The sequence below is a fragment of the Melopsittacus undulatus genome, chromosome 12 (assembly GCF_012275295.1).
Source record: "Melopsittacus undulatus isolate bMelUnd1 chromosome 12, bMelUnd1.mat.Z, whole genome shotgun sequence".
NCBI lineage: Eukaryota > Metazoa > Chordata > Aves > Psittaciformes > Psittaculidae > Melopsittacus > Melopsittacus undulatus.
In genome coordinates, this window is record NC_047538.1 from 14063549 (window position 1) to 14133808 (window position 70260).

General features: G+C 45.2%; 3 protein-coding genes and 2 long non-coding RNA genes across 6 annotated transcripts in view; 3 read left to right on the plus strand and 2 right to left on the minus strand.

The window, feature by feature from the left end:
• Positions 1 to 8266, plus strand: part of UBE2L3 (ubiquitin conjugating enzyme E2 L3) — a 16720-nt gene extending 8454 nt beyond the window's left edge. Inside the window, exons 2-4 of the mRNA XM_034068234.1 lie at positions 67 to 162; positions 3965 to 4151; positions 7431 to 8266. Of these exons, the coding sequence (XP_033924125.1) occupies positions 67 to 162; positions 3965 to 4151; positions 7431 to 7585 (438 nt within the window). The 3' untranslated portion in view covers positions 7586 to 8266. The remainder of the gene's footprint in view (positions 1 to 66; positions 163 to 3964; positions 4152 to 7430) is intronic.
• A 2137-nt stretch (positions 8267 to 10403) lies between these two features.
• YDJC (YdjC chitooligosaccharide deacetylase homolog) lies at positions 10404 to 23529 on the minus strand. Its single transcript, XM_031047891.2, has 6 exons — positions 23438 to 23529; positions 22647 to 22819; positions 15187 to 15346; positions 14381 to 14480; positions 13305 to 13482; positions 10404 to 12437 (listed from the first exon to the last, which is right to left on the minus strand). The coding sequence occupies exons 2-6, from the start codon at positions 22802 to 22804 to the stop codon at positions 12107 to 12109; spliced, it is 927 nt and encodes a 308-aa protein (XP_030903751.2). The 5' UTR covers positions 22805 to 22819; positions 23438 to 23529; the 3' UTR covers positions 10404 to 12106.
• LOC115946303 (uncharacterized) lies at positions 14137 to 30117 on the plus strand. Of its 2 annotated transcripts, XR_004080405.2 has the most exons (4): positions 14137 to 14422; positions 18937 to 19152; positions 21961 to 22020; positions 29920 to 30117. It is a non-coding gene; the product is annotated as an uncharacterized lncRNA (long non-coding RNA). The 2 variants fall into 2 exon arrangements; XR_004550194.1 differs by lacking the exon at positions 18937 to 19152.
• Positions 23904 to 33271, minus strand: LOC117436867 (uncharacterized). Its single transcript, XR_004550195.1, has 3 exons — positions 33063 to 33271; positions 29901 to 30106; positions 23904 to 24381 (listed from the first exon to the last, which is right to left on the minus strand). It is a non-coding gene; the product is annotated as an uncharacterized lncRNA (long non-coding RNA).
• A 239-nt stretch (positions 33272 to 33510) lies between these two features.
• SDF2L1 (stromal cell derived factor 2 like 1) lies at positions 33511 to 37828 on the plus strand. The gene is made up of 3 exons (XM_005147754.3): positions 33511 to 33730; positions 34484 to 34680; positions 36670 to 37828. Exons 1-3 carry the CDS (start codon positions 33562 to 33564, stop codon positions 36946 to 36948), a joined length of 645 nt encoding a protein of 214 aa, XP_005147811.1. The 5' UTR covers positions 33511 to 33561; the 3' UTR covers positions 36949 to 37828.
• The last annotated feature ends 32432 nt before the right edge of the window (positions 37829 to 70260 follow it).

Genomic DNA, 70260 nt, shown 5'->3' on the forward strand with positions numbered 1-70260 from the left:
TGTTTTGAGAAGTGAACATGAGCATCTTTCTTAATACTGTCACTAACTTCCACTTTGTTTTTTCAGGAGCTTGAAGAAATCCGCAAATGTGGAATGAAAAACTTCCGTAATATCCAGGTTGATGAAGCTAATTTATTGACCTGGCAAGGGCTTATTGTTCCTGTGAGTACAGATCATTCCTTATTCCAGTGAGCTTTAAAATAAAATGACGATCATTTCTACCTCATAAATCCACAGCTCAGTAGCGCTGCTGGTGACCATTAGATAATGTTTGCACCCTGACACTCTGATTATTATAAGCCCTGGCTTTCACAGCTGTGGGCTTGTGCAGAAACTGGTTGTTCATAAATACAGTGTAAGTTTATTCAGCAGCATCTTAAACATACTCTGGGCAGTGAAATGTGCTCCTGGATTTCATTCTTGTCTCTTTTCAGATCTCTTGTGTGATCTCCCTGTCTCCTTTATTTGAGTGTCTTCTGTGTTTGGTTTTATCCCAGACTGATAATGTTAGGAGGTGTTTCTTGTAACTAGCCTGAAGGAAAATCCATATGTAATTGAAAGGTCTGTGGTCAATACCTACTTGGATGCTTCCTTATGGTAGGCCTGGTCCAACATGGAGCCGCAACTGGCAAGCGCTGTGGACTCTGCTGGCACTGGGTTACTTGGGAGGGGTCTTGGAAGTGGGGAGCGAATGAAGTTTGTGTTTATTACATTAAGCTTAAAGTACAATATCTAAAAAAAATACATGAACTATTTTGTTTATAATTTGTTTTAATCGACTGGCTGCATTTCTAGGATAAAATTGACTACTGGAAAAAAGTTTGCCAGGAAAGGGTTTAGGTTTTCAGAAGTGAGCTTTTAAAAGGAAGTCTCTTTATTTAGGCATTAATTAATGCCAAAACAACTCAATTAATTTTTTTAAAAGCACTGCAGTCTTGTAAAAGAGTGTTTAATAGAAGTAGGTAACTGCTGTATCAGTCAAATAGAGAGGGGAAAGCAGGGAATCTGGTATATTGAATTCATTGGTTAAAAGTCGCTTGGTTTTTCACCTCTTGTAATTTCTGCTGTCATGGCCCATGCTCCCTTTGTTACATGAGCTACTTCTAAGCCTGCAGCAGTAGAGGCTGTGCCACTTCTGGGCATCAGTTCTGCTTTTCATTGGGAGCTGCCTGAATGGTCACACTGAAACCACAACCAGTGGCAATCTGGTTTTGTATTATAAGACCTTGAGACATCTCTTTAGCAGTGCTGCTGCTTTGTTGGAGACCATTCCTGAATTCAGATCATACAGGCTGAGGTAATAGCTAGGCCTTTAAATACTGTAGAACACCTTTAGTTTACTGCTTACTTATATTCCTGAAGGAATTTCTCGGAGTGGTTGAGGCTACTCTTGCACATAAAGCAAGAAGGATTTGACATTAAAGTATGTCAGATCTTTAATAAGCCACTCGGATATTTGTGGTTCATGTGTAACAGTTTGCTGCTTTGGTAAAACTGTGAAGCAGTATGGGACTGGTAAATATGAATGATAAAGCAAACCACCAAAATATTTATTCCTGTTAAAATCCTCAATATGTGGTGTACAGCATCTATTTTAACAGCTTCTGCTGACTAGAAACCTACTGTTTGTTTTGCAGAGATTCACAACATTCTAAGTGTTTAGATGCAGCAAACCATGCTTTATACCTGCCTTGTGGTCTATAACAGCCCTTGTTACAGAGGAAATAGCCTGAAATTTACTAATGATTGCTAAAGTTAAGAGGGAATTTTGTCATTACAATTTCTATAGTAATTAATTGTTGTGTTGTAAGTGTTCAAAGAGTATAGTTTATTATTTTCAGGGTATGCTATAGAAGATGCTTTAGCTTTAGCATAATTTTGTCGCTGTTGCAATGCTGCAGTTGATGGCTTCAAGCTCTAATGCACAAGCTGGTTGTTGGTTTAGTTTTTGCTTTTGAAGGTTTACATGCTGCTTCCATTTTAGAAAATGTTCCTGCTTTGTGTTTAAAGATCTATCACTCCTACTTCAGCAGGACTAACCAGTTATCAATTGTTATACTATAACTAGGCATTACTTTGGTCAGGTGCTTAATGAAGGTGTGAGAGATGCAAAGGTTGGTATTTTTGCCAGTGTTCATCCAGAATTATTGCAAGCAATACTGCTTTAAAAGGTTTTGTTGTGTGTAACGTACTTTGTTCTTCTCAACCACCATTAGTTCTTAAGGGTGTTTGCTCAGTTGAGAAGCAAATTGAAGACAGCTTGTCAACTCCTTCTCCTATTCTGTAGAATAAGATAGTTTATGTAGTTTGTACTGTGCATGGTAAAGGTACATTGTTTGATTTCAACATCAAAACAAGTCTATCTGCCCCAGGCTCCTTGTTCTTGTCAGGTACAGTTGGTATACTGCAAGTTTCATGTCACTTAAGCAAAGCTGCTTGCTATGGACAAATTTTTGCAGACTAAGAATACTCCAAGTGAGTGTTAGTTATGTTTGTCACTTGTGTTTTTGTATTTATGATTCTGCTTCTCTCCCTTGTCAGTGTCAAAACAAATATAACAGACAATTGGAACTTGATTGCTTGCATATTCTGGTTTGTCTGTTGAAAACATGAACAACTCTTTACATAAGTTTTTTGTTCAATTTATTAGTGAGTTATAGTGAAGGACTATTCTGACTGAAAGTCAAGCAGAAAATGGACATTTTTAAGCCAGGTCAGTTCCCATATCAGTTCAGTGAACACCCTCACAAACTATACCATGTGATGGAGACAAGAGCAAGTGAGCTGCAGGGGAAGAGGGCACCAAGTTGTCACCACCACCACAAGTTACTTGTTAAACTTCCAGAGCTTTTAGGGTTGCTTGGATAAGAAGTGATTTTTCAAGCCACAACAGTTACCTTTCCTAGACCACAAAAATCATTGCCATACTTAGGAATGCACAGCCAGGCATCTCCATTTGGATGAAACCAAAATTCAATGTGTTCTGTTGAACAGTATTTTAATAGAACACTCCTCACCCCCAAATATTTGTAAACCTTTTTCAACTGCTAGGGTGGGTTTGATTGCAGGGAGTGGTTTGGTTGCTCATGAAGAATGAGTGTGGTTGTACTTCACGCTAACTGGAAACTTTTATCTTTTGATTCTTGTTCCCAGAGTGTTTGGAAAGGCTTCATGCCATAGTTACTGGTTTTGGTGCAGAATGGTGTTTTCATAAGCTTTACATGTAGTAGTGGTTTATTTTTCTTCTGCAGTTAGCATCTGAAGCACTATCAATAGTCTCACAGGTTTCTAAGTGAGATTCTGGGCATTGTTTTTTCTGTTGCAGCATGAAGCACTACTTGGCTTACTTCAGGTTTCTCTCATCATGCTCCTTCAACAATGATCTGATAAGAGTGGGTGCTAAAACTGCGTATAAATTCAGAATGTTCTCATCAGCAGACGCAGTGAATATCTATCTTTAGTGCTGGTGAATACTCAGCACATTTCTGTGTAGTCAGCACAAAAATGTTCTCGGAACATACAGGAAAATCTGACAAATCAAATTGCTTTGCTGTGTTGTGAGACACATAAAATAACTAGGTTTAGAGAGAGCAATTTTCCTTGTCAGCTTCCTGTTTGTATCTCAAAGGGTTTACACTGCTTTTTGGAACACAAAGTTGGGAGTGAAGCTACCTATTAGATAGGATTTGAGTTTGGAGTAAGTCGGACTGGATGCTTTCTTACCAGTAGAAATGTCAGCTGATTTCAGAACAGTGGTAACTGTTTGTCAGGGTGAACACAAAGTCGTGCCTTTCTCTTACCAATTAGGTTTTGATGTTTCCTGACACACAGATACAGCAGTATGTGTTGGAAGAAAGTGCCTTTAGAAGAGGTCGTTTGATTGATAGAAGTCTGGAGCATGCTTTTACTTAATTGTATCCATTAGCATATGCCAGATTCTTGACATTTTGCCTTCCTGTTGCAGGACAATCCTCCGTATGATAAAGGAGCCTTCAGAATTGAAATCAACTTCCCAGCAGAATATCCATTCAAACCTCCTAAGATTACATTTAAAACAAAGATCTATCACCCTAACATCGATGAAAAGGGGCAGGTTTGTCTGCCAGTAATTAGTGCTGAAAACTGGAAGCCAGCAACCAAAACTGACCAAGGTAGGACTCCATGTGGAGAAAGTACTGGGTATGAAAACCCTTGTATTGTGTTTAAATGTAAAGCTTGTCAGCTGGTTACTCCTCTTACAGAATATCCATTGTCATAAGATTTGTGTCATGAGTCAGGTGCTATGAGCAGCTCTTGTGGAATCTTGTTTTGTTGTTGGAACGTAAGGTGATGACAGTGACACGTGGCACTGCCTCCTCCGGGAAACCACAACACTCTTCATGACTGAGGAGTTTATCACTGGCATGTGCTCAGTGTGCCTAAAAACTCTGGTGGTATTTTGTCAGGGGGTTATTTCCTGTCTCTTTTTAAACAGAAACTTTATAGTCCAGAGGTGTTCATGACATTCCTGTGCCTAAGGACCTAAACCTCAAGGCTTTGTGTGGCTCAGTGATTTGAGCATAAGGTTTGAAATATCTAGGGAGTCATAAACAAAACCTGATACCATAATACAAATAAACTCTTAGATCTTAAAAGATTGCTGCTGTGAGGTTTGCTGTGTTGAGTGCCTTTGGGTAAGAATTCAGGCACTTTAAGGAAAAAGGTGTTTCATTGGGTTCTGTGGCAGACTGAGAGTGGGATCTGAGTTGGGTTTTATTTCTGTTGTTGCTTCCCTTTAGTTGGGGTGGGAATTTTGTATTTTCAGTCAGGTAGTGATTGGTTTGATATTAAGCATTTATTATTTTACCTATAGAAAGAGCAAACATCCTTGAACTGTGTATTTTTTAATAATGCTAATTCAAATGAGTAGCAGCTCAGTGCAAGAGCTTCAGTGACACAGAAGTGTTTTGCTCTGTAGGAAGAGGTAGTTTCTTCTTTCAGTCCTCTGTAAGGTTATTTTCACTTGAGCTGTCTTGCTGATAGTAGGTGATGCTGCATGGAAGATTGCTTTTTTTTGTGTGTTAACAAAACTCCTCACAGTTTGCATGATTTTGCCACAAAGATAAAACAGGAACATTCCTGTAGTTCTTTCAGTAAAGACCAAGCAGTTGAAGTTGGGGAAAGCCAAAGGGGCAGCAAAAAAACCCTGTGAAATAGGGCAGTGAGGATCTTACCATTTGTGGTTGATTAATTCCGATTATACAGGACAAAGATTCTTGGGAGGCATGAAATGGAAACAATATGTAGCAGGTTTCTGTTAATACCTTGGCACTTGGTTTAATCTTAGGAGGCTTCTCTTGGGAAGTAAAGGAACCATACATCTGCCTAGCTTGAAATGCAAGTGGCATTAGTTGTGGAACTGCTGAAACAGTGGTTTGCGTGCAGGAAGTAGTCAGTGTCTCCCTGAGAAAGAGCAATTCCTTTTTTAACTGAGTGAATAAAAGCTGTGCTAAAAGCAGAATCTGGAACAAACCCTGGGTACCAAAATACTGCAAATCTCTCAATTTCTGCTGTTTTCTGGTCTTCCATCTGTCTTTTAACTCTTTCTTCAAGAAGCTGTTTTAGTGTCAGCATCTGTTGTTACTACATGGTTGTATGAACCTGCAACAGTGTTATTACAGCCCTGCTCAAGTGCCTGTTCCTTTTTCTCCTGAGAAATGAACTCCAGTAAAGCAAGGTGATCAGTGCAGCATCCAAGTGTTTGGTTTTGATAGTCAGTTGTCAAGAACAGGGAGAGATTAGGTTCAGTAAGTCACTGATTTGCCTTTCATGGACTAAACTTCCATCTTACTGCTGTACTTTCTATTAATTTATACTTACTATTAATACAGCCCTTTGTGATGGTATCATTTTAATATGCTGTGGGTATTGAGGAAGCTCCTCAACAGCTTGTGTGTTAACCTTAACACAGTAACACTTTCTCTATAGTGCTTTAGCGAGTTTTTTTCTCAGCGAGAAGGGGTTGTTGCATGTGGTATTGATGCCGATTTCATAAGTAATGATCAGTATGATGACAGTTGTTAGAAGTTCAGGACTGGCGAGTTCCTGCCAAGTGAGCTAGTATCATTTATAAATTCCTTAGATAGTTGTTGCAGTTTAAGCTCTGGTTTGTGGTAAGAACTGTTCCTGTTCAGCAGTATAGTGACGGGTGTGCTTCTCTGGATTTTGAGTGTTTGTTTTGAGGTGTATTCCCCATTCCTGTCAGATCAGGGTGGAAAAGAATATGAGCATGAAAAAATCAGTGCTCTTAAAGAAGCCATTCTGGTATCCTGGCATCTACTGGAGTGACCAGCACTGTAGGAACTGACACTGCGAAACTAGGGAGGATCCGGTTCAACTGCAAAGTGGCAGCTTCGGAACAAGCAATGGGCTCTGATGTGTAGCTGAATTGTGGAGCTCCCTGCAGCTGGAGGGGTTGGTTTGTTGGGTGAGCTCAGGAAGAGGCAGCTGGCTGTACCCTGTGATGCACAAAGGCAACAGCTCTGTTCCACTTGCTTTGGAAACTCTTGGGGTGCTGCATTGTGTTACTCTGGGTAGCCCAAACTTCTCTCAAATGGAGTATTAATATTGTTGCACAGCAAAGTGCATTCCCTGTGTCCCCACTTTCTGTAGACTTGCCCAGTTACACATGTACCTGTTAGCGGATGGATGTGAGAGCTACTGCCCACTGTGACCTGTCTGGCTTTAATTGGTTGGGAGAATGTATATGGGGAAAGTGAAGCAATAAATGTCACTGTGGTGTGAGGTTCGCTGCCTGAGTGTCCAGTACCGCTCAGTTACTTTAAGAATGACATTTCCTTTGAAAGTGATGGGGAATGTTGATGAAATGGCTGTACACAGGGGGGTGAAATGCATTCCTGTAGTTCCTACCCATCTGTTTGTCCAGGATATTTCTACCAGTGGATGCATTTGGCAGTTCAGAATAAAGGGAGGCGTTTGTGCCCTGTAAGTAAGAATTGTAGATAAAGAAAGCTGAGAAATGGTTTCTAAATGCAGTCTGGTTGCAGCTGTGTTATTGTGACAGTTGATAGGAAAAATGCGTCACGATGGAAATCCTGTTGTCACCCAAGCCATTTTAGATGGACTTGCCCATGAAACACAGGCTCTTCCTTCGGCATAGTATTTTGGATGGGATGCCAGTTCCATGGGAAATCGTTTGTAGTGTGTTTTGGTCTCCATTCAAGTTTTATTTACAAATAGGATTTTCTGGCGTTCATTTACAATCAATGAACTAAATCTTGGCGCAGTGCTATGGCTCATTTATACCCAGAGTTATGGGATGTATTTAAAGGCAGTTAAAGTTCTTTTCTCACTGGGGAATTTTGCTTACACTTTGATTTTTTCCAAAATGAACCATCTTGGCCTGACGGTGTTTATACTTCTTTTGACAGTAATCCAGTCCCTCATAGCACTGGTGAATGATCCACAGCCCGAGCACCCCCTTCGGGCTGACCTAGCTGAAGAATACTCTAAGGACCGTAAAAAATTCTGTAAGAACGCTGAAGAGTTTACAAAGAAATATGGTGAAAAGCGACCAGTGGACTAAAACCTGACACAGTTGGTGTCAGCAACGTATGATAGAAGATCGGAGCAGTGCATTTGAGACACCCCGTAAAGCAGGACTCTATGGAAAATTGACAAGTGCCACCTTTCGGTGTTAACTTGTGGCTGTTACTAACTTTCTACAGTTTTCTTAATCAAAAGTGGGCTAGGTAACCTGTAAAGAAAGGATTAAAATTTAAGATGTTCTAGTTCTGCTTTCTTTGTTTAAAAATCACTGCTTCAATATACTTTAAAGTATGCTGTTTTCTTTTTCTTGTCAGAATTTATCAAAAATATCTTAGACTTATATTCTGCCCTTAAATTGAAAAGGTTGCGGCTGTCACTTATTTTTTCTGCAGTTCCCACTATCTTGAGTTCACTCAGTTCTTTACTGGATTTCATCCCCCTCCCCAAGCCAATGTCTTAGAAAAGAATATCCCAGTTCTGGCAGAAAATGATTGAGTGTTTGGCAGTTTTGTTTACTTTTCCTTCCAAATGTTGCACTGTGCTTTGTGGGACTTGCTGCAAGTTCCCCTTAACTTCAGTTTGTAACATAATAGACCAACAGATCCCACAAAACCAATCAGAAATAATGTCCAGGTCTTATGTAAATCTGGCTGATGTTACCACCAAATGTTTATTAAACGGGGAAACCCAAGTTTTTGTGTGCGTCATTGAATTAAAATATGGCTCATGTCCTGCTTTTGTAAAACTTTGGGGAAAAAAATCTATAGCAAGTGAGTAGTGGAATGTGATTACAAACTTCTTTCACTTCTGTTCCTAACACCTCTGCAGAGCAGCTGGGGACGCGCACCCACAGAACAACAGCTCAACCAGTTCAGAAGAGTTTCAAAAACTGGGGACCAAGAGGTACCAAAGTGATAAACTGTGTTTTGAGTTAAAAATTGGTCATCTGGAGATGCTAATTTTGAATTCAGGTACTAAATCTGGCAGCACTGCTGCCCTTCTTGGAACACTTTTCCATCAGAATACGTAACAAATATCCTTGTATTAAGGGGATGGCACTTGTGCCGTGTGCCAGCCCAGTTGCTGCACAGCTCTGACCGAGAATGGGAGGAGAGCAGGGCTGAGCACTAACCTGTAAGGGAGTGCACTTTGCTGCTGCTGCTCCTGTGTTGCAAAACTACAGGTTAGATGATGTAATGAGTGTGTCAGGTCTCATTCTGTCATTCTAACCTCTTCAGGCAGAGCTGTGGTAACAGAGTGATGGGAGGCCCCCTGCCCATGCTGAAGGGGGAAGCCCTTCCTGCTCAGAACTGCGCGTCCTTTACTGCGCCTGTTGCTTTCTGCATACGCCACTTCTTCCCCAGCCTAAAGCGTGACCGTAGCTCCAGTCAAACTGCCATACAGTCAAACTGCCACCTCCTCCCACCTCTTGAACTTGGGTAGGTTACTAAGCAAATCTCCACAAATCCACAGGGATCGGGGAGCACATATCATTGTGATATGCAGGAAGTTGAGTTAGAAAATCTCTTGTACCCAGGTGGTTGTCTGCACTCCTAAATTCAGATTTAATACAGCCTCTGCCTTTGCAACCTTTCAGAACTAGTGTGTCAAGCAGTAGGTCTCTTTTGGTTTTCATGTCTTGTATATTTGCTATTTCTTCATTCATCCCTCCCATCCGGCTTTCATTTCAATTTAGTGTAAACAATGACAGCCCAGTACCTCACCTCTGAAAGTACTTTGTTTTTACAAGTTAGGGAGCTAAGACATTTTATGTTTTAAGTGTTCTTAGACAGATTCTTTGGCAGGTAAATAAACCACATTCACCTTATTTACGGAAACTTGCATTTCCTGAGTGTTTTCAGGCTTGTGAGAGCACTGTCTATTACCAAATTTTCACATCTCTGTGTCTTCATTTGCAGAAAGTTGGTACTGATTTTGTTTCGTTCACGCTCGGATTCATAATAAAACAATGCCAAATTATCTGTCAAGCTGAAGTGTGTAACTTCTGCATCACGTGAGTCACTGTACCTTTTGATCATGTCTGTGGGCATGGAAACTCGCCATTCTTGAGATTTTATTTAAAACAAGACTGTAGCACTAGTTGGCTGCCCTCGTTACTACTCAATCGCATACTTTCTGGTTGTGAGCCTCTCAGGTCAAAGACTGCGTTTCTCTGAACCGGTGTGACTCGGATGCCGTTGAAGGGAGCTGGAAGGGCTGTGTAACACGAGGAGCTCCAGTCCATCCCCGCAGGCCTACAGCAGCGCTACACCAGCTATTCCGATTTCATCTGCAAAGGTCACATAGAAGACAGATACTGCCACCAGTTCTCTGGGTGTGTTCGGCATAGTTCATTTTCTAAACTACGAGATGTGTGACCCAAGTGATGGCTTTTGTTTGTAGGCAGCCCTCTGGAAAAAGATCAGATACTGTGCTGTATGCTTGAAGTCTGAGGAAAATAAATCACAGTATGAAGTCCTATGTTAACTCAGGAAATCAAGCTTTGTTCTCTCCAGTTCCCTAAGCCATGATGAATTCTAAACGTGCAGTTTAATATCCAAAATACAACATGCTGGTGAAACTACACCCAGGAGTACTGGTATAGGCTTCCTGCAATTCCATTCTGCTACCCTAATAAAAATTTGCTCTCAAAGGCTTTGTGGCATGGTTTTCTTTTCAGAAAGGGGGGATTTAGACTTAAGTATTCTGGTAGAGTGATGCTCTAGAACCACTGAGGAACTTCCTCCTTTATCTCTGTGTGCTTTAGGCAAAAGTTCCCTATTTCAAAATCTTTTAGTAGCTCTTTATTAGTTTCTCTATTTAAAACTCCCCTGCATTTAAAAGAACACTCCGGGTTCAATGCTGTTCATTTAATTTGCAAAATGTAACCGAAGTAAGTCTGCTGTCATGTTTCAGTGTTCGGCTAACAGAGCTCAGTGCGGGGTAATGTCCTGATGGCTGTGATGAGAGCACATGCATCGGTTGGAGCCACTTAAATGTTAACAGATGTCCATCAGAACACAGTCAAAGATTGTAAGGTGGGTTCTGGTATTAAACAACCGGGGTTTATCCCTACCGATAGCAAAATACCGTCAGTCACTAGATGGCTCTCACGGGCTTTGCTGTGCCGGGGGCCGCGGCTGCTCCGAGCAGATCTGGTACCTCCCGGGGTTTATTCATTCTCTGTTACCACAGAGCAGGAACTTCGACGTCGAACACCGACAGGCCCGGCTTCAGCCATCGAGTCACATCAAAAGACTCGGCTCTTTGGTGCTGCCAGAGGGGGTGTTAAAAACAAACTTGTATCAAATTAATTCTGTGATGATACCTTAAGAAGGAACCTGGAAACATTTTTAAAGCAGCCCTGCTGTTATTTTTGATACCTGTGCAGGGAAAAGCCTTCCTCAGCTGTTTTGCAGAGGGGTCAGACAGGTCCATTATGAACACAACAAGGTGTCTCAGCAGCTGCAACAGCAGGTGAGTGGGTTTACTTTTCCCTTCAGCTATAACTAAAAGCAAAACCCTCCTGTAGCATTACAATAGAAAAAGACCTGAGTTTATTTTTTACTTAAAAGAATGATGATCATATTGACACTTTTAGTATTTAAAGACAAAACTGTTTAGCCAATAATGATTACATTAAATAGATCACGTTTGGGCAGAAAATGAGCATAAACAATCAAAAATATTTCTTCCCCTGTGAAAGTGGCATGCCAGCAGCAGGGCAGCAGTTAGACCTGTAGGGACTACTGGGACTTGTTTAAGTTCAAACACCCTGATGATAGACATAAAGATGGACAAACACATGCACCTTCTCCATTTGGAAACTTGCTTGTGGTTGGTCCGCATATGTCCCATGCATTTTCCCTGAGAGGCAGTGGGCAGCGCAGGAACAGTTGCTGGGGAGCTCTCATGTACAGCAGTGACAGAAATAGCAGATGGCTCAACAGTTGCTGTTCTTGCAAAGTCATCCAGAAAGGAAAAAAAGGAAAGCTTCTCCAAAGAGGCTGTGGCTGATGTTACTGTCCTGCAGTGGCTTAATGCCAAAAGGCAGCGTAAATGGGAAGAGCTGTAATCCCTGCTGGCTGGGGCTGTATGTGGGATGTGGCTGCAGATGCCACCATGCTGAAGACATGATCTGACTATTCTGACGAGATGCTTTGAAGGCAGTATAGTGTGTACCTTTGTGTGTGTCTCACCAGATACAAGCAAGGTGGTGACTGTGTGCTCCTTGGTCTCACAGCAGTGCGTATCTTTGTACTGCTTGTGTCGTAGGAGCTGGGCCCTGGGAAGAGGGCTGGGCCTTGGCTGCCACACTGTGCTGGAGGGGCGCAGGGCTATGGGGTGCAGGAGAGGTCTGTCACCTTCAGAGCAGGGGCTGTGGCCTAAAACCTGCTGGTCAGGGCACCAGGGCGCTACCTGTAGCTGCTGACAGTGGTGTTCTTCCACGAACACTGCTGCTGTCCCCAGGCTGTTCATTCTCCTGTCAGCTGCACCAGGAGGTATTGCACTGGTAACTGTCTTGCAAGTCTGAACAATGGTGTGTGTGGTCACTTGCCTAAAGATCTTTGAAGGAACAAAGCTGAATGTTCCTGGTTTTGTAATGGCTCTGCAGCTCTGGATTGATTAATGTCTGGAGTTCATGGAGGCGCTCCCAGGACTGCGAGAAGTCATCCGGTCCTTCCCCACAGCCGCCGACAGGTGGGACACTGGGGTACCCGGGATGCACCATCAGTTCGATTGTTACGGTCCTGCTCTGTGGTGTTGGGTCTGTGGGTGAGGGTGCCTTGGACGTGAACTCTGTGATGGCACTGTCGATGGCGCTCCAGATGTTACTGACAGACATGTTCTTGCCCATGGTGGTCAACCCTATGTAAATGTCTGGCCACCTGTAGCCAGAGGAGGGAACACTGATATTAATGCTAACAAGGTGGTTAGGAAAAGTGTGTTACATCCTGTGGGTTGGGAATCAAAATTAAGCTAAAACTTCAAACAGAAAAGAGGGAAGGGGGTTCAGTCTGACAGACAGGCCCAGCAAAGCCCCAGCACTGCCATTATTACTGTATTTACATGTGCTGTGTGACAGCACAAAGGTGGTTTGGCAGCTGTGAGCTTGCAGGTGCATTTTGTTGGTACAAGAGGGAAGAGAGAACTAAACTGAGCAATTCTAAGCTATCAATATACTCACCCAGCCAATTAAAGCCTGAACAATAGCCATGTCTGGTTAATAACCCTTGGCTAAGGGGAAACAAAAAAAGTGACTGAAATAAAACAGAAACCAACCTGCTAAGAGTGCATTCTGCTAAAGTATATCAAAGCCATAACAACGGCAGAACACTGGACTTGCCTTCCCTTAACAGCAAACACTTCTTTCCAATTAGCCTTTTTCCTGCTATTTAAATCCCTTTCTCCACTAAAAAAAGTTACTTCTTGAAAACTTTCCCTGGACTATACTTTCAGAATTCCCCTCTGATGCAGCGTCAATGCAGCACTCATCCTCCTGCCATGCCAGCTTCACTAGAATGCCTGAGAAACATGCCCTGGAAAGATTTCCTTCAAGGTGAGAAGTGAATCATCTCTGTGTGAACAAAATTTAACTAAGCCCTAGTGCCCCCAGCACTTTTGTTCTCCTCTTGACCCTTCTTCTAAGCCCCAAGGTGGAAAGAAAGGTGGTGTTCAGTTCTGGAAAGGTGCTATCAGGAGGTGATAAGATCTTAAAGCTTTACTACAAAACGGATGAGTAATGCCTGTCTTACCTTATTCCATGACTTGTAAACACATCCACTGTGTTAAAAGAATCCTCTTCCACTCCCAGGTAAAACTCCATCAGGGATGGTAAAATCCAGTCACATTTATGGAGGCCTGGCTCTATTGGGACACGTGTGTACTTAATCCCATATTCCTCTAACACCTCTGCAAATATGTGCCTGACCTCTGGGAGTGAAAACACAGACACTGGTCAGGAATCACATAACCAGCTCATCAGGTCCCTGCAAGCTGTTAGCACAGAGACATCTTTCCGTTCCATGTTAAAGAAAATATAATCCTATTTGGCTTCAGCTGAAATGGTTTTCTTCATCTGGATGTGAGATGCTTTCTGTACTGGAAGCTTTACTCCCTGAACATCTGTGTAGGTGCCTTGTTTTTCCTTTCACACCTGAGCATTTGGCCCAGCAACCCCCTTCTACCTTAGCAGCTCTGGTCTTCAAGTGCACCAGAGGTGACTGCATTGCCAGGAACAAGTTCTTCGTCAAGTCCCTGCACAGCCAGGTTTGGTGTGAGGATAAGCTAAGAGCAATGACATCCACAGGCAGCTGAGTGCTGGAGTGGGGAAATCTGGGTGGCTTTTTTCTGTTTTCCATCTCTGTACCACAATTACCTTATTTTCAGAACAGGGACTAAAGGTACTTGCCTATCTCTGTAAAGCATGCTGAGACCTGTAGACAGACATCAGTGTGGAAACAAAACTAACAGGATAGAGTTCTTGTAGCACCTGAAAGACCCAGGCTTTCCAGTTTAAACTGAACAGTCTGCTACTGGACTCCTTCATGTGGGCAGGAGCATGCAATTAGGATGCTGAGGTGAATTACCAGTCTTAGGAGGAAAAGGTGTAACCTGAGCCATTTGTGCCATTAATCCCCTTGTGATGCTACAGAAAGACCCAGATCACCAAGCAGCTAACCGAGGCCCAGGTAGGAACATTATTTGCAATTGTAGAGTGGGTATTGTGCAGTGAGATTTACTGCGCAACCAAGGAGCTGTGGCAAGGGGAATCCAGTCTCGGCAGACTCTCATCTCTGCAGTGTTGGGAAGAAGAGAACTCCTTTCTTACCTGGGAGGACATGGACATGCTGGTGCCCATCCATGTGAGGAGGTAGGTGACCTGTCAGCTCATGGAACAGCTCCACTTGGGCCTTTAGCTCCTGCTTTACCTGCACAGTAGAGAAGGGTCAGAGTAAGCCTTCTCAGCAGGGTGCAAGGGAGACCTGCTGGCTCCTACTTATGACACGGCTCTGGGAGGCAGAAAGTGCTGTGATGTTTAAATGGACATGCAGTGCCCAGAACCTCCCCTAGGCATGATGTCTGTCATACTGTTTATGTGGATGGTGCAACACTGGGATTTTCTATGTTAGAAATACTGGATATTTGAATAGCCATTTCCTTTTAGAATGAATGGGGAAATGGCTGCTCATATCCCATAGGCAGTTTTGATCACCATGCATCCTTCTCATGGGACAAAACCAGCCATCTCACAAGAGAACAAAAACCTCTCATGAAGTGATGAAAGCCTTACTGCCTGCTTAGCACTTCTGTCATTTTCCCTTTACAAACGCTTAGGTTCTTTGTAAATATCTGTTTCAATGCCCCTTCTGTCCCCTCAGATAAGTAGTTTAACAGGACATTAGCTTATGCAGGCACTGAAGCAGGGAGAAATGAGTTCTCAAAGCCTGCAGCCTCTGGCAGAATTAGGCTAAGGACCCAGAAAACCAGCTCCAGCTGCCCAGATTCAAGATTCATCTCTAAGATTACTCACAGCTAGGACCTAGGGGAGATCTTCAGCTGTTACATGCTGGGATAAGGGCAGACTGATCCATGTCAGGAAAGCAAGTTCCATGATTGTATATGGCTTTCTCCTACCTCTGACATATTCAGGAGACCTTTTGATAGTGCTGTTCTGAATCCCATTTTCCCATGGAAAAATCCATCTTGGTTGAGCAGAGAAGAGTTTGTTTTGAGCGCCTCACACACAGGAGAGCCTTCAGAGAGGTTGGCATGGAGGCCTATTGGGATGTTGTATCTGTAACAGGAATAAAATATCTGTTAAGCTTTGCACCTCTACCACTCTTATTGTGCCTGAAGGCAGAAGATAGCAGTGAAAGATTTAGACTGATCCAAAAAGTGGTCGTGTGCTCACTGGAGTACATCTGTATCTCTGCCCATCTAGAAAGGAAAGCAGAGCAACACTAACCAGAGCAGAGTATCTCCAGGTAGAATCACTTTGCCATCTGCCAAGGACCAGTCTCTGAGACTTCCAGCTCTGTTCCCACCCTGACGCATATGGGGAGAGCAGCCATGAGGTGTCTGAGACTGAGTACTGTACCTGAATGCTACTAGTAACTGGCAGAAAAATGTGGACCTTGAAACCCTTTCTAAAGCACTTTCATTAGCCTTTGCTAGGTATTCCCTCAAGTTGTTCACCCTATTAAAGATGCTACATTTATGAAACGTCTGAGTTTTAACTGACAACTTATAAAGCTTCCCCTAAGTAGAATCCAGTCATATATAAACAGTGCCCATGGCAGCTGTTATGGCAGCAGCATAGGCTACAAGTGTAAATGCTGTCTGATTTTAAGGGTTTCCTTAAAGGGTCCAAGAGGCTGCAGCTGGAACTGCCTGCAGTGTCTGGATTTCTGTCTACTGGTGCAGATGATCACTCACTGAGTGACAAGGCTGAATTGTGCATCCCTCTGGCATAAAGGATTACTGCAGGGAGGCCCAGCATAAGAATAGAGCCTTGCTAAAGTATTACAAGGGTACAGTTTATTTACTAGTTGCACTCCGCAACATTTAAAAAAAGGAAAAGAAACGGTGCAGTGCATTTGCAGAGCTCCCCTCAGCCACAGGCTCTTCTAAAAGTGCTGGGTTTCTGTCTTAGTCTATGCCACGGATTCCCCTACGATAAAAACAGGGCCTGTGGGTGCTCAGACTTGTGCTGAGCTTCATTGGTACTTCTGGAAATCTTCAGAATCAGCATCCAAAATGATGCGTTGAAACTTTTCCCAAGACAACCCCCGGCCTCTGGCTGCCCCAGTAAGTAAATGGCAGAACTGCAGTGTTCCTCTGCTGCCCAGTCTTGAGTCATGATGCAGACTTAATTTCAAGGCAGAAAGTCTGTGATGCTTTAAACCCTTCCTGGAACTTCTGCATGGAGCTGTTAAAACTGGGCATGGCCTGTTCCTATTACAGCCCTTGTACAACAACTGGGAAAACAAAAGCAATCCCCATTTAGGCAAAGTGTGCAAAAAACATTTTCCCCTTCTGTCTGCTGCCCTGAAGCTGACCAGTGAAGCACCGAGTCATTTGGGACAGGTCTGTGGATGGGCTGGACTAAGCAAGTCATTTAGCTTCTTCTGATCCTAAGGCTTTGGCCCTTGCAGGTCTGAAACTTTTTTTCCTGGCTCTTCCATCTCTCATGCTCCAGGTGGATGGTATAGTCTGTTGCTAGATACTGCTCCTTCTCAAAGACATAAATGTTATGAGTCAAATTGTATGGACAGCTCTGTGAAACAAAATGAGTCCGTGTCTTTCCAGTGCACTCTACGATTAGGGAGCTTGAATATTTGCTTAATGAAGCAAAACATCTTGTGGAGAGAAAGGTCCTCTCTGGCTTTTCTGACTTCTGTTTTCTGCAGCAGAGCCTGACTATATGATAAATGTTCATCTTGTTTTCATACATGGGGCCTCAGCACATGACATGTTCACACTAACTCCTTGCTAATACAAGAACTGAAAGATGCTGCCATTGGAGTGGGGGCTCTTCAGCAGATAGCTGATGGTAGGGTAGGAGGCAGCCACAGGGCAGGAGTGCTGTGGCAAGAGGACTTCTTCATCCTGTGACCTGCTTTGCACTCTTCATAAGCCCAAAGGCAGAAGGGGAGCCCATGGTTTTGTTTTGTAAGTCCACCCCAGATTCTTTATCATGTCTCTGGGAAGCTCTAGCTGCATCAGCTGATAGCATTATTTGTACCACAGCCACTGCTGTCTACAAGAAAAAGGATTCATGTGTTACCATGAATCAGCAGATGGGAGATTTTTTGTTGAGCACCCTCCTCCTCATGTGTTGTGGGAGGGCAAGAAATGAACAGCTGAGCCTTTCAGTGTTGTCTCCCAGGAGCATCAGATGAACTACCTCCAATTGTGCAATGCCTCACATGCTGTCAGGGAAGCTATTTCTAGGAAAGGCAAGCCCCTCTGACAGGTGTGGGACACCAAGGAGCCAAGCACTGCACTGCAGAACATTAGAGCTGCTCCTCCGCCTGAGCTGAAACCAGCCCCAGAGCTGGGGAATGCACAGAATGTGGAAGTGCAGAGAGAGCTGCCCTTGTTCTTGCTGTAAGGGGAGACTCTGACTGTAACATTAGAGCATGTTTCGGAGCTTTGGCTAACACCAGCTGAATATCTTAATAGTTTTCTCTTAGAGTTAGTCCTGGTTGGTTTGACAGACTGTCTATGCTGAGGCATCTAAAGAGGAACTACTAGTGTTTAAAGGATCTCGAATGCAGGGACTGAAACCAAAACTCAAAACACAGCATGTGAGGAACTTGATCAGAAATATTCCCCTGTGGGAGATGCACAGAAGCAGGCATGCTGGGAAGGCTGTAAGGATATGGGAAGGACACCACAGCAGGATTCTGTTGCTAGATAGCATTTTCCTGTATTTAAATATGTGCCTTTCCTTTGGATCCAGTAAGCCAGATGATGCTCTGATTCAGCACCAAATGTCCTGTGCCTCGTGTTCATTCCTAATAGTCCTGACACTGCATGAGTATCTGATATCCTGAGTGCAATCAGATGAAAGCATGAGCAAAACTTACAGCGTTATAGTAATTAGCCAAGGCTGTACCTTGGAAGAAACGGCTCCAGTCATGCTCTGCGCTGACTAAAGGCTTGAGCTTTAAGACTGAACCAACAGGTTTTCTTCCGTGTTTACACACATTGGACTAACTCTTGTTCCATAGGTCTTCTCACCACTGAAATGTAGCTTCTGCAACCAAAGAGCAATGCCAAGGCAAGATGTATTGTATAAAAAAGGCATGGAGAAAAGCCAAGATAGGGGACTATCTTGGAAAGGATAGCCTCTTACAACAAATGCTACAAGGGGCAACAAAGAGTTCAGTCTGGCAAGATTTCTGAGACAGCAAGCCCAACCCAGTCATCAAATAGAGAGAGGAAATGCAATCAGCTAAACTGCTTCCTTTTCAAGTAGTTGCTTGTTTTGCCACACTAGAGCTCTGAACAAATGTCTCTGCTAAGGAAATGGGCTTTTGTACAGTTGCAATCCCTGTTCATTCATATCCTTAGCAGTAAAGGGTCCCCAGAAACTGTTACTATACTGAGTCACACTTTAAAGTGCCCACTGGCTTTGCACATTTCTGAGCTTGGTGGATGAGTAACAGCGCCCTGAGCCCTGCCTGGCTGCAGCAGGGACTCTGCTCAGGCCCTGTATTCCTGGGAGCAGTGGCTGTGGTGGGAATCATGCAGTTTGCTGAGCACAGGCCCAATTGTCTTGCTGAAGGCTGCATACTGCAGCATAAGCAGGGCACTTGCCCTTTTCCTTCATGGACAAACAGATCCCACTTTCAACGTCCTGTTTGTGTCCTTATCCAGGAAATTACCAGTTCATCGGGTTTCAGCCCAAGCGTGACACAATGAAGAACCTCAAGTAAATATCTGTATCTAGACATCCTGCTCCAGTAAACATCTAAGTATCTCAAGTCAGACAAAGCCAGGCTGTGCTTTGTGCAGAAAAAGTAGACCTCTCACGTTCTCCGTGTTGGCATTTGCATGCTTCCCTACCACCCCACTTTCACCCTTCAGCAAACGGTAAGATCTAACTGTAGATCAAATAGCATCTTGTCTTGCTCCACTACTGCTAAGGACTTATTTCTGCTGGAAGAAACACCCCAAAGCCTCTCTATTGTTAAGAACTGGTACTGTAACATAGCTAAAGGATGGGACTTTCTTTTTAATTACATCTTTGTATCAACTGAAGCTCCTGTGTCCGTGACCTTACATCAGCAAAAAGTGCTGTTGCCAGTAGAGTTAATCTGATCTTGGATTCTAGTTTAAGGCCTCAGCTGGAATCCCACCTCTAATTCAAACACAGTTCAGCTGTGGAACTGTCTGCCAGGTGATAAACAGTCAAATAAAAGGGTGATGAGAAAGCATGAGAGATTTCTGGATTAGTCAGATGTTGACTTGGGAGGGTCAGAATTATGTCACAATTTACACACACATTTTGCAATTAGTGTTGATGGGAAAGGAAGTGAAAACATAGACAGCAATTAAATGTGGTTTTGTTAGATTCTTCTGCTAAATGTACCCAGATGTTGTGGGGGCTTCAGCTTTTGTGTAGCCGATGTTCAGCATTTAAACTGCAAAAAAGAAGCATGAAGACTGAAGTTGTATTTTAAAATATGTCATTTTTCATCAATTTTTTTTATATAATCATCTGGAAAAGGGCACTAACAGTCACAACTAAGCTGGTTGATAAAAAGGGAGAGATATGGCAGGAAACAATCTTAGGTCTATTTCTGCTTTTTCTATATTTCTAAGGAAAAATGAACCTATTACTTTCAGATACAAAATAACCCTTCCAATCTCAGGGAGAGGCTCTGGAATAATCACTGTGAAGACTGGCTGAGTTCAAGGTGGGGCTTGATAAGTAGAAAATTGAGACAGTATTATATGGATAACCATGAAGATGCAGCCAGTCTATGCCCCATGAGGAAAAAAGTTGCGAGTTACTGAAGTACAACCCGCACAATGGCAGTCTGCTGCTCTGGTTATGTACTGCTCCAGCAGTCTCTATCAATAGGTTTGTAATTTGGTGATGGATCAGGCCTGATGATACAGGATGCTGAAACTTCTCTTTTGCCTCAAGTAAGTGGAGTCCCCAAGATCCAGAACCTAGATGTTAGGGAAGGTGTATTATTTACTGCTTGGTTCTGCTGGTTTGCAATTAGTTTGTGTTAGAGCTGGTACAAAGATCTGACTACCATCACATTTCTGCTAACACTTCTAATCAAAACAGGGTTTCTGATATACCTAGAAGCCTACAGAATTATTGTGAAATGAAGGGAGCAATGGAATTTCAGAGGAACTGTAATCCTTTTTGAAGGATATTGAGTCCTAGTATTGTAGGGCAGCATGAAGTGCTTAAGAAGAACTGTCGTGATACGTGATAGATCCAGTCTCTGCTTATACCACTGTTCAAGGCTGAAATGTCTGTTATGGAGTTAAACATATATGCATGTGTGCATTTATATTGTGTATATACATAATATTTACTTAGTTGGGCTCTGTGGAGAAAGATAAAAGAGGATCAAAAAACAGGGCAGGCTTTCATCCCATAAACCACAAAATGTTGCAAAGCCTCAATATTCACAGTGGGATGGGAGACAACACCAAGCAAGGAGAAGAGAGAGCAACTGTAGCAAGGCAGTCAAGCAACAGTTACACTTCTCCATTTTTACACCACAAGATGAGGAGGATTCAGTGACATTTCCAGTCAGTCTGACTTATTGGACACCTGTGTCTAAAAAGATTTTGTGTGAACCTCTGCAATAAAGGAACAAGTATCTCAGGGGTGGGTGCATGCACAGGTACCAATTAAGGTATACTACCAGCACCTGAATTAGAACATGATCAACCCTTTTTGGCAAACCTGTGGGTGAGTAGGGCTGAATACAGCTGTACAGAGTTACACAAATGAGGAATTGCAGAACCTGGGCTGTTGATTTTCAGTGCTGACCGATGTCCCCAGAATCACCCTGCTTATATTGTCAGAAATAGATTTAAATCCATTTCATTGACACAATTCAAAACTACCCCCCAAAAGAATGGAACAGCAGCAGGTTGCATCTTCTGCTGTCCTGGCTTTTCACACCTGTATCAGCTGTCAGCACAAGTGTCGTGAACTGGATTCAAGATGGTTTTTAAACCTCCATGGCCTATTTTCTGACTATGGAAATGAGGCCAGGTGGATTCTATATTTAAAAGCCTGCTAAAGACCATGGCTAAAATAGCTGAGGACATTACCAGAGCATTGAGGCTTAAAGCCTTCCATAGTGCCTCTGTGTCTGAGAAGTGCTGGCTTTATCTTCATGTTTTACATTTAATTTGTTTTGTTTACTAACAGGATTTTAGTCATCCCAACAGTGTCTCCTCTTATCATCCCAGAGGCAGTTCCTCTCTCAATGTTTGTGTATAATTTCTAACCTTTTTAACAGAAGATTAGTTTGCCACTAACACCACACCCTGGTTTTCCTATACCACGCAACACCAAAGAAGCTACAAGCTGCAAGCAATTTCCAAGTACTCCTAAAATCACAGACAAATTGAAGAAAGATGCTCAAGGAGAACAAGGACAGCATGAATCTCATTAAACTGTCCCCTGCAGCAGCTATATTTGAAGCATAAGGGCTTAGTTCTCTACTACCAGCACAGCTCCTTTCCTCTTTTGCTTTTTTAAATTGTTTCTCAACCCTGCTGCTCTCTCTTCCAGAACATATTCCTGCTTCTAAGCACTCACCCACACTAAGTTTTACCTTTTAAATACAAGTAATGCTTCCTATTAAAGGATTTACTTGGCTAGTCCATGAGACTGACACAGCATTTGATCTGCTACAGGGCCAACTATTCCAGCAACCTCTGAGAAGTTCCTGAAGGAGTAAAGGTGCCACGTATGAGGTATAGTCCCTCTTTTTGTGTATGCAGTTTTTACAGATGGATTTATCAAGCCTAGAATTAATAAAAATATTGGGGTATTTGTTTAAAAGGCTTTTGGGGTGGAAAAAATATCAGGCTTTCCACTGTCTAGATTTGTAACTAAGTCCTTGCAGAATCACACCTTTCCCGGATTCTGCAATGAACCTGGGTGACCCTGTGTTCAGCCTTGCTCAAATGCACTAACTTAAATGAGATTTAAAGGCTTGTGCTTTCCTGCTTTACTAGTTTTAGGGATAGCAGCTTGGCCTGGGCATGTAGCGTGGACTTTCATTCTGATGGTGCATCAGAAGTGTGGGAAAACAAAGTCCACCCAAAGTCTACTATTCAAATTGTGTAAGTGGCTCTCTATCCTGATGAAAAAAAGGTGCAGTGGCTAATACTAGAGAAAGAGCCATTACAGGTATGGCTGGCAGGTAATTGGTTTTACTATGAAGAGTCCGAGTAAGTATGCCTGGGATAATTTCCTTATGCCACCCTAGGCTATGATACAGCATCTATACTGGGGTTATGGAAAACGAAATTTTACAGGCAAGGTTTTTGATAGCTTCTGGAGGCTGTCCACAAAGGAGCTAGAGAAAGTAGCTTACCTCCGTGCCAGCTCAGCTGCATCTGCTGCAGCACTTCCGTTGACTAGAAGGGACACGTTAGATACTGCACCAGCCAGGAAGCAGTCCACGATGCCTTGGTTTCTCCGAGGACAGTAGCCAAAGTCATCTCCAGTTACTATTAGCTTCACCTGAAGCATTCTTGGAGGTCATCCCTAGCAAAAAAAAGTAAAGGAGGGAAAATCTGAACAATCGGTAGTTTGCAGATCACACGCAAACAGGAAAAGCCTGGCTCAACGGAGGTGAACCCAAGCGTGACTCAGCCCCTGACTAACTCCTCCTGCTCCACCTCAGCCTGCCGCTGTCTCACAGCTTCCACAGTAGCCGGATTTGGTGTGGCCTCCCGGCTCACACCATACCTGCTTGCTCTAGCAGAGAGAGGATCGGAGCTTTTCTTTCTTTGCGGGAGCACAGGCCTGCCTGCACTCTGTGTTGCTGTAAATGAGGATGTGCAAACGGTCAGGGGCTTCGGGAACTGACTGAACCGACAGGGGGAGGGGTTTCAAATTCCTTTCCCCGCTACCCATCCTCTCCCGCGGTGCCCGGGGAAATGGCAGCGGTGCCAAGCGTCTGAGGCTGCTGTGACACCTCGCTGCCACCGATCCCGCCACCTAGCGCGTCAGGAGGATGGTGCGGGTCGTGGGGCGGCAGACGCATATCCCTGGGGAGAACCGGAAAGGAGCGGCCTCCCGCGGTGCGGCTCGGGCCCTGCGCTCCCGTTGCAGCGGGGACAGAGGAGGCCCCGCCAGCCCTCTCCCCGGGGCAGTGCGTACCTCCGCTCCTGCCCGCTCCCAGGGACGTCGCTGCTCGCGCAGCGGTCCCTGTCACCGCTGCCCCGGGGTGGGTGCAGATGCTGGCCCTGGCGGCGGAGCTCTGCCCGAGCCGCCCCGTTGCGCATCGCCCCCGTCCCCGGGTGCTCCCGAGCAGCCCCAGGCGGGAGCTCGCTGGCGAGGAGCGGTGGCAGCGCTGCAGAACCAGGCGCCTCCGCAGTGCTGCGAGCACGGGGGCGGCCCCTGGCGGCCGCGGCTGGCACTGCCGACAGGTCAGGCACGTTGTCCCCCTGCTCGTCGGCTTGCGGGCAGCTTGAACCCGGTGTGAGGGCAGAGCTGCAGGTCAGTAAACCCTGGCCGGGAAGTCCCTGCGGTTTCTGATGCTGGAGAAGGGCAGGAAGAACAGAGAGGCAGCTTCTATCGTGCTGTCCTTCAGTGCCGAGTGAAAGCCAGCTCTGTATCAGGCTGCATGTAAAATCATGTTTGTCCTGGCATTGAACTACTGCTTTTTCGTACTGCTGGAAAGCTATTCTTCACCTACCAGAATGAAAGTGAAAGCACTTCACTTTCACAGCTGCATTTTTTACCTGCGGAAGAAGATGAAGTTCTATCAAAGTAGAAGGCACCCCTTTTTGGTCTTCAATGTTATCCCAAGATATTCAGCCCCTCCTGCTATTGCAAGGAGCACAACAAACTGCTGTTTGGGGCAGGAATTGAGTGACAGTTCAGAAAGTGCCAGAGTAACATCCTGTTAATCTGTCCCAGAAGCAGGGATCATGCTGTGACTGGGACCCTTGTGTGGGTTATGGCGATTTCCACGTCTGAATCTGTGCCGATGTGCAGGTAAGAGGGCTGAACAAGAGAAGCAGCAGCCATCGGGTCAAGCACAAGCTTCTTGGAAGAGCAGCTGGGATGGAACCAGCTGAGAAAGGCTTCAAGGGTTGTTTCTGTGGGAATGGACAGACCATCCTGTTACTTAATTCATGACTAAGGCAAAGTCATTTACACTAACTTAGGTCTTTCATGACAACTGCATCCATGTTCTCAGCTCTGGACAGTCCTAGCATAAAGAAACCAAAGCCTCTGGGTGTTCCCTCTTCCAGCAGAATCCAGTTCCCAAGAGACAGACAGTGTACTCAAGCCCCAAGGTGAAGGACATGATGTGCAGGCACAGCCAGACTGACTGTCCTTCCCAGCAAAGGAAGAGCCATCAGTTCGTGGACACAAAGCAGCACAGTTCAGCCCAGGGAACTGCACAGCTTTTACACCCACAGCTAAGGTATAAGATATCTGGTCATGAGCACCTCTGCAGTTCTACATCTCTGTTTCCTCACAAAGAATTTGGAATCAGTGAATTAGGTAGGTTGTAGCCCTGTTGATCTTCAGGCTATCATCAGTTGCAGCCCATGTAGCAAACTGCTACTGGACTCTGGGAGGGGAAAACCTCTGCCTCCCACCTTGGATGGCTCTGCAGCAGAAAAAATGTTTTTCCATAGTCTGAGGGCACTTTGAGGGGCAGCTAAGATTTGGATGACTGTTTGCAAGCACATTTTGATATTTTGAGGGAGGAAAATAAAAGTAGAATGAGGGGTGGCAATGTTAGTCCTGGAAGAATTTGGTTCCTAGGCTGTGCTCTCCCTATAAGCACTGAAATGGGCAGCATGGGGACTTCTGCTTAATTTAGAGTGGATATCAGCTGTCACCTCTGGAGCTTACTCTTCCCTAACAAGGAAATGAACACTGACTACAGGAAATCATGGTGAGGTTGGGAGACAGCCTTCTGCCCCTTAGTGAATCCTTTTATCATGGAAAACTTGTATGGAATGAAATTTCCAACAAACTGTGCTAAAATGCTGTAGAGGAGTTGCTAAATTTTCATTCTAGCAATTCCTGTGAGCATTTCCATCATTTAATAGTTGTATGTTTCTGTTACAGAGAAGTGTTTGATGCTCTGTAAGGGTTTCCAGTGCTCTTGGCATTTCAGAGTGGATATTTTGCAACTGGTACTTGCTTCTCCTTCTGGGAGATGAACCTCACAGCCAAACCACCTTCCCCCAAGGCTTCACTTACTGATGAGGGCTGGTACTGTAGCAGTTGAAGTCAGCACAACTCTGAAGTAATGTCCTCAACCAAAACCAAGTACCTCCTGCCTTTGCCAATGAAAACTCTGTGGGTTCCTGCCTCTTTCTAGTACTACCAGTGGTGCTTGCTTCTGCACAGGTGAGAGGCACTATGTAAGAATCTTGGACAAAGATTCTCAGGCTTCTTAATCTTAGTATGCATTTAAAGCTGTTAATGGTAACATCCTTCTTAAATACTGAATGAAGTTCCTGGAGACTTTTCTTTTCCAATTTCCTGCCAGTTTACCCAGCTTTCCTTCCCATGACTAGAAGCAAAATCTTCCCAGCAAGCAAATTTTGCCACTGTGCCATGACCCCCTTGGATCCCAGCACAATGTTTCCTCCACATGCCCTAGCTGGCTGCCAAAATACCCCTTGCAGCCAACCCTACACAGTCCAGAGGAAAGTCTCTTACAAATACAGCCTGGAGCTGAAAAGCAAGGCAGGCTTCCTCTGTTTAATCTTTCCTCTTCAATGAAGACATGAATGAGAGTATTGGCCAGCATTTCTGGCAAAGCCCCATAAGCCAGGACATGTACTAAGCACAGGCTGCATCTTCCAGCTTAACTGAAACAAAATACAGCCATACCTCATCTTAGTTGCAGAAACCAGCAGGAGCTCTCTCCATCCTCAGCTGCTTCACTGGTTTTGAGCTTGAATTTCTTTTCCTGAACTTTGAGTTTTTCAGTAGCAGTTTTAGAGGTTTCCTGTATTTCACAAAAGCGTTTCTGAACAGTTAATGCTTCCAACAAGCCATCTGTTGATATGTTGACAGAAAGAATATATTTTCTTTTTATTGTTCCCTTGGCTGCAGTAAGTTAGTTCATTTGGGATTACAATGGTAGCACAGTAGGACTTGGTTTGTCTTTTCCTTGCTTGAAATTTTGTTGAAAGTATGAATTCTAAAAGATGTTTGAATGAGACAAAGTAAAATCCATTTTTCATTAAATCAAAGGATGTCAACATTGTCGTCTCTTCCCCAGCTTTAAACATTTACAAAATCTTTGAAGTTCAGTGGCTTCTGTAAAAATGCTTAAATTAAAGCCTTTTAATTCTTCTAGTGAGGTTGGTTTTCAGAAAAAAACAAGATATTTATGTTCATGCTGTCAGCATCCTTCTCAGTCTCTTCTTAGTAGCAGTGAGCTGCATTCCAGTCTCCTTTGCAGAAGAGATGGAGATCATGCAACAGGCTAATGCAGCATGTGTCTCTGAGGCTGCAGTCCCAAAATAATCTGTAGCCCAGATACTTCTTTACTGAACTTCTTCACTGTAAGAGTGACAGAGCACTGGAACAGGTTGCCCAGGGAGGTTGTGGAGTCTCCTATGTTGAAGATATTCAAGGCCCGCCTGGACAAGTTCCTGTGTGATGTACTCTAGGTTACCCTGCTCTTGCAGGGGGGTTGGACTGGATGATCTTTCGAGGTCCCTTCCAACCCTTGGGATTCTGTGATACAAAACTGTCTGGTCAGTTGACAGGGCAGGACATGAAGTAGGACACCATGGTGAGGCATAGCAGAGAAGTGAGAAGAAAATAAGGGGTCTTTTGCAGAGACTGAGGTAGGTGATGTGCAAGAATGCTGTAGACACATGTGTTCATTAGCATATGTTAATTTTTCAACATCTGAGCTGAGTGAACCTGAACAGCAGTGATGAAATAGAGCTGCACTGCAGTTTTCCCAGAATTCGCAGACATGCCCGGACTAGGGTGAGACACAAAAGTGTTTCCTCAGTCGTTCAGGAAACTTGGGCCAGGGCAGGGATGAAGGTGTGGGGTGGTGCTTTCCGGGCACCGGACCCACGACGAGGGTACAAGACTGGCTGTGGATCACGGCTCTCCGGCGGTACCCGCTCGAACTACAACTCCCGGCATGCCGTGCGCGGAGGCAGCCTTTGCGGTTGCGCAGGCAGGCACGTGGCCGCCATTTTGTGGCGGGGGGGGGGGGGGACTGCGTCTGCTGGGGTAGTTGTCAGTGATGGCGAGAAGTCAGCACAAGCACCCCCCTGCCACCAGCCGCCGAGCGGTCCTGTAACCATGCGGGCCTCCCTGACAACCGGGTGTGCTTGACAGTGTCTGCGGGGGTCTCCTCTGGAGGGCTGGAGCTCAGACTAGGATGTGCAGCTGTGTGATGAAGCAGGGGCGCTTTGGTGCCAAGCCCTTCCTGTGACACCCACCTTAGAAAGCAACTGAGCAGTTCATGCACAAACCTGGGTGCACGCAGTGGCAGGGCATGCTGGCTGAATTAATCGCCCAAATCCCCAGCAGGGAGGGGACACAGCGGGTGTGTTCTGCCCATAGGCAGCTCTTGAAGATCCTGAGCGCAAGCGCTGCTACTCCAGATGGAAGCAGCAAAGAGTATTGCTCCAAGCTGATACAAAACTAACTACAATGCTGGATAAACCCATCAAAACCCTATGGTTAGACTCCTTACTTGTGACTTGGAATCTGCTGCATTTAACAGCTGCTTCCCTCTTGCATAAAAAGGGTTGAAGTCGCCAAAATCTAGGGTACCTCTGTTAAGAGCTGAATGGCTTCCCTGCACACCATGTGCCTGTCACTTTCCCTCTCCCCTTTCTGAAACCATCTGAATTCACACCAGCACAAAATAATGGCAATACCTGACAAGGAGCATGGCACTATCAAGGTGGCTTAATGTGAAAGGCAAAATTGCCATCGTGACCTTATTATTAATTTGACACTTGCATTACAACATGCTATAATGTATGTAAAGTTTGGTTAAAGTACCAAACTCAAATCCTCCCTGATGCAAATCCCCCTCTTCTGGTCTTTAGAGAGACTATGTATTGTCATTTTAATCCACCTTCTCATTTTTCAGAGGGTTACTTTCCACTGTGTTACTTCCAGAGTGTCTCATGTGGAGTAAAGATTAGTGTTTAAATTTGAATTTAAGCTATAGCATCTGTGATTTATGACTTGGTATAGGTGATTTAAAGCCTATCCATTCCTTTTCCAGATGCTGGTTTGCCTGACGTTGAAGTCTTTTAAATATACAAAGATGCCTGGTCAAAAAATAGTTGGGACAGGGAATCCTTCAGCTAGATGATTAAATGAAATGAGTGCTCTTTAAGTGTGGGATTTAATAGCTTAAACTAGACTATCTGATTCAACTAGCTGTTTGATTGCATCAAAACTCAGAACTTAAGTTTGCCTTCTCTGGAAGTTATTATAGAATCTGGAGTTAATTTTTTTGTATTTATGATAAAAGTACCTAGAGGGAATTATTTCTAGGCAAAATAACACATTCACTGAGGTCAAAAAGTGAATGATTTTATAAAAGATCCTTATATAAAATAGATTTTTAGTGGAATTTTCAGAATTACATGAATATTTATCTACCACTGAGTCAGATAAAAAATCTAGAAGTTCTTCAAATCCCATTAAGCACAAAATTACTTTAAAAGCTACCTGAAATGATGTAACACAGGTTACATTTTTACTTTCTTATACTGAAATAGAAAGTCATCAAAACTACAATGTCAATCAAATTCAAAATAACTTCATCAGTCTCAATTTACTCTGTATAAACAAAAACAGAGTTAAGCCTGAATCTGATTTTTACAAATGTTGATTAGAAGATATTAAAATTAATTAAAGGTACAAGGAGCAGGTTACTTCCTAAAGGGGTGGAGTAGGAAAGCAAAAAAAGTACAGTTAGGAAGATACAGGCTTTTCAGAAGGCACAAGGAGATTGGCAAGTGTCCCATTGAAAATGCAGTCAGATACACTTTTATCTGTGTATCTGTATTTAACTGTGGAAAAATACTTCCAGAGTAGCTTGGATTTATGTTTGTTCCTGTTACAAATATGCACCTTGAGAGAATGTTTGGCTTAAAAAAAGTGAAGGGTAATGGCATAAGGCTGTAAAGCACAAATTAATAGGTCTGAAACAAGGAAATCTGAAGTTCTTATAAATCTCAAAATTTTACATCAGAAAAGGGAAACAAAAAGATTCTGTGTAAACAGAAAATGAGTATTGGCAAAGTAGAATTAACCAAGAAACCCACTAGCCAAAATACCACTCCTCTGCCAAATATTGACAGAACTACTGCCTCCAAAATTCCCTGAAAGTGTACCATGAGAGGTGGAAGACTAACTAAAGCTGGGCTTCAAGAGAAACAACATCTAAAAAATTAACTAGTACAAATGATAGCCAGGGAGGACTACCTATTTTATCAGACATGGAAGAAGAGAGAGCTGTAGAACCATGAGTATTCAATGTCATCTCAAAACAGTTCCTTCTACAAAAAGGCTACTGTAATCATTGAGAACAACAGGCAGTCCTCAGCAGTGTTACTACGAGTGTCAATTACTCTGGCAGATCACTTACAGCAATTGTTGTCTTCCAGAATCACTGAAAGCACCTGGAAAATCTCAGCTGGTTGAGTGGAAATGTATGATAATTCTTTTGGAGCTCTGAGGAGAGATTCCATCTTGAGGACTGGTGTCAGAGAGGAGTTGAAAGATGCTGGCAATGTTACTGGACACAGATTACCAGGACTCTGCAGTGCTTTCAAGGCAGCCCTTCCTCAAAAACTAGAAACAGAAGACAGTAATAAAAAAATTAATCACCTCTCCCAGGTGAAAAGTTCTTCAATTTAAATACATGTATGTCAATACTTTTTTTTGTCAAATGTCTTCTTCTTTACTAACTCTGCTTATTCTGTCTACTGAATGCCAAAATCTGAATAGCTGGTTTTGAGTCTCTAGTCCTTAAACATCTTGTGCTGAGTGAAAAGAAACTGTAATTCCCTAAGCTTTTTGCAAGTTATTTTTTTTGTCATTTTAATTTCTCAGCATTTTATTGTTATTACTACTGTTTATTCTCTGTGTTATCCTTAGGGGTCACAGAAGAGCTCTATTGTAAGGCATGCCAATGGATACAAATGTTTGATCTGAAATGAGGTTTATAACCACCAGAGTTCATCAGTGTGGGATGAAAGAAGGGCACAGGAAAAAAATTGCAGAACAGTTACACACCTGATTTGCTGCTGTTACTCCCTTGATTTCAATATAGTTCATCCTTACTGATATTGGAAAAAGGACCAGCTACAGAGAAAAGTCAATGGAAGAGCTCATGTGGACTTGTTTTTGTATCAGGTACTAAGATGTTCAGAACCATGCTTGGTCTGTTTTGCCTAATGTTAGTGACAGTCTGGGAAAGAATCTGGATGATGTTAATGTAGTGTTCTCCATCAATCAAAGAGATCTGATACCAAAAGATGCACCAGTGCACTTTTTTGGGGTGCAGATCAAGACCAAGAGTTGCCTGCTGTGCTGCTTTAGTTGCCAGTCACTGCTTTTGTCATACAAAGCAAACAGAAAGCTTACAGTATGTTTAGCAAGGGCAATATAAAAAGAAGGAAAAACCCTTTTCTAGAATATGTTGCTTTGGGCCAGCATATAACCTCTGAAGTTTTCTTGTGCCCCAGATTTTTCATTCCTGAATTCTAAAAGCATTTGGCACTTCCAAATCCCACTAAAATGTGTTTTTCAGGGAAGGCCAGCTTATACCTACAGGTGCATCTGAGTGAAAAGGGTAGGTGTTTTCAAAATCCTTTAAAATTGAGTGTGCAGAAGGACTGCAGAGTTAAGTGAGGGCAGAAAACACTTTAGTTACATTTTATTCTCCCCTGTTTCAGCACTGTTAGATTATTTTGTGTCCATAAATAAGAATCGTAATGATTCCTATCAAAAAAAGCTGATGTTGCCACTACCAATGCACACTGTCACATAATTTCTGTGGCAGTTTCACCTGTAGCTTACAGCAATCTACTAGAAACAATAGTGGGCCTTGTAGCAGTAAGGTGGCAGTTAATTGCTATGGGTGTTTGGCATTGATGAAGTTCTGTGTTGGCAACCATTCAAACCCAATTATGTTTCTAAAGTAAGACTGAAAAGCATTGTAGGAAGCACCATGTAAATGGCACTAAATGCAGAGAGACTGAGCGACCTCCCAGAAAGATAGACAGGTGCCAGCTAAAGCCCCATATGATTGATTTTCCACGGCTAAAATGGCAACCACAGACATCTGGTTTTGCCCCGTTTATAACAGGAGCAGCAAATGCGAGCTGTTGTCTTAGTCAGAACTGCAAGGCTTTTTAGAATGACATAGAAATATGGCATTTGACTATCAATGGGTGATCTTTTGCTTTTCTATGAGCAAGCAATTATACTTCCGGCACTAGGAAATGAGGTTTTAGTCCTCAGAAAAATGAGTCTGTGTGTGACTGAGTTTTGTACTCAGGCTTGTTTTTAATGCAGGCTTGACATTTAAGTCAGAGATTTTTCTTAGATATAGATATAACTATATAAAATGGGTAAAAAACAACATAAAGAAAACTAACCATTCAATTGACTATCACATGGGTGGGGAAAAATCCTCCCAGATCCAGGACTGGTAGAAGAGATAGTCAGCTGAGCATCTTATGATGTTTCTGCTAGCCAGCAACATTAACGTGCTTTCTAAATCATCTTGTCATAGAGACTGCAGTGTTGCAGTTCTTTGCTGTTGGACATGCAGAATACCATCATTACAAAAACTTAAGTGCCAAGGCAGGTGCCCTTCTGCCGCTAAGAAGGTCAAAACCTTTTGCTCTGTTAAATTACTTTGTATTCCTCAGTGTTACATGAGACTCCCACCAGACTGTGATGTGATATATGGGTCAATACAGTGAGCAGTTTCAGAGGCAAAAGCTAATGGACCATTGTAGGAGTTCCTGTGTGCTATGTCCATGGTTGCTGCCTGTTGATAAAGGAGACTTTTTGGGGTGGTTAGATTTATTCAGTCTGCAATATGCAATGAAGGCAGTATGTATATAAATTTATGCAGCTGTCTTTAATACTGAATAGAGCTTAATAATCTGTTTGTGTTAGAAAAACTTCACAAAAGAGACTGAATCATAGGAGGTAAACTTCCAAAAGCAAAGATGTAATCACTACAGCTAATGATACAGTAATCACTCTTCTTTGTATAGTATTTATGCCTCATCATCAGAAGCTCTAATATAGTCCAGAAATTACAGGACCAGTACTCTATCATCATACAAAACAGTTCACTACCATGAATCTCCTTTGGGTCTCAGCATTATGTCACATTTGTCTGTAAATCTCCAGGTAAGTACATATCTACACAACTGTAAGAACAAGAACTGAAGGGTGCAGCAGAGCTGAATGTGTCAGCTCTGAGCTGGAAGTGTCCTGGATGTAGTAACACAGGCTGACTGACCCATGTGTGCCAGTTTTGTCTCCCTAAGACTGTCTCTAGACCATTGCCTGTACCTGAGCTAGTAACTATAGAGCTGCTTTTATGTTGGACAATGCTCTCACTGTGAAGACATTTATTCTTCCCTTGCTCCCATGGTAATCGACTGACCAGTAATACTTGCAGCACGTTTTCTCCCAAGGTCCTCAGCAATCAGTCCAAGTGACCCTGCTACTACTTTTCTCACAGCCTGGCCTACCTGCCAGACGAGAGGCTGCTGTAACTAACCTGGCCTGCTCTACTCCGATATGAGCCAATTCTCAGCACGAGGAGTCCTGTCAGCGCAGCCCGGGGTGCTCAGGGCTTCGGCTGCCAGGTTGATTGCTAAGGCACCGGCGGGTGGAGGCGCTACGGGCCCCGCTGGGCCCAGACCCGGCCGGAAGGGTCCATCCCAGGCGTCGCGGGCCCGACCGACACCTGCGTCCAGCCCTGAGGCGCCGCTGAGGTAAAAGCGCCGCTGTCCTGTTCGCGTCCTTCCCTGGGAGGTGCCACGCCGCTTGCTCTGATTGGTCACCTTTTTCCCTTGGCCGAACGTGCTACCACTTCTATAGGTCTCGCGGCGGTGAGGTCACTAAACCGTGGCCCAATGCGGAAGCGAGGCCGAGCAGAGGCCGAGCGAGGATTGGCCGGCCATGGTGCTGGCGCGGGGTGATTGGCTGTGCTCGCGTGGGGGTGCGGAAGCGCGCTCCGGTGAGGGGGGCGGCGGTGCCGGCCGGGCTGCGGCGCGATGCGGGCCGGCTGCCGACTCTTCCCGCTCCTGCTCCTGGCGCTGCTGCGCGGGCTGTGTCACGGCAGGGAAGCGGCGCCGAGCGCTGTTACCTGCGGCTCGGTGCTGAAGCTGCTCAACACCCGCCACAGCGTGCGGCTCCACTCACATGAGGTCAAGTACGGATCCGGTGAGCAGGGCCAGGCCGGGCGGGGAGCCGTGAGGGGGGCGGGCTGGGAAATGGCAACAGCTGGGCAGAATTGAGGGGACAGGCAGTGAGAGGAGCAGGAAAATGGCGGGGGGGACAGGTTGTGAGGGGACAGGAAAATGGCGGGGGGCAGGGTGTAAGGGGGCAGGAAAATGGCGGAGGGGGCAGCCTGTGAGGGGAGAAGGGAAGGAGGAGGTGGTTTAGAGGTTACTGAGGTTTCTGTCCCTGGTGCAGAGGGAGCAGCAGCCCAGGGATGGGGCTGTGGGGTGCACTGGAGACATGGCAGCCCAATAAGGAGAGGCAGATGCTGAGGCCTGGAGTATGGGAAGATATTGCAGCTGTGCTTTGCAGATCTTGGAGCTGGGATGGGACAGGGACATTTTGCCCTCATCCCTAAAGTGATCCCTGTTCTGAGTCTAGGGTCTCGACATTACCTTAGCAGCATCTGTTGTGGCAACAAGGGTGCTGGTTTGTTTGGGGACCTAAAGAACATGGTAGTATTTTTGAGAAATGAATGTGAGTGGATGTACTTTGCATGATGTGTTTAACTTCTTCAATCTGAAAGATTATTTGGTACCTGTATGCCCATTGCAGTTAGTAAATGGACTGTGAGAATTAAATATCTCTTAAACGTGAAGGCATGAGAGCATTAAAGCAAATTTCTTTAGTTCTGTCAGGACTTCTGGAACTGGGGAAGTCGGTTAAGTCTTCTGCTATTTAATTCTATTCAAACAGGAAGTGGGCAACAGTCAGTGACAGGAGTTGAAGCTTCGGATGATGCTAACAGTTACTGGCGGATTCGTGGGAAGAGTGATGGTAGTTGCCAGCGCGGGACACCAGTGAAATGTGGGCAAGCCATACGACTCACTCATGTTAACACAGGAAAAAATTTACACACTCATCACTTCCCATCACCACTCTCCAGTAACCAAGTAAGTTGGTTTAAATCTTAAGCTTTTGTATAAATAGTGCATACTGCTGACAATAGTCTCTGCAGTTTCTCATGTTTTTGAAGAATCAGACTTTGATACCAGGCAACAGAAACAGTCTATGCACATCCAGAGTTCAAGTATATGCTTCTCTGCATCATGGAATAATGTATTTTAAGTTCTTGACAGAGGCAAAATTTAATATGTACCAATATCAGAATTTCACAGAAGTGTTAACATCTGCTGCTATTATTATTATTATCATTATTATTGTTATGATGCACGATTGCTACTGGGGAGACTGTTTTAAAATATTTAGCACTTTCAAGGTGTAGGAGACTGAGCACATCCCTTGATGTTATGAAGATTGTTCTAGAGCAAGGCAGCTAATCGTGTTACAGCACTAGGCATTCCTAGATTTGAGTTTCTTGGTGATCCAGTCTATTAGTCATCTTCTTGCTATCCCTATTTCAGTACAATATTCTTAATTATATGTCATCTTTCTACAGGAAAAATAAATCTGCTGTGACAATTGTAGTTGCTTGTCATTTTGTATGTATCTAGGGGAGCATAATTTCTGAATGTAATTAGGTTCAAGTTTTACCCTTGAACAAATGCTTCTCCAACATAGAAAATCTCCCTTAAAATAGGTAATGTAAACTTGGTGGAAGTTTGTCAGTAGTAGTCACTTTAGTTTTCCTTCAGCTTATGTTGCTAGGCCATTACATTAAAAGTTGGAAGATCTTACTCTTTGTGAAAAAGGTTTGTCTTTTATCATGAGTAACATGGGTGAAACAATAAAGACCAATTTTCTGGACTGATTGTGAAAACAAAATAAGTGAATGGAAAGTGGCATTTCAGAATAATGATTTAAAGAACAGATTGACTCTAAAACCTTCTCCCAGTGTTCATTTCTCAATTTAGACATTTTGTAACATTGTCATTTATGTAAAAATGTTCAGCAACTGTCACTGTGTTTCTTTGGTTTTGCTATGTGTTTGCACAGTATCTAAGAGCAAGGAAAATTTAAATGGCTTCCCAGAGATTGACAGGCCTGTGACTTACGAATTGTTGAAATATGTAGCTATGAACACAAACTTTCATGTTCTTAACAGAAGTTGGATTTTCAGTTAGTATGTTGTCTTTCACACTTTTTTGGACCACAGGAACTTGAACTAACGTGACCCTGAAATTTTAGGTTACTAGATACAAACTATTGCAGCTCAGTCTTGAAGTTGGTCATCACTTCTAGTTACCAGATTTTTAAAAATTAAAGGTTGTCAGTTGGAGTTTAACCTATACAGTTTCTGGAAATGCTTGATTTTTTTGGGGAGGATGGGGCATGTAGTGAAATCTTATCTCGTCTGTTTTGTTTTAGCAGGAATTTAATTACTTTTATGGTCTTCCTTATGTTTTTAAAGAGCTATTCAGCAGTGTATCTGAAGAAATAGTATAAACCAGGATAGTTGTTGACCCAATTGAAAGCTTGGTGTAATTAAGTGAAAAAGGAATATGATAACTTAATAAGCTAAATGGGGTGTTGTGATAAAAACACATGCTGAAAAAAAGTGCTGCAATGGTAGCTATGAAGATGTTCATGCTACAAAACTGAATGTCTACAGTTATAAATGTTTTTGAGTGGAGAAAAATTTGCTTCAGCATTAGTGCTGCTTTTGATTTTTTTCTCAGAAGGATTGTTCTGATTTCTGTGCTCAAGTACTCTTTTTTTATTTTGTTTGTAATGTGTGCTGGGGTTTGTTGGCACTTTCGCTCAGATAACATGTTAGTGTTTGTTGGCACTTTGTGTTCAGATCGTAGCAGTAGGAAGTCACTGCTTCTGCTTTTGATAACTCTTGTAAAGCAGTGCAACAACACTTTCTTTTCTCTCCATCCTTGCCTTGAAACTCTGCTGACTTTGTGGTTGATGGTTTTGTGTATGTGTTGAAGGTGTTTGCTTACGTTTTCACTTCAGGAAGCTTGTGTCTCTAACAGGAAGTCAGTGCCTTTGGTGATGATGGCGAAGGAGATGACCTCGATATATGGATTGTGCAATGCAGTGGGACTTACTGGGAACGGGAGGATGCGGTGCGCTTCAAGCACGTAGGAACTGAGGTGTTCCTTTCAATAACTGGGGAACAGTATGGCCATCCCATTAGAGGCCAACGGGAAGTTCATGGCATGCCTACTGCTAATCATCACAACTATTGGAAAGCAATGGAGGGCGTCTTCATCAAACCCAGTATGGACCCTGCAAAACATGATGAGCTCTGAATTGACAGAGGATCCAAAATGCTTCAGCTTACTCCAGTGTTTGGAGATGCTAATTCTTGGTCTCTTATAAGTCCCGCCTTGCCTGAGTGACTTTCTATATTACTGGAGGGCATTAGTTCATTCTAGGAATGCAGCACTTATGTGTGGAGAATGGCATCTGCCAGATTCAGCCTTTGAAATTTGAATATTTGGCAAAATACTGTCTGAATTTTTGAGCTTAATTGATGAAACTGGTTCATAAATCTGTTGGTTTTCGTTGTCGTTTATCTTGCTTGTTACTTTTTCTCAAATCTGAAGGAAATGGATAAACTGAAGTAACGCATTTCTGTAGTCCCAAGTACAATAAAATTTTGCATTTTGTAATATTTTTCCAGTTATAATTAAATATTTGTAAACTGATTTCTACTTCTAAGTGAATGTTATTAATGAGGAGATGGAAGAAGTATAGAAAGGGAAAAATAGTTTTAAAATTTGGTATCTTTTGAATAGCTTGAAGTCAGCTACTCAGCCTTCCAGAAAACATGGTCCATTTGAAAATTGCTTGCAGTGTCTTTTGTGAGTTTCCTTGTGTACTTGCATTGGAAGAGTTGAAAACTTTGTGTATGTTGGAATAAGAAGAAAAAGTTTTAACTTGCTCACTTTCTCCAGGAAGTTCAGATTGTCTGGTAGTGGTGATACTCCTAATTGTCAAATGGTAAGACTGTTCTGCCTGATGAACTGGTGTGGAAAGCTGCTTTTGTTTCATTAATATTAGAGTTTTATAAAATTCCATGTGGTGCAAAGGAACAGTTCAGTTTTACTTATGTTGTTGTACTTGTATGTCAACTGTGCAAGATCAGTATGAGAATCCAGTTCAATAAATAGTGGGGTATATACCCAGGTGGGGTGTTTTTTGTGTGAATCCAGAAGAGAAAAAAGAATCTTAAACAATGGTTCAGTGAAGGTTCCTTGCATAACTTACAAATTTCTGTGTGGCTTCCCTCTCTGAAAAGATAAACTAATTCTTGAATGTGTTTGTTACATGGTGTTACTGAAAATTTTGCTTAAAATTCTGAGTGCCATACAGTTTCTATTTGCTTTAAATTTAGTTCATGCAATGAGTGTGAAAACTCAGATAATTCAGCTGTTCTTGTCTCCATGTGTAAGTAGTTTTACTGATGATGGTCTTAATTAGTCAATCAGTTAAAGAAGCAGGAAACTGATTTACTGCTTTAACAGCTCCAGTCACGTGCTGCAGTGTTAGATGCTCTGTTGAGAAGGTGCTGCAGGCAGTTGCAGTTAAGCTTTATGAATATACATAGTGATACCTGCTTCATACCCTGTGGTGCTGCATGCAGTTATGCTGTACAGGCTAGATTCAGGTTTTATTTAAGGGCTTACTAGTAGTGATGATCCTTCATACCGTATGGAACAAGAAACTTCTGATGTTTTGTGCACCTGATTATTTTCCTCTGGCAAAAAAGGTAAGACTGTTTTTCTGTTACTCTTATTTGCATGTGGGTATTTAAGGATTACAGGCATTTTGGAGAATAAGATTAGCTTTTGTTGGTTTGTATTAGAAATAAATTCTGTGTGATGAATGTTTTGGGTTTACTGGTATTCCTGACTAATTGGAATTGAAGTTGTAGCTATGGAAGATAACTATTTATGAACAAATCAAAGTTTCTGCATAAACAAGCTGACATTTCCTTTTCTTTATTAAAATTGAGAACTTTTCTTTTGAAGTTGGTGTATGAGTAAACACAGAAAGTGTAGCAGCATTTGGTAGGAGGAAGAAATTAATTTGGCAGTGAGTGTCACTAACAGCTAAATGCTTTATGCCTAAACCATATGGGCTAAGTGTTCATGCACCTGTGGAATACTGAGTTGATTGAGAAGGGGTAGAGCTGTATGTCTTATCTTGCTCTGTGTGCCAGATGCCATTTGTACCCAACATTTATCTCTGCCTGGGAGTTTCTGTCTTTAGTAAAGGTATTTATCTGGCTTACTATGCTTGAGTGGGATCTTACTGGACCTTCCTCTTTCTGTTCTGGATTTGAATCAAATTGATTTGGGGAGACTGAGAAATAAGCTAGTTCTTACTGCTTAGTTTCTAATATGATCTCAGTTTTGAAAACATTTGTACCTTTTGCTCCTGAAGAACCAAGCTTTGCCAGACCCGTGTATCCATGAATGGCTTATTTAAAGATGTGTTCAGCAATATTCCTGTAAACTGAGTTTCCTTCACTTTTATTCTAACCAAAGTGTAAAAGTCACTGGGCCTTAATATTTCACTTATGCATATTTCATAGTAGACTTTTTTTATTGCTATGAAAGTTGTGTTGAAGGGTGCTTAAATGAAGCAAACGGAAGTATATCTTATTTTGGGAAGGTCTGACATAGTGCCAAAATAACTGTTGGTACTCATGACTTTTGTAGTCTGCATTTAGTGAGCTCTGAGTTAACATAGTGCAAAAGCTTATAACTCTGAAAAAAGGTGGATTGTTCTAGTGTGCCCTCCTTTGTATGCATTTTCTAGGTTTAAAATACTCTCATTAGTGTCTGTTTAATGTCATATTTTATGCTTTAAGCTGAAGTACTGAGATTTCAGAATCTGATTCAGGTGGTTTTATTTATTTTGGCTGCTTGAAGTTCAGCTGTTCTGTCCTTCCCCCACAGCTGAGGACTAGAGACTTGGAGAATCCCAGTTCTTGCTTGTTTGGTTTTATTGTTTGTTTTCTATATGACTTATCTGCATAAAGATGTTGGGACTTGGGTAAAACATGACATACTGAGAGGTGAAACCTGGGAGTGCTGTTTGCTTCTTTCTTTCCCTTTAAAGTGATAAATTAAATTTGATAATATTTCTTGACAGAATTCTCTATGTACTTCAGGTTAAGTGAAAACTATTTTGGCTTCTGATAGTAGCAGAAAATAGTAGCAGAAAAGCTGACAGATGCTTTCAAATTTTTTGCTCCCTACTACTCTAAGAATTCTGAGAAGTTGTGCCAAAGTTGTTTCTCTTCCTGTAGTAAATTAGAAATTATTTTGGGGAAAAGAATTGGAGAGATGTGTATTTATGATTGTTCTCAGTGGGAATAATTGCTAAAGACAATCTATGTACTTTAAACTCTACTTTGGGAAAAAATCCCAAACTATCAAATACTGGATTTTACGCATGTGTATATCTAGTTCAATGTAAAATGACAAAGAGTTCCTTAAACATGTTAATTTTGAATCCAAGAAGTGTATGTCCACAAACATCTTTACTCTTTATTTCTTAGTCTTTCTAAAGCTCTGTGTAACTGCTCAACATATAAGCACTTGCCACACATTTTGACTTCTCAGGCAGTACAAATGCAGTACTGCTCATTGATTCTTCATACTGAATGTCGAGGCTAAACATAAACCAATGTTTTAATTCCAGTTATTGAGTATGCTTGGGAATACTAACTGAGTGTATCTGTTCTTAAGTTAGCATAAATTTAAAAAAAAAATTAAAAAAATTACAATCAAACCAACCCCATAACAGTGATGCTGCTCAGCAGTGTTCTCGAGCCAGTTTTCCTGGATTGTCTTTCTCTTCTGCCTCTCTTTGCCACCACTGAAGCACTGCCTGTTTAGTGTAGATGTGCTGTGTGTCACACCTGTACCAGACAGAAGCTGAACCTCAGAAGTCTCTCCTTCTGGCAGCAGCACCTTGCTAGGTGTCCAGCTCCCTGGTTGGCACACTTCCTAGCCTTTTAGGTTCCCTGCTGGCAGCTGGGAAGTTGGCCAAGAGCCTGTGAGAGCTCTGTGTGTTCAGGGTGCTGCAGTGCTGGCTGCCTCTCTTTCCTAGTTTTGACTTCTCACCTGTGCCCTTTTGATTTTTGCAATTCTATCTTTAAACTCGGCTTCCTTTAAGCCAGCTCTGGGCCACCATTCAATATCTTTGATAGTTAAGTGCTTCATAACACAGCTATTTTTATCAGCTGCCTTTCAGAAACCCATATGTTTGGGCTTACCAGACAACACCCATTGTTGTGTCATTAAACCTTTCTAAGGAAACAGTTTTAAAAATAAAGTTACCCTTAAAACAGGAATACTCAAAGCTAAGGAGGTGCTTTCTTCCTATAGTTCCCTTGATTGTGTTCTGTGGGGTGGAAAGCATGGGGGTTTGCTTCCTCAAGATGGAATAAAATGTTCAACCTTACCAACCTTGAAGTTGCATTGGAAACACAAAGCAATTCAGGCTTACCTTAGGGTATGTAGCATTTATTATGTATGCAAGTCACAAAGAGTAATAAACTTTAGGGTCCTAAGGTTATTTTAAATACTTAGATGAATAAATATTTTATGCTTTCTCCCCTCCTCCCACTGACATTCTAAGCATCTGAATGCTTCCATGTTTATAAATACCTTTATAAAGACCTCGAGTACTTACACCTAATAACTTATTCTGTGCAAAAGATGGAACACCAGGGACCAAGGTTAGCTCATTATAATCTGTTTCCTGAATCAAACTTCCAATAATTTCGGTAATGTGTGGGAATTAAGAGATGGTCAACCAATTCCTCTGAGGATTATATTGAGTTAGTTTGGGGGGGGTGTGAAACGAGGGAATATGAAAGTAGACTAAAGCAGTCACACACTTCAATGCTTCTTCCTCTTTAAATTGCAGCAACTTAAACTCATTATAACAGCCTTTTCCTATATTTGGCACTGTACTAATTATAAATTAGCATAAAGTGCACAGTGGAGTCCTCCTATGACAGCTTTGATGTTGATGCAAGCTGCTGTTTTGTGAGGATTCAGCTGTCTTCAATCCGTTGGGAAAATGGTGTCCTGCTTCATTAAGGTTAGAAGCTGTGTGACATCTCAAGGGTACCAAACCCTCATAAAACACATTACAAATTAATCAGAATGTGTGCAAGCTAGAAACCTACCTACTTAGTTCCTATATGCTTTTTTTTTTTTTTTTAAGCTATAAAAACAACATGTGAGTGTTGGTTTTGCCTGTCCGGAGAGCTTTGGAGCTTCAACTTGGATATAAGGCTCTTTTTTGCTTGATCTTAAAGAAGATGATCGTGTATTTGTTCACCTAAGCTTCATTTTCTGAGAATCCTGAGGTGTGTGTGGTACTGAAAATCGAAGTATAAGTCAAACCACAGCTAAACATAACATACGATAGGTACCCACTGATGTTATTCTACTGGTGCTTTTTGGCCCTGCTGCTGCAGACTGACAGGGTAGCGGTCACTGCAAACACCTTTCCCCTGCTGCCTTGAAGGTGCAGGCGCTGCCAGTGCTCTTACACTGAAGCCTGTTTTACACTCGTAGTTCAGCTGAGCTCTCTGTCCTGCCAAGGAAACGGCCCTTTGCATCATCTGTGTAACAAGCTGAGCAGGGCTGTTGTGAAAGAAAAGGGGCGGGCGCGTCTTTCTTATCTCTAGCTTGGGGTCGAAGCGTCGCCGGTGTCGGGGGACCGGGCAGCCGCCGCTAGTTAGCGCTGCTCCTTCGCCGAGCGCTGCCGCCTCGCTGCTGCGGGAGGCTCCGTGCGAGCTGTGTGCGTTTGGCAGCCGGCAACGTTTCACCAGCGTAGTTTCGATCACCTGCAAATGTATGTTCTTGGGGGGGGGGGGGGGGGGGGAACAAATAACATGCGCCCGCCCTGCGTTAGACTGCTGAGGCGACCAACTCGTGAGAGCTCCTGCGCGGCCGCGTCTCGCGTTGAGTGCGCTCCGCCAAGTCGTTGACTGCTCGGTGATTTTAAAAGGAAGTTAAGACATTGGCGTAGGCTATGAAGTGATGCTTTAGGCGTTTTTGTTTGCTGCCTTTCTATAGTCTCGATACAGTGCGGTAAAGGCTGAAGTCTGTTTGCTTACAGTAGGCATTTGAGACAATTACCTGTATCATAAAATTAAATGCCGGCTTCCGCTCGAGAAGATAAGGGGGGGGACACGGATGGGGACGGGACACACGACAAGACCCAGAAGTATCCGCTAAACAGGGAACTCGCCTCCATCCATCACCTACAACAATCAGCTTGCATTTTTTGAGATCTCAAAAGCAAAAACTAAAACTATCTGTTTGATACTTCGATATCTTTAAGATACATCACATGTCAGTGGCAATACTTACATGAACACCCCAGATCCCCAGTGTAACTCATCCGGCGCTCCTCAGCTCCTGCCTGCGCTGCTTCCTCGGGAGCGGATCCTGCGCCATGCGCCGCGGATTCCTTTTGCCGTTAGGATGAAAGACGAGCTGCCACCTCTTACTGAGACAGGATCGGTTGGCGAGCAGGGGGAGGCTGTTCCCCACGGCTTCTCCCTGGCGCCCTGCGGGGCTGCGTCTCCCTCTGCCTGCGTGGGTCATCCAGCCAGCCTCGGTGGGGACGGGGCGCTTATTGCCGGGGCTTTGTTCATTTACCGGGTAGGTAGATTTTTTTTGGTAGACCTGCCCGGCGGTGCGGCTTCGGTTTCTCGGCATCAGCCGCCTGCCGATATTCCTTCATGTCTAACGGAAAAATAATCCTTGAGGAGCAGGTTTCTGCTGGGTACCAGTCCTTGCGAGCCAGCCTCTGCTAACAGTGGTCCTTGGGTGATGACGGCAGGAAGTTTACTCCCGCTTTCCCGTTGCGAAACTGTCCCCACACCGCACTCTGCCTCCTTCCCTCATCCCTACTCTGCCCCGGCTTCTGCCTGCTCACAGTCATCGTCTCTTTATTCAGCCTCGCCCACCGGAGCGGGGCGAGGGGCACTGGGAGGAAGGCCTGCGGACTGGGCACCGGCTGTGAGCAGAGATCGGCTCCGGGCAGGAGCCCTGGGAAGTCGGACACCGGGAGGAGGGAAAGCAACTCGCCGACTGGGCACTGTGATGCTGTGCAGTGAGGATGTGGCAGGGCTGAGCCCCGGGAACGGGGCAGCGTCGCCGCCCTGTGCCCGCGGGTCCTTCCCGCTTCCTCTGCTGCCTCTATCCGACTTCCTCTGGCCAAGTGGCAGGTTTAAAGCCCAGTAGCTCAAGCGTTGGGCTGAGGACTTAGAGGAGAGAGATGCCTTCTTGTGCCGGCAAGACCGAGCAGCGCGTCGGTACCTGTCCAGGAGAGGGAGCCGCTGGGTCCTGAGCGCTTGTCCCGCATCTTAGACGTCCGGGGGACTTCGCGCTGATGGAGACCTTAAGTGTGAGAGGGCTTGTGGGGAGGGTTCCAGCCCTTCCGGGCTTCTGGCACTACAGGGGGAGACGCGCATTAATGCACCTCCAGCAGTTTCTATCCTACCGGTCTACTCTACTCATATCCTTCCCGCTTGTTCAAAGCGGGAAGTCTTGTGATTCGTGCCAGCAGCATCTTCTACTGGGCTTGTATCGTGTGTGCTTGTGACTCCATTGCCGAAAAAGGGCTCTTACAGCGGTGCGGCCAAAGCAGACGTCGGGAAGTGCAGAATTAGAGGCTTCTCCTGAAATTGCATCCAAGGAAGCACCGCAGCTGTCTCTCTTGCCCTTTTGAAGGCATCACCTCTGCCTTCCCTGGGTGTGGAGGTGGTTACTGCCGAGCTGGGGGCAATTTTTCTATAAAGCTACACAGAAAAACACGGTTATATTGAGCTGTGTTTCCTCAGCAATACAAACCCACGGGGGCTCTCACTCGAGCTGAGGGACTTCAGTCTCTGGGGCAAAACACCTTCAAACGTCAAAATCTCTACCTGTCTCCCTACGTGGCCGCTGATTTCCTTCAAGAGATGAGAGGCTGTTTGCTGTGATTAGCTGAAACTTCGCTAAGAAGTTCCAGCAGCCTCGGAGCCCTCGGTCTCGGCTCTGGGGGCTTCGTGTTTCGCCTTAGGAAAGCTGCCTTGCCTGGGGGTAGAGCCGGGCGCTGGAGGACAGGAGGGATGCTCAGCACGGTGAGGTCACCGGGCTGGCCACAAGAGATACACCCCAGGTAGCAAATGTATCATCTTGGGGTGCTCAGCTGGAAGAGCACAACTTTCTTCCTCCCTTCCCAAAAGGGTAGAGGGAATTGTGATTTTTTTTTTTAAGTGGTACCCTTGTGAGCTGTAGTGGGTAGTGGAGCAAAGCCTGAACACCCTCCCGAGACTGGAAGTGGCACACGCAGCTTTTACAACTTCCCCTGCCTCTAGACCTGCCCTACCGGGAACGAGCCCCGCAGCACCGAGGCTGCCTGGACGGGAAAGAGGAGGGGCGTCCCCGATGTGGAGGATGTCACAATGAAGTGACGGAAAATGAGGGTTTCCGCGCCCGGCGGTCCCCAGCAGGGCAGGGGCAGGGCGCACGCGTGGCGGGGACACGCACTGGGAGGAAGGGGAGCCTCGGTATCCCCTGCCCTGCCCGTCAAGCAGCCCTCGCCCTGCTCGGAACACGCCTCTGGCAGGGACCCCGCGGCGGAGCACCGGCAGAGGACCTGCCGCCGGCTGCGTGCCACGGCACCGGCGTAACGGGGAAGGGATGCTGGGAGGGCTGGTGCTGGGTGGGACGTTACATTGAGAGGTGCTTTTGAAGGGAAAATTATGAACGGTCCACAGGACGGTTGCCCACTCTAGATCACTCTTGCCAGAAAAACACCTTGACACTCTATTATTTTTCGTATCTTATGCTTTAAGAAACCTAAGGAAAATTATTACCTGTTGTTCACCCCGAACCACTGGCTTATACTGAATGTCGAGGGATCTTATAGTAGGAATAGGTGAAGCTATGCTTAGGGTACTGAGTTGAGACTGATGACCAGCACTCCGTTCATAGCTGCGGAACCGAGTGATCCCACACAACATGTTGGTTACCTCTTCGTCACACCTGGAAGAGAAATAATAAGTTTTCTTTGTCTTGTCTGTGAGTGATGAGCCAGGACCCGGGGCTGGGGTCCGGGAAGGCTAGGGACACGGCCGGGCTGCCCAAGGGATCCCCGCCTCTCCCCAGTGTCCTTCCCCAGTGGTTCGAAGCGCAGCGGAAAATCACTTGCACCTCTCTTCTGTGGGTCTGCTCGGATCCACAAGTTAAAATGGCGAAGGGCACCCTGTCCCTCGAAGGCAGCAGCTCCTGCATGGCCTTGCCCGGCCGCCCAGGAGCCCGAGAGAGACGGGGTGAACTGCCAGCACCCTTCCCGGGGCTGCTCTGGCCCCTGCTCGGTACTGAGGGGTGACGGGCTCCCCATGCCTCGCAGTCTTTTTCCGCCTGTGCTTTCCGCCCCCCGGACCGACCGTCTGCTTGTGGGAGATCTGCGGCCCTCGCCGCTTTGCGGGAAGCGCAGGGACACCAGTGCGGCGGCAGCGGGACCGCCCCGAGCCCCCGGGGGTGCCCGGGCAGGGCTTTCCCGGCTGCACGGTCGGAGCAGCAGCGGGCTCCCTCCGACCTGGTCCTTCGGGGCATTTATGTGCATCAGTGGGTTTACAATTGAATGAAGAGCCAGGAAAGGATATGTTTGGATTTCAGGGCTATTTTAGGCAGAAATAATCGGAAACGTGTGAGTGAATAGTCTGAGCAATACTTACCGAACAGCCTCTCCTTCTGCGTGTTTCTTCTCTTCCCTCTCCCGCCCCCAATCTATTTTATTGTGTGTCCTCAAGATAATATTTTGAGACCTCTTTGTCGGGAAATGGCTTTAGTCGGTGCATCCTCTTCACCGTCCGAGCCTCCCTTCCTCGCCCCTGCCAAGGCCGGTGGACGTGAGCCTCCCGCCGAGGGGAAGGCGATGGTTTCGGGCACACCTTCCCCTTCCCTCTGCACCGTTCCAGCCCTGTGGGGAAAGCTCTTCGGGCTTCTCTTTGGGCAGAGCCGTGGGAGCCAAGCGCCGGGTTTTTTTCTAGAGCCACGAGGCAGAGACCCTCCGAAATCCCCATTGGGGCCGGTTTCACCCGGCTGTAGGTGTCGTGCTCTGCCGGCTGCGGTGCACCGGCCCTCCCTGAGCATCGAGGATGCCCCTGGCACTGAAACCTTTCCTTAGCGCCGGGGGCAGCGCAGCTGAGGGCTGACCGCCCCGTCGGGGCAGCGAGAGCAGAGGAGAACCTGGGGAAAACCTCCTCCTGGAGCCGCCGGCAGCTCCTCTGCCAGGGGGTAGGCTGCTGGTTTAACCCACTGCGAGGGGTTGTCCTGTTGTGATGCCAAGGGCATTTCGGCTGGTCGAGGCTTTGAGGAAGACCCGTTACCCCACTGGCTCCCTCATGTAGGGTACAAATGGAAAACAGTTCACCTTCACTTTTCCCGATTTAAATATTATCCTGATTCGCTCACTCCTCTGTAAATTCTCTCCTTCTTTTTGGTGGTTTGTGGCGTTTTTTGTTTGTGTGTTTGTTTTTGAGCAGGATTAATTTTGGCTTTCGGTATTTTTGGTGGTTTTGGGTTTTTTTCGGTTGGTTTTATTGGTTTGGGGTTTTTTTGGTTTTTTGTTTTTTTTTTTTTTTTTAGGGGGGATGAGGGGTTGTGAGTGTTGGTTTGTTTTTCTTGTAAACACTTACCTTTCAGTAGGGATGCCTCTGCGTGAAGAGGGAAAAGAGGAGAAAAGGGGATGGATTCTAATCAGAGAATTTGGCCAGAGGTTCAACAGAACATCAAAACTACCCTTTCACTTGCTCCAAGCGCATCTATAAATGCCCTAAATTAATCACTTGGTGTTTGGGGGTGTGCAGTGAGGAATCCTAGCTTAGCTCTTGGTGTCTGTAACAGCTGCTTATGAAGGAGAACTTCATACTTTTCCAGGGCTGTTGAGAGATTCTCTGTTCCTTTGGGATGGGAGTCTTTTAATATTGTTGTGGGAGCAAAAGCCTTCCTTTTGTTTGACCTCTTAAAAAAATCATCTAGAGGTATGTTGAAGGTGTGACCTCTGTAAAAGGAAAACCAAGCATCGGAATTTTCTGCTGGTGGTCTATGTAAAAACAGATTGCTGTCACCCTAAAGTTGTTCTGAAATATGATGGGGATTCACTGTGAAGGAACAAACCAGTTTGTCTTCTAGCCCTATGTGATGGTACTTGCTGTAACTCCTGATTGATTTTTATTGGGCAAACTGCTTCAGAAAGATGTAGCAACTCCTGGCAAGAGTGTTGCTTCTCAGCAGATCAGTGTTTGAGGGAAGCAGGGGTCTGTAATTTGTTGTAGTAGTAGCAGGTGACTCCAAAGTGTTTTGCTTATTACATACACCATACAAAATGGTACATTTGAGTTTGCACTGTGCACAGCGGCTTATCATTGTCACCTGATCTGTGTGCCAAAGGAGGTTTACAAGACAAGATCTAAGGAGGTTTACAAGCTCTCCCACCTCCCAGGTGAGTGAGGAAGCAGGATTTGTACTGAGTCAGTGGCTGATGCTGAGCCCAGGCAGTGTGTCGTGTCGTACCTAGTTCCATGCAGTGCCACAAAGACTATTTTGGTTTGCCCCAAGGAACTTCCATTCTCAATTAGCCACCCACCCGCTGTTCTGTGAGCTCCTTATGGCAGAGATCTCTGCCCGTGGAGCTTCTGGTGACAACACACTAAAGAGCATGATTTTAAAGCTCTGATGTCTTGAGACTCTTCTTCCCATCTGTTCACTTCTGATCAGAGGGACGGGTCCTTTGCAAGGATGCAGGGCTGCTAGATCCAGGCTTTGCCTGGGGAAGCTGCCATTCCTAGGAAAGGTATAGCAGGAATCTCAGAAGCTGTGTACAGATAGTCAGGCTTCAGATGAAAAGCTAGGTGGATAATGCCATGGTCAAGCCTCCAGTGAAGCAGGTAAGCCACCTGCTACTCTCTTTAGATGGGAGCAAGATGCTTACTGGAGGGCTTATCAGGAAAGGAATGTGCTTCTAGGTAACTTACATGAATGGGGTTCTCTGGAGGCGTTGACAGTGAATACCTTTTTCCCTAATCAGTCACAGCTAGGATTTAGATTTATTTTTCCTTTCACATGCCTCCTCCTCTGCATAGCACTTTTGTCATAATTGCCAGAACATATCCTGTCTTCAGTCTGTGTTGGGATGAATCCTGAGGACTGGATGTGAAGTGGTTGCAGGATATGGCCCTAAAACCCAGCAGCTTGTGCTTCCTGCATGGAAGTTGCTGTCTAGGGCAGCCCTTCTAGAACAGCTTACACCCTCCACCACAGCAGAATGAGCACAGTGCTGAATAGCAGGTCCAGGGGAAAATTCTATTGTGCCTTAGTCCTCAGTAGATGTGCTACCAGCTACCTAGTGGTATTAGGTCTAATCACAGGAGTTTTCCCATTAAAGCTGTGTCTGGATTTATGTTGATCACTTTAAAACAAATCTCAGTTATATTTAGTAGAAGAATGTGTAAAACCCCAACCCCCAAATGGTATTATGTAACCAATACAGTATTTAAGTGCCCCCTGTGTAAACTAACTGAAAAGCCTGCTGTTTGCCTTCCTTGCCTCTGTTGTGTATTGGTCAACCGAAGCCAGGCGGTGTGTTTGCTGTTCTGATTACTATTTTAAAAGGAAAGATCCATAGGATCATGTTATCCAGAACATGAAAAAGACTTAAACTCCACTCACTGGGCTTAAAGAGGGCTCTGAGGCTGACTGATGGCCCTCTCCTGGGCTGCCCAGCACCATGGATTGCCAAGGGAGCTTATGCCATTTGAAAGCACATGCACATCAAGGACAGAGCCCTGCACAATGCACTTTGTTCCTTTATTTTGGCATGTGTGATGCAGCAGGTCTCAGTGGCCTCTGCAACCTCAGCCATAAGGTTCAGCTGAGCTCAGCACAGATGAAGACTGTGCTAGTGTAGGGTCAAGGAGATGGTGGGAGCTAGCAGACCAACTGAGAACGTGTTCCTGCTGCTTTATCTAGAGCTGGTATCAGGTGGAAATAAGAGGTGGATTTCCTCTTGCTTTGAAGCAAGAAAGTTTGTAGGCTTTCCCCCTAATTTACTGTTATTGATCTGCCATCAGCTCCTTGCCCAGTTAAATCCTTTATTCAAGGTGCTGGATCTTAGTGGCACAGTCGTTTCCCATTATTGTTATAATCTTTAGCCAAAGAGAGATTCCCTCTTCTCAGTAATGCACCAAAGTGGAAGTAATCGCTCTTTTTTTCTTCTTGCATTTGTCCTTTCCTGTTTCATTCACCGATTGAAAAATGGCTAAAGAGCAGCCCCCATTTCACCTCCCCTTTTCCCTGATTGACTCAGCAGCTCCTGGGACAGAGAGAGGAAAGGGGCCTCGAGGTCGCAACCTTCACAATCTTCAAAGCCCCTGCCGCTTCCAGCAGCTGTCACAGCTCTCACTGACCATATCCCCAGAAGGTCAGCAAAAAAATAAACACTGGGGCCCGACAGGTCCCCTTCTCATGCAAACTGGCCATTTCCCTCCCCAGCTCCCATTCCATGCATAGATTACACAGAGGAGACCCCCTTGGATTTGCACAGAGCTATGCAAGAGCAAAATGCCACAGAAAATAAAAGCAGAAGGGCTTCCTGGGCAGGCAGGGTGGGAAAAAAGAAAAGCAGCTTCCTGAGCTCTCCATGCCCACCCACAGGCTGCTGCAGCCATTTTGTGTGCGCAGTGCCTGAAGGTGAAGCTGGGGAGGGGGCTGACTTTTCCCTGGGAGAAAGACTGCAGGGAAGGATTCAGCTTTTTTATCTGCTTGTGTGTGTGAGGGACAGAAGACAGAATCCAAAAGAAATAGGAAATGAAGCATAGACTGTAAAAGCCTTTTCATCAGGATTAGCTTGCATCCCCTCTCCCACAGCCTGCCTGCTTTCTGCACTCACCTTCCTCTGCAAAAAGTCATGATGAAGCAGGAACAGTGCCAGGGAGAAGCACAGGTTCAAAAGGCCAGAGTGGAAAGGTCCTTTGCTAAAGGAAATACCCCTCACCAGCTCTCTTTTATTGGAGTATCCATTTCACCATGGCCACTAATAATCAAAGGGCTATTTCCTGGCCTTCCAAGCACAGTTCCCAGATGCAGAGTGCTGTTCTCAGCTCCATTATTGCAAACCCTTACCCTCCCACCCTACACGCTCACTTCCCTACCCTTGCTCCATCGCTGAACACAGCATCAGAGCATGATTCGATTCTGTTTTTCGGGCTTCATAGTGAAGGAAGAAGCTCGTTTTAGCGTTTCCAGCCTCTCCCCACCAATCCCAGCGGGTGCATAGCACACCGGATCGCAGGACAAAAGCCCGTCGAGGGGGTTTGTGGCTGCGGGGGAGGCGGGAGGGGCTGGAGACCTGCAAGAAAACCCACCAGGAAGAAAAGGCAGCGACAGGGGACGTAGGAGTCACTTTATTTATTTGCCGCTGGCCGGGTACAGCGGAGGGGCGTCACGGCCGGGCTCCGCCGGGGCCGGTGGGACGTGAGTCGCCGCGGGCCCGGGCCAGGGCGGTGCGCGGAGCCGCTCACCTTGCCCTGCCCCTGCGCGCACACGCTCCGAGCTGCGTGTTTAAACAAAGAAAGTTGCACAACCGAACCCCCCCGCTTCCTCCGTTAAGGTGGCTCTCGGGGGGGCGGCGGGACGTCCCGTCCCCGCACGCTGTCACCGGCTCGTCCCCGGCTCTCGCCGCTCCCCGGCGCACTGACGCCCTTTCATTATTGCACTGCTCGCTGCGACCGTGACAGTAGTGCAACAGGGAAAGAGGGGCAGCCCGCCCGGTGGTCCCAGCGCTGGCCCAGCAGCCGCGGCCGCCCCATGGCCTGCAGCCCGGCCGGGTGCACGGAGGGAGAGCCCGGGGGGCGATCCTGGCTTTGTCCCCGAGCTGAACGCCTCCCTCCGGAATGATGCTGGGGAGGTGGATTTAAACCGAGGGCAGCGGCAGGGTCAGCCGTTCAGTGGGGAGGCAGAGGGCACGGCCCTACCGTAGGGCTTCGGACCCTTTCTTGCACGCCCACGGGCCGGAGAGGCGATGCGAGAAGCGGGGAGACGCGCCTCCGGGGGACCGGCTCAGAAAGCTCCGCGGCAGCGGCTGCTCCGCCGCGCCCTGATCCGGCCTCCAGTCCCCTCCCACCAACCCTTTCCCTGGGCCCCTGAGGTCCCGAAAGGGACCGCGGGGACCACCTGAAATGGAAGGCAGGGCCACCCACTCGGCCATCCCGGCTGCTGTCAACCCCCAGCTGATCCCTCACAAAGCAGAGGAGATTGAACACCCCTATCCCGGCTCCGTTCCCACGTACCTCGGTGCGCAGCTCTCGGGAAGGGCCGGAGGCCGTCCCCAGCCCCGCTGCACCCAGGAGCAGCCCCCGGCGGCAGCTCTCGACCCGGCCGCTGAGCCCAGCTCTGTAGCTGGCGGGCCCTGCTCACCAGCGGAGGCATGAGCTTTGTTTCGAGGAGGTTACTGGGATTAAAGCCTCTGTCTCTTTGTGCTGTGCTCTGCTTCGCATCACCACCGGTTTTCGGGCTGGGATCAGGCACAGAAACAGCAAGTGTGGCTATGTATCTCCTCCCATCCCTTGGTGGGTGTTTACATCATTATGTAAAACAGGCACCCTTCAAATGTCTCGGGACTCATACTATTTTAAAATGGAGCCGGGATGGGTTTCTCCGGTTTCAATCATTCCTGTGCATTTTAGACAAGAGGCCGTTTTGAATCCTGTGTGATAGCATCAAAAATATGCCCATTACTCACAACCGGAGTCACCACAATAGCACGATTATTTGTCACAAAAACCATCTCTGCAGTTACTTGCCTATCTAACAGCGCTCAGCATTTCACAACTTTTCCCTTAACTTGATGGGCACATAGGATTTTTTTTTCCTGCTGTGTCTTTCTTCTGTCCGTGATGAGTAACCCTCAAAAGAAAAGACCCTATAAGCAATATTGCACTACTACCCTGATCACAAAAGCAGAGGCAATATTGATAGGGTCTCATCCTTAAGGTTAGGAAGCTGGATAATGTGTCTTGCAGCAGGTGACTGGAGGGAGCTTCATTCCATGCCTGCAAATGGGGAAGGGGTAAAAAGTTAGAAAGCAGTGCACTGCCCTACAGATCACAGCACCATGTGCTCCCAGGAGGGTGGGGATGCAGGACTGGAGTAAACCTCTGACCCCACAGAATCTGTGCATGGGCACTGTCCCTTTCTCCCAGGGCATATTTAACTGCAGTGTGGGTTTTATCCAGGTTTTGACACCTCCATCCCCAGTTCTCACATTCTTCTCTGTGAATTTCTCTCCTTTATTAATAACCTCAATTACCTGTTAGAGGCTGGGAAGTGCTATTTATTTGATTAACTGATAGTTGTGTTTTGAACCTCTTACTAACAGGCATCAAACCTTTAAAGAACTTCCTTTCTAGGGCTGTCCTACTTGGAGAGCCCAGTGTTTTTAAAATATCCCTCCCTTCATTGGAAATCAGGGGATTAAGTACACACCAAAAATTAGAAAGCAAAACAGGATCTCCAGGGCTGGTTTTCCAGCACTGACTTCACATTAATGCACACAAGATTAGACAGTGTTTGGAGACGCACGTGTGTTTTGCCCTAGCTTGTTTTGTTTGGCTTTTTCTTCTCCTCTCCCCCCCCCCGGCCCCAGCACCTTTTCTGTCCTAGGGACAGAAATCTTCAGCTAGTGCTGTCTTAGTGTTGAACACACCAACAGCCACAGAAATGATTCCCAGGGAGGGGCCAAGGAAGACACCTCCAGCTTCAGGACTGCTCTGCCAACTAGATTCTTACTCTGCAACCTGGCTTCCACTTAACCTGCCCCAGTGCATTTGTCACGTAGGAATGCTTGAGAGTCCAGAGGAGGAAGGAAACTTCATTCCCAGGTCATCCCACACCAGGTCATGATTTTGACACTTTAAGCTTCTCTTTCCTCAGCCTGCTTTCCAGTGGATTAAATAGGAGTGTAATGGAGAGACAATCCCCTAATTCATAGAGTCCTGGCTAATTTATCCACACCACACTGATCTGGTCTTTGCCATTGGAGATCCCTGGCATTTGGCATGCTAGTGTGAGGCAGTGCTGCATTCTCTTTGATGTTGTCTGACTTGCCCAAAGCAATCAAAACCCAAGGACATGCCAAAGAACGGGAATAGGGGAAACTCCGTTGAATTGTGTGGTTTTTCTAAATGGACTGATAAACAGAATCTCAATTCTGCCCCAACCCTTCCTTCTCCCCATACTTTGTGATGCTTGTGGAAGCAAACAGGGATCTTTTCCCACATTATTTATTTGTATTAACATTTGCTCATGCTAACTAAAAGGCCATGTTCACAGAGATTGCTGTAAGCAGCCCAGAATGAATTTTATCAAACTTCTGTATTCTTGTTACCTTGGCAAAACCTCAGGTTTAATCCTGCCACTGCTTCTCCACAATCCCTGCAACCCAGACATCTAGTTGAACTGAGAACACAAAAAAAACCTCAACTAGGCGCAGCCTTACCTTTCCATCTATTCCTGTCCAGTCTCTATTTTGTTTATTGTTTACCATGTCTTTTCCACTCTTCAGCCTTGATGTTATCTCAAACAAGACTTAAACTTAATACACACAATTTAACTCCTCCAATGGCCCAAGAGACAAACCCACTGGCAAGTTTACAGTGGAAACATACAATCTGCACATCAAATGACCTTACTAATGCACCCATAGTGTGTGCGTGTGTGTGGAGCACCATTTAACAATTTCTACACAACTTAAGCATTTCAGTAGTTGCAGAAGCTACAACTGGCAGGAGAGTGTAAGAGATGTAATTAGAAACGTCAGCCACAATTGAAGTTCCAAGCAAAGGCAATTACATTACTTATGTTTCTGGATTTGTGCTGAGAGCCTAGATGTGTCTCAGAAATGTCCTTATCTGCAAGTGGACTTGTATTGGCACAGGACTCCCCAACCTCCCCTATTTCTTTTTTCTAACAAGACAAGGAAAATCAGGACTGACTCAATCTCCAATAATATTCCCTCAGTCTGCAAACAATAAGCAAAGCCTGGGTCATGTCGTGCCCTATAGCAGGGAGCCTCTGGAATGTATATGGGGGTTATTTTAAAATAAACGTTTAAACACGAGATTATGAAATGCATGCTATTTATACACCAGAAGGCTCAGCATCTCTAGATATGTTTAGAAACCTCTCTCGCCTTTAATCACAGTTATAGAAACTAAATGGAAATGTCACCCAGACTAGTATGGAAATAACACTTTATATGTTGCTCAATAATGGAAGCTTTTTTTTTGGCAGTGTGTCGGGGAGGAATCTTTTACTGTAGTGGAGTCAGTGCTGTATGTTTAAGCCACCCTTTTCTGACGTTAGCAGACAAATAGACTGGAAGTGTCCTTACGATGAAGCTTTGGGATAAATAAAGTAGCGAGCTGACTCGCTGGAGCTCAGAGGCCTCTGCTCCTTGTGGGATCAGACCCTGTCTTCCCAGTTTAGTTTAGGGAGCCATTTCCCCTTCCTTTTGTTGCTGTTTGTTTGTTTGTTTCTCTTGTGGTTAAAGATGCCACTTGGGGCAATCGGGTTGTTTAAATTTTTCTCTCAGTCACAACCTCAAAAAACATAACAGGGCATCAGAGCTGCAGCCCAGCCTTGCTTCCCTGGCCACAGCCATTTTGCTAGCCTGAGGAAAGGAGACCGTTTAAAAGCCATCTCGCAATTAAATACATTATATAGTCTACAATATGTTTTCTGCAGTGGAATTGACACCATTACCAAAGGTCAGAGCAAACACTTTGGAAACAGCTGTAGGCTGAGATTTGATTTAGAGTTCTGTATTTAATAATTTTATCATTGTTTTAAGGCTGGGAAGTGTTGCCTTTTTAATTCTCTCTCTTTTTTTTTTTTTTTTTTTTAAGAGAGAGAGAAAATTCTTAGCATTCCAGTCCTGGCTCCTTAAGTCTATCTAACAAGTTTGTACAAATCCATCCAGAGAAAAAGGGGATTCTTGCTTCCTTGCAAGAGTCAACTTGTCCAGGTGTGAGAGACTCCAGAGAGTAAGGGCTGATAATCCTCTCTGGAAACGCCACCTTCCCAAGAGCATTTCACTCACCGAGCTTGGGGATTCTGTCACCCACGGCCACTTACCAATAGGTTCCCCTTCTCCTGAAATCAGGAGGGATTACACTTCAGAATGTCCTGCCATTTGATTCTTGCTTATAATATTTAGTTTGTGGGTTTCAATAACCCTTTTCTCAGCAGCAATATTTCCTCGGCTGGCAGAAGCCAGATCTGCGTCAGTGAGCTCCATTAAAAGGAATGACAGAGCTCCTTAAACAGCCTAGACTTTGTAACCCCACAATACGGCTTTTCTGCATGGTGTTTACCAGCGCTCTGCTGTCTGATGGAAAAAAAAAAAAAAAAGGAAAAAAAGAAAGACTTATAGTACCAAATGTAGGAGCAAAATAGAGCTAAACCCTATCACCTTGGAAGTGCCGATCCGCTTCTGGCCCTGTAGTGTACCGCAGGGCAAGTGGAAGGTCTTGTGGTTGCCTTGGCTGGGGAAGGCGCACGTAAGGGGCTGGTCTTAGGGTCTCCAGATAACTCTTCCCTGCGGTGGGGGACTCCCCTCACTGCACAGCACTGCTGCCCATACACTGCCCGTCCTTCCCCTGCAGGGCAGGGCTACGAGTTCTCAGGGGGCCCCAAGCCCAAGTCTCTACAGCCCAGCCCAGGCACCACACAAGGGGAAGCAGCACCTCCTGTGCCCCCCCTCCCCGGCCGCCTCCCTTCCCCAAACCACCCAAGAGCAGCGAGAGCAGGAGCGACCTTAACACAGCTCTAGCGCTCAATGCAATGACTCAAAACGTCCCCCTGAAAAAAAAAATCCCTCTGAAAACTTAAACCATCTGATTTCACTTTCCGCTCCAATTGGTTGTGTAGCCAGGGCGCAGGTCTGGCCTCCTCCACCACACTAATACCCTATGTGTGCTGCCTCCACAGAGGAGGGGTTCTTTTAACAAGTTTATGCAACAACAGGATGGAGGCTCTGCCGGAGCCCTTCCCCCCGCAGCCCGACCTGATTCCCCGCATTCCTCCCGCGCCCTCCCCCTCCGACCCAACTGGAGACAAACTCTGGCATCTCCACACACATGCAAATGGTTTCCCTTGCACAAATACAGACTCCTGAAGGGGCCTTTGCTTCCGAATCCCCCCCTCTCTTTTTTTTTTTTTGCTTTCCTCCAGTGCCTTTTTTTTTTTTTTACTGTTACATTCCTCAACCAGGCAGGGTTAATAAAAAAAAAAAAAGAAAAAAGAGAGAGTGGGGAAGGGAGGGTTTGGAATGTGGAACCTCCATCCTAGGCCCAAATCTGCAGGGAACCCCTTCCTCAACACCCCCCATCCCTGGAGCCTGCCTGCAGGAGAACTGGTAGTCAGGGAAAGGCCCTCCATGGGCTCTATTGCCCAGGCGGAGGCAGGAGGCCACAGAAGATGTCCCCTCACCCTCTGTGAATGGGACATGGTCCTGTCACTGCACAGGCCTTTTCCTATATCACAAGAAGCCTCAAATCCCCCCCACACCCAGGGGAGGTTTTCAAGTGTGGCAACCATATTATTTTTACAGACGTAACTTTACATAGGGAAACAAGCACGCATCTATTCCCTCTGTGATTTCTCCACCTCCAAACAAGGCAGGCTCACACGTCTGAGAGGCCATCTTACAGCCCCGCATCAGCCCCACCAAGGTTTTCACTAGCACTTATTTCCACTCGCTGATGGGCTCCACAAGCACACACACAGAACAAAGCACTGCCCTGCTCCAGGGTGGCTTCCAGCTTCTCACTGGTCCACCGGCCTTCCCATCCTCCTTGGTCAGGGGCAGCAAAGGGCCCCTCGTGCTTCCACTCTGGTCACTCTTGCGCTCTTATTGATAGTGGGGGGAGGACACACAGCCCCCCAGCCCTTAAGAGATTTCACTCTTTCCTACTTTATAATTAGTCAGAAATTAGGAGGAGGAGGGGAAGTGCCAAAGCTAAACAGGCCTCCTCATTCCTTAACACACTCAAAAATGGCAACCGTGCTACAATACAGAGATGGATGAAAAGAAAAGCTCTGGAGAAGGCAGCCATGGCGGCTCAGGTTACCACCACTGAGGCCTGGAAGCCGAACCGTATCCAGCACCAGTACAGTGCCTCTGGTTCGGGTGCAGAGATCTCAGCCTTCTCCTCTGGGCATGAAAGGGAGACAGGCTTCAGCTCCTCACCAGAAACAGAGGGACTGAGAAGGTGTCTTTTGTTTGCTCCCTTGTTCATTGAAGAACTGGAGTGTGCTACTGAGGATTCAGCTTCCCCTCATCCCTCCAAAATAGGACATGATCCCCCCACCCAGGATGTGGTCCTCCATTTTCTGCCTCCCCATGGCTCGCTCACTAGCACACCCCAGCCTGGCTTGGGATGTGCGGTTCAAGCTGGAAACGCTCCTTTACCTAGATTTGATTTCCAATATGACGGCTCTCCCCACCCCCACCCTTTGCTCCCAAGGTAACAGCTCAAGGCTTCAGGATAAAAAAAGGGAGGAAGGTCCCATCCCCCAGCCCTCCAAACCCCTTTCTTAGCAGCTGCAGGCGAAAATACCACATCTGCCTCCAACTGCACCACGAGTGACAGTCACCAACATATTGTTATTTAAAGATCAATTCCAAATGCAATACTGCTGTTCATAGGCCTACATCATCCCTGTGTCTCTCAGACTCACTCTGCGTTGCTATTGGGAAGTGCAGGGAAAGATTGTCTTTCAAAGCCTATTGATTATTATTTAGGTGCCTTCTAGTTGTTTGGTTTTTATTTTAAATGAAAATGAAGGTATCAATATAGCTTTAATCTTAACAGTAATTCCCCAAAAAGTGAAATACGATGGAATTTGAAAAATACGTCAATAGGAAGCAAAAATTAAATTGCCTGTGAATACACGTGTATATCTTAAAGTCACTGAATTCTATACACAACAATAACATCTTTAGGTTCATAAACCTCTCATTTTTAAAACAGAAGCAAGAAAATATTCAAGCGCAGTCAGTGTATTTTTAAAGGTGAAGATTGCTCTAAAGGAGGACAAGAGGGCTTTAAAATGTGAATAGGCCAGCTTTTTATTTTACAACTTGGACACACAGACCCAGGCTAGTGGCAGAAAGGGCAATCCATTTTGCACACTGAAACAGTCAACCCGGGGAACAAAATCCAAGGAATTTCCACACAGACCACACAACCTAAACACAAAACAAACAAACAAACACACACATGGGTAGGGATTTAGGGGTTTTTAGGCATTTTCTACATGATTTTGACATTTTAATGCTTGCTGGAGCCTTTGTGATGGGGGAAAGAAATCGGAGGAGGGGGCTTGTTCCTTGCTAAAATGTATTAAATAACTACAGAATCCCATAATGTCAGGGACTGGATGTGCAACAGTAACTGATCATAAAGGATGTATTAGGACTGGAACCAAATGCTTTGACAATATTATTGCACTGCTTTATTTGTGCAGACAGTAGTGCAACATTGTCAGAGCCAGCGATACCAGCAGCCACTGTCACGTTCTGCACAGCTGTCCCTGCATCCTTTTGTAAGGGACTGTTACATTACAGTGTTAACCACAATAACGTTTTTATGTTTAGCCCCAATAAAACTCTGCATGACAAAGTTTATTTGCAATTGTAATTAGACAAGGTAAAAAAATAAAGAAAAAAGGAAAAAAAGGAAACTAACAACAAAAAGTTAGTTAAAAAAAATGACAGAAAAAAGGGGGGGGGGAGGGAAGAGAGAGAGGTAGAGAAAGACCACAGTTAGTATGGCTTGTTAAACAAACCATTCCAGTCTTTTGCTACATGCCCAGTATATTGAGGCACGGTACGTTATAAAGGTTTTATACAATCAAATATTTTGCTACAGTAATGGAGAAGAAATGAACAAGGGCCATAATTCAGCATCCCCAAATGTATGTGTTTCCATAAAGCCCAGATTGGCCAATCTATGAATCTGAACTATACCGTTCAAACAAATCACTGAAAGTGCCAGCCCTTTCCTGTGTTTTCAGAAGTTTTCCTATTTGTGTTGTGTGTTTTATGGTGGTTGACCAGTATAGATGCAAAAGGCTGATGTGTGTGTGTATATATAGAATGGTATAAATACACAGTACTTTGATTTACTATGGAAAATGTTACAGAAATGATGGGACTTGTGTACAAAAATACCTAGTGCCTGTGCTTCCATCTCACATATATCTGTGTGTGTCACCACTCAAAAATCAAAGTAGAAACACCACAGAAACAAATCAACAACATTAAATCCCTATAGACCTAGGGACCTTAAACATATAAGGGGAAAGTTTCTATCAGGGCAAAAACTATAAAGGAACCCTTACAAAATTTCTATGTAGTAATTGTATGGAAGGGTGTAGAAATTAATAATTAATCACAAGTAAACAAAGCAGGTAATGTGATGCTTTGAAAGCTCCCAGAAATGTTTGGAGCTTATGTTTTAAATAGGATGTGTTTAAATCATTCCAGCCCATGTCGATAGAAAGACATCTAAAAATGCAGCATCCAGAATCTCTCTCCTTATTTAAAACCACTCCCACATGTATAAAACCTTATTTCACACACGTGCATAAATACACTGGAGGAGGCATCTATTTTAGGGTTGTTTGCCCATTCTGAAGAGGGTGGGCTGCTAAAGGGGGTCATGTTTCTGCCAGCCAATGCCCTTTTAATATTGCACTGCTCATCATAATTGCCAGTAGTACAACAGAAAAAGGGCTCTGGACAACAGCATACTTCAGAGACTTTCCAAAATAAATGATAAATCAGAAACTTCTCCAAGTGATGGCCTTCTATGCATGATTTACTCTAAAACAGATTTGTTACAGTCAAAAAAAAGGAGTTTCTTCAACAACCACATGGATTCAATGTCATTCTTTAAAATTAGATTTCAGTATTTCACAACTTCATCTCCAATTAACTTCAGCAAGAATTTAGATAAGTTTATTTTAGGGACTTCTTTCTTTCTTTCTCAATGGTGAATGTATTGCACTAGAGCACATGAAAGCAAAGACCAGAACTGGGGTTGTCCTCCTGGCAGTTCAGCACCCCAGTATGGTACAAAAGTAGGTGTAATGAATTGAATTAAACGTGATCTTAAAGACACAACGGAGGAGATATCGTTGCCATTGCTTTCATCTGAATTGTATGCTACAATATTTGCTATTTATTATACATGTGCTTGCTAGCTTAAATTATTTGGTTTTAATTGCTAGGGAAGTCTTGCTCTTTTACACAAGCATCTAAACAAGCTTCCAAACCAACTGCCACCCACGAGTGAGAGACCTTTAAAACTCATCTACTTACACCATAAAAACATTACTGTTGTAATTTTTCCTTTTTCAGAAAGGATATATAGGTAGTAAGGAGAAAACATCCGTTAATCATTACAAATCAGACATTCCAAATAATTTTAGCAATAAGTAACATTTAAAAGTCAATTTGTTAGTCTTTAGGCTGCCAACTGTTTACTATTTGTTTCCCTAAGCAATTTCAAACTTAAAGCTGGAAAATGTAACTATTTGTTAAATAAGAATCGTTTGAGAAATCATAAAATACTTTTATTTCGAACTTCAAACAATGCAAATAAATTCGATGCAAAGAAATCCAAACTTGAAAGCAACTTTCCATAAACTGTATAGACAAGTAAGAATCAGAGCAAATGCTAAAATGAATTAAACTGATGGGGGGTGCTAAGTTAGAAAATGCACTAAATGAATTCTAGTTGTCAGATTTTCAGAGCAATATTAACAAAACCATTTGATTTGGAATTGCCCAATCCCAGTTAGAATCTTGAACTAGCTCATTCTTATTTTTTGCTTTAATTTGATTTTTTCCTCCTTTTTTTTGTTCAATAATTTAGCTCTAATACAGAATCCTGGGCTAGTTTGGAAATGTTAAAAAGAAAAAAAAAAGAAAAAGGGAAATATAGAAAGAATGAAAGAAAGAAGGAGGAGAAAGAAAGAGAAAACAACTAGAAGAAATTATGTGATGTAAACTTTAGGAAGTTTTTGGGTTCTCGAGCCCCATGGTCTGTGTTCAGGGTACAGCCTTTCCTTACACAACTCGAAGACCACACACTGGAGGGAAACGGAACGGAATTGGGGCAAAGTGCAAGAATGCCAAAGAAACACTTTGGGCTGCGCACCCTGGTTTATTGCAAAAACTCTACACTATTTAAGCAAAGCATTAGTTTTACGAGATTTAAATATTAAGCCAATATAAATACTGGCTGGAGATAGCATGTGACTTACTGCCTCGCTCTTCGGGGCTGTAAGCAAAAAAGAGAGGGGTGTTCTCTAACAGGATCTTTTAGCAAAACACGTTGTCTAGAGAGACAGGCGCTTTCCTACGTTTCGAACCGGGAACCGCTTTTTCCCGGCGGAGCTCTGCGGCTCCGGGCACAGGCAAACCCCACCGGGAAGCGCAGCCCGGCGGGGCTGGGGGCGCGGGCTCGCCCCGGCCCGGCGGATGGAGCCACACTCCATTCCTTAGAAGAGATTGCAAAGGTGAAAGGTTTGAGGGAGTAGGGTTAAAAATAAATTAGCTCACCACTATCTAGAGATGTACAGCCGAGCCCGCCAGCAGCCGTCTCTCCGGTGCTCCTCCGGCCAGCCGCACGGACGGCGCACACCCCCCGGCCCCTCTCCCGCTCTATTTCCGCTGGCACACACCGCTGTTCGCCGCTTCTAACGCTCCCAAGTTTTATTCCCAGCCAGCTGCCGCCCGAGGCTGCTCCGGCAGCCGACTCTTTTCAACACCTCGTATCGATCGCACGCCAGAGAGCAAACCGATCAGCGAGAACTTCGCTCGGGAAACCGCTCCGCTTACCGCGGGGGAGCCAGAGGCTCCCGCAACGCCCGCGCCGCAGGCAGCCCTCGCCGGGAAGCGGCGCGGCCCCGCCGGGCAGCCCCCGCACGGGAGGAGGGCGCGGGGGAGCGGACCCCGCTCCTCGCCTCGCCCCGCTCTCTTCACCGGGCTCCCCCCTCGCGCCCTCACTGCCCCAAGGGGGGATCGCCCCTCAGCTGCCCGCCCAGCCGCCGCTGGCCCCGCGGGCCATTGTCAGAGCCGCGGCGCGCCCCTCCGTCACCCCACGCCCCCTCCGCCCGGGGGGCCCGCAGCTCCCGCCATTTCCGCCCGGGCAGGCGGATACGGCCCCCGGGCGGCGGCAGGACCCGCGGGCCCCATTCACTGCCCGGTACCTGGCGGCGGGAGGGACGGATCCCCGCGCCGCGGGGGGGAAAGTTGCCAAAAGAGGCGCAAAAGAGGCGGTGAGAGCGGCCGCGGCTCCGCACCCCTCGGACCCCACCTCCCGCCGCCCCGCGCCGCCGGCCGCCGCCGCCCCGGGCGCGCCTCGGCGTGTGTCCCTGATCGATCCCAGCGTGGGCAAATCCTCCGGTACCAACCTCATGGCCGCCCCGCTCCAGCCTCCATCTTTGACTAGTTGACATTCAGCTCCTGCCTGACCAACTCCTCATTAGCATACCACCCCCGCCATTGGCTCGCCCCTGCGCTAGTCTTTGCCACCTCCTCCACCATTGGCTCCCGGGGAGGATATTTAAAAATATTATCCCCGCGCCCATTGGCTGTCGGGAGCGCACGTCACTGCTCGCTCTTTATTTTAACAATGAATGCACAAACACATTCTTCCATTCACAAATTTCTTTTTTTTTCTCAGGACTTTGCCCGCCTTTTCTCCAACTACATTTTCATTGATTTTTTGTTTCAACTGAGGGGGTCCCGCTTGTAAACAGATAAATCAAAGGCGAACAGAGGGGGGACCTGAGCAAATATTATTTTCTCTCTCTTTCTCCCTTTTGTTCGGCAGCGCTGGTGTTGGGGGAACAAACCTTATCCCCAGCGCGCCCGGCCCGGATCGGTGCGGTCGGGGTGGGGGGGCCACTCTCCCCGAGAGATTGCAGCTATTTTGTGTCTATTTCGGTTTCAAAGCGCATCCTCTTTCCCGCAAGTCGAAAAGCGAGCTCTGTCCGAGCAAAACAAACAGCTACGGTTGTCACATTTAGGAGCTGGAGGTGGACAGGGTTGGCTGGAGGTTGGGGGGGGTCCGTGCCCAAGAGAGAAGCGGCTCCGTTTCCCCCGACCCGGCGGGCAGCTCCGGGGCCGCCACATTCCCAGCTCGCTCCTCCCGCAGCCGCGCTCCTCGTCAAGCCAGGCAGGGTCTGAATTGAGAGCGCCTAAAACACCAGGTCACTTCAGTGCACTTTATGACAACAAGAGATTTCCCTTTGGTTTGCGCGGTTGAGTTGAAATCAGGCGATATCAAATTTGAAGGATAAGGGAAGGAAGCTCCGTGGTATTCCTCTTGCCCTGCAGATTGTAAAACACGGGAATCGTTGGTAAAGTAATGAACAAAGACTGGGAGAGTCATTGAGAGACAGTCTCTCAGTCTCTTGGTGAGTTTCTTCTCTGGAAAGATTTCTGCTATATCATTAATTAACAAACTCACAGTTGGGCGGTTGCTTCCCCTTTAAGGGATACGGTTCCTCCTGTGGAATCAAATCTTCAACAACTGATTTCAACAGATGTTTGCAAAATGAAAATATTTTCATACTCCAATGAGACAAACTTAAGAGCAAAGGCACTGGGTGAACTGTGAGACAGCAACACACTGCTGTGGGCAAGAAGGCTTCTCAAGTTCTTTCTTAAATAGATTTACTGGTATTTTATTAACAATCTGTCTTTGGAAAATACTATATTTTTCCTCTCATCTGTTGAATGACTTTTATTTTAAAGTACCATTTCTTTTCATTTGTTAACTACCTTCATACCAAATTTACCCCCAGAATACAACTTGTGTGTGTGTGAACTAGAATTTTGTATTATACAAGAAAAAGGATATTAGCTATTTTTAAAAAGAAACTAAACTTCCTTTGTATCTATTCTTGGTTTTGGGAGTTGGTTCTGGTTTGGATATTTTCTCCATATATGTCTGCGTGCATGGGCATAGCCCCCCAGGCACAAATATTGAACCCAAGCTGTCTGGGTACTAATGGGTGGGGACCTGGAGCAGTGGATCTCTGGCAGTGTTTTTGGAGATGGGAGAGAAGGGCAGTGGGCTGTGAAATCACACATTCCTGTCCAATGGAGCTGAAATAATGGTATTGTTCTCTGGAAAAGAGGTTGCTTTTCTCTTCTCCATTCTTCCCCTGATCTGCAGGGACCTGATTGTGCAGTTAATCAGCAAAAAAGCGTTTGATGTAAGGCAGGGCGTGAATTCAAAAGGGCCAGGGGGGATTCAAGAGGGATTCTTCTGTCTGTTAGAAAATGTTTTTCTGATTTCAAAATGGTAGCCATTTGAAAAGCTGCACTGGTCTTCCTTCAGAGCTCCGAGTTTGTAGTAGGTACCAGCACTAATTATATCGCTTCCTTTGTGGGTTTGACACTTTACTGCTGGGGAGGAAAAAAAAGTAGATATCTTACAGCAAAAGGGAAGATGTCCTTCCTGGAGCAAAGGTGAGCCCCTATATCCCCTCAGTTCATTCCTTCAGCTCGCTATCAGTCGCCAGAGAGTCTCCCAGAACTGCCCTGCTAAATGTTTAGCATTGAACGATTCAGAGTAAAATAAAGCCCCTGGGGAGCAGGTAAGAACCAAGTTGGTTTTGTAGCTCTTTGTGGTGACCTGTGTCCTGAGCATGACATCCACCTCCCCAAATCTTTAAACACAGCAGCTTTCCTGTTCCACACTGACTCGCCTGTAAATCTTCTCTTGCCAGTCTTGTCTTGAATGCCTATAATATTTGAAGTATGTTTCGTATTTCAGAGTGGTCATTTCCCAAACTTTTTAACAAAATGCTTTCTGCTGTGGTATATACACAACCTCCTGCCAGCTTTCCTAGGCATAGCGTCTATACATATGTAAATATGTAAATTCGTGGCTATCCCTTTACTTAATATATTATTATAGCTACACAGGAAATGACACATCCTAGAGAAAGGCAATTGCCTTGGATGTTTACGTGAAAAATGTGTAACTTTTACAGCAAGCTCCGAACGGTTTTGTCAGCTTAATTTTGGCCAAACTGCAAATAAAGTCAAGGAAAGGTCCCCATCACCACCCCTGGGTCCCCAGCCCCGATCTGTTGCTGCGTACCCCAGCCCTGTCCTTCCACAGGGCTCCTGCCTACCCTGTGAGAGGAGGACTGCTCTGCTATAATGCTGGAGTGATTGATTTGATTTTGGTGCTTCAGGGCTGGGGGGGGGGGCGTCGGGGAACTCTTTGGGGTTTTATTTTTGGTTTTGGTGGTGTGCTGTTCCCCCCCTTTGGAAAAGAAAGCTAAGAAAAGACATTTGTTCTGCTGTTAGTTTGCTTTAAAGAAGGGCTCCTTGCAGACGCCCAGAGCTGGAGAAGAATGGCGTTTTTATCATTTTTAAACATCAAGGAGGGGAGGGAGAAAAGTTGCTTTTTTTTTTCCTCCTCTCCAGATCTTGGGGTGTTTTTGCAGTGTAACTCAATCTGATGTCACGGGGGGTGGAGTCTCCGCTGCGTTTGCTTAAACTGGAGCTGCCTCAGTTCAAGGCCTTGTGGCTGAAAGTTCTTAAATCTGTGGCAGACAGGCATGACTGTTCCCTAATGAGACCCCTGCTGCAATAACGCGTTTTTTATTTTAATCAGCTTCTTAATGCTATTAATTACCATTTCTTTCATAACACTCTTCCCATCTGCAAGGTTAACGTGGTCCCACACCAACAGCCCAGTAACACAGTTCATCGTTACCGTCTGTGTGAAAACACATGTACAAACTCATATAAAACCTTCTTAATTAGGTCTTGAACATACATATGCTTTGTGAATGTGGGTGACAGAAACAAAGAGAAGAGAGGAGGGCAAGAAAAAATTCACAGAAGTTTCTAAAGATATTTACAGAGGCTGTTATAAATTAACTTTAAAATCCATCCTTGTGGAAGGTTGCTACATTTAGGAAAGCTAGATTTGATTTTTTGTGTTTTGTCTTTTATTCCCAGCTCCCTAGCTGCAAACATTTGCTCCTGTGGACAAAACTATATAGCTGGATTCAAAATGAATTGATAAAACTCCGTGGGAGACAGGAACAAATAGATACATAAAATGTCCACAGGGCAGCATTCACTAGTAATGTTTAAACTTAAAGAGAGTGGACTTTTGGTTTGCATCAACTTCAAAAAGAAAAATCACCACAGCTCCTTCAGAGAGGCTGGAAATCAGAGGTATCTCTGAGCTCATCTAAAACCTTCATTCTCTTCTCATTTAGCACTGCTCCCTTGGCTTCTCTTTTTTAACACACATATTTGCAAAGTGAAGTGGACTCTTTCTTTAAACACTGTTTTGAATCATCCCAGAACTTGTCCCTAAAATGGGTGAGATCTCACCAGCCCCATGTTTTTACCCAAGTAGTTTGCAAAAAAAAGTTTTCTTTGAATGGGCTTTGATTCAGACACATGAGAATAAACCAGTTTCAAATTACCCAGTGTATGTCTGTCTCTAGCCACATGTTTGTGGCTGCATATCACTGAAATTCAAATTTATTTTTTCCCCCAGATTCTTACAGTTTTTCAACAAATGCAGCTTGTTGAAGGACTTTTTAAAATAATAATTAAAATATAAAAGAAACAAAAGCACTATTCACAACAAAGAGGCATCCTTAGAAACTTTTTAGCAATTGGAAAACTGTCAGAAACGAGTTTTAAAAGTTTAAAGTGCACCAGAGCCACCTCCCCCCTCAACCACATCTTTATTTAACAGAACAATCGTTTTAGTGTAATAAAGCAACATTATTTTCTTCAGGACGTTTTCCTATCTGCAGACTTGAAAATAAGAAAGTCAGAGAAACCTCCTTGTTTCTTTCCTAAAAAAAGAAATAATCATTTCCTAGCTAGCAGATGGCCAGAAATACCTTCCATGTTTCCATCAACACATCCAAATCGATAGCTTCAAAAGTGACTGAACGGAACCGAAGTGCAGCCAGCCCAAGGAGCTGCACTCGGCTGAGCTGAGCTCTGCCCGCGGCTCCTGTGCTCGGCTTGACAGGATCCGAACGGTGGGAGCGTCAATGAGAAAAACACTCACTAAATGGAGTTATGAATGAGGGATTGGATGGGAGGGAAGAGAAAAAAAAGGAGGGGGGAGGAAGAGGAGAGACACAGCTAATGCAAAAATCAGTTTAATTCCTTAGGTTTTACATTGATGTGATTTTTCCCTCGGATCCCACCGCGGCTGCGGAGTCGTAGTAAAACCATCCCTAGCCCAAACCCGTGAACGTTCTCGCTCCAGGAAAGAGGGGCATTGTGCTTCTTGGCTCACATTTTCATCTCCCCCCGCCCCCCCCCACTCGTCCCCCATCTCTCCCCCTCCCTCTTTTGTAAATCAGAATGAGGAGGTTTTATAGTGAGTCTAATTCTCACTCCCTCCATTTCCTTCCTTTCTGCATTTTTTATCCCCCTTCCACCCCGCCCCTCCCCTGCCTGCAGCCCTGGTATTGATTAACCACTTCGCTGCTACCCCTCCGCCCTGCCTCTTCCTGCGCTGCGCCGAGCCGAGCCGGGCCGGACCGGTCTGCCCCGGAGCCGGCGGGAGAACGCGGCCAGGGCTGCCCCGGGGACGCTTCCCATCGCCGATCCCGGCGCACCCGCCGCTCCTGGCCAGCCCTTTGAAGTCAGTTGCACTTAATGATATTTAATGAAGCTGGTTGGAGTGCCCGGCCGGCTACGGGCGTGAGGAAAAGCGGTAAAACAAAACACCAGCAGACCCGAAATTGGGAATATTTCACCAGAGGGATGCAGCCCTCGCTGCTGCGGAGCGGGGCAGGGAGGAGAGAAGGAAGGAAAAAAAAGCCAGTCCGAGCACCGAAATAGTTAATGGCCCCTGGATGCATTGATTAGTATTGATGGCTTTGGTAGTTTTAATGGATTTGTTGTTTGTGGGAGGTGGGGAGCTTTTGCCTTGCTTTGAATTCTAACCCCCTGGCTGGGAGCTTGCTCCTAATTGCATGCACAGCATTCCTTCGGAGTGGGTGGTATCACCTTTTACTGCTGCTCCCTTCCACAGGGAAGGCCTGTAAAAAATCCCTTTCATGTGCCCGAAAATCAATACCCAGGACTCTGGATGGCTGCTGTAAAAACAAAACAAAATCCTGTCCCTCCCCAGCCAAAAAATAATAATTATATATCTATATAATGTATAGGAGAGAGAGGGAGAAAAAAGAGCCCCATAAGAGCAGCCCTGTCCCTGCAGACACACTGAAGGGGCAGTTGGCTCCTCTTGCCAACCCCAGGCAAGACAACCTCGGGCCGGTGTAGAACGAAAACCTATTTTCACAGCTGCTTGGGGCACTTTCGGAGGGGGCTGCAGTTGGGAGCTGGATGTTTCAGGCTGGTTCTGGTCAATAAAAATGGATCTGGCTTGAAAACGCCTGCTCCGGTGGCAGGGAGGCTGGAGGGGCAGGAGCAGTGCTTAAGAGGTTAAACAGGACTGGGTGAGTGGGAAGTTGCAGAGTTATGGGTGGAGTTACCCACACTTTTAAAAAAAGCACAACAGAGTAAACAAATTCATCTTTCAGTCAGTGTCAGGAGGAAGGTGAGAGCGCAGCGGCTGCGCCTGCTGCGGTCAGCGCCGGGCTTGGGGAAAGCAGAAAACGAGACGGTTTATTAGGAAACTCTTAAACCAAGTTTAGTTTTCATTCTGCCCCCAAACCGTACAAAACTGATACCAGTCTAACTTACAAGTGAACTTCATGTTCACTTCTCTTCCTGCTGGATCTTAATTTCTTTAGCACTGAGGGGAGAGGGAGTGATTGTTAAGCGTTTAAAAATCCATGCAAAATAAATCAATGTGTTTCTGCCATCTACATTTCAATTCAATAACATAGTTTTCATAGAGCTATTTCATTAGTATGGAATAACTCACCTGTAAGTAATTACAGCTGACTTGCTTTCTAGCAGAGACCAATACAAGTCCAGAAAGGGGATAAAGGTTAGCTCAGAGAAATACTGCAGAGGTTTGGCATGGGTATAAAAGTGAATAGCTGTGTTCTCTCCTTAGAAAGCAAGTCATTCTTAGTCATCATTTAAAAGCAAATTCATAGCTGTGCCTTGAATATTCCTTTAAACCTAAAATTTAACAACAAAACACAACTTGCAAATGTTCCATAAGTAAAAGGTAATGTCACCGCATCCAACAGAAAAAAAACCTCCAAAGCAACAAACAGCCCAAAGTTCCTATAATAATTGTTTGAGAAATCCACCTATCTCAGATTTCACACAGTCTCAAACAGTCAAATAGTTTGTTTGATATTTGTTGTTGTAATTGTGCTTCTTGTTGAAATTGTATGTTGGCACTGAGTTACATTTGTTTGAAATTAGTTTATCAGTGTAACACTAACTGAAGAATGAGTTTACTGGTTCAAAAGTGCACGACTTTGAATGAGATAATTTAAGTGAGCTGTACATGGAAA

Coding starts and splice junctions, on each gene's coding strand:
- YDJC (XM_031047891.2), bottom strand. CDS start 22,804: ATGCTTCAGGTGAAGCTAATAGTAACTGGAGATGACTTTGGCTACTGT. Junction 15,347..22,646: donor GCAGCTGAGCTGGCACGGAG/GTAAGCTACTTT, acceptor TTCCTGTTACAG/ATACAACATCCCAATAGGCC. Junction 13,483..14,380: donor GCATGTCCATGTCCTCCCAG/GTAAGAAAGGAG, acceptor TTTCACTCCCAG/AGGTCAGGCACATATTTGCA.
- SDF2L1 (XM_005147754.3), top strand. CDS start 33,562: ATGCGGGCCGGCTGCCGACTCTTCCCGCTCCTGCTCCTGGCGCTGCTG. Junction 33,731..34,483: donor TGAGGTCAAGTACGGATCCG/GTGAGCAGGGCC, acceptor CTATTCAAACAG/GAAGTGGGCAACAGTCAGTG. Junction 34,681..36,669: donor CACCACTCTCCAGTAACCAA/GTAAGTTGGTTT, acceptor TGTCTCTAACAG/GAAGTCAGTGCCTTTGGTGA.